The sequence below is a fragment of the Eubalaena glacialis genome, chromosome 10 (genome assembly GCF_028564815.1).
Source record: "Eubalaena glacialis isolate mEubGla1 chromosome 10, mEubGla1.1.hap2.+ XY, whole genome shotgun sequence".
Taxonomy (NCBI): Eukaryota; Metazoa; Chordata; class Mammalia; order Artiodactyla; family Balaenidae; genus Eubalaena; species Eubalaena glacialis.
The window spans coordinates 49,364,429-49,436,517 of NC_083725.1; the positions used below are offsets into that span (position 1 = coordinate 49,364,429).

The 72,089-nt window shown below is 38.5% G+C and overlaps 3 protein-coding genes and 1 long non-coding RNA gene across 4 annotated transcripts; 1 reads left to right on the forward strand and 3 right to left on the reverse strand.

Moving 5' to 3' along the window:
- Positions 1–5,543: 5,543 nt before the first annotated feature.
- On the reverse strand, positions 5,544–7,506 carry LOC133099180 (lysine-specific demethylase 4D-like). The gene is given in 2 exon segments (XM_061202683.1): positions 5,544–5,682; positions 5,684–7,506. Coding segments are annotated over 2 exon segments (1,959 nt in total). The 5' UTR covers positions 7,504–7,506.
- A 12,097-nt stretch (positions 7,507–19,603) lies between these two features.
- On the reverse strand, positions 19,604–21,166 carry LOC133099181 (lysine-specific demethylase 4D-like). Its single transcript, XM_061202684.1, has one exon. It carries the CDS (start codon positions 21,164–21,166, stop codon positions 19,604–19,606), a length of 1,563 nt encoding a protein of 520 aa, XP_061058667.1.
- A 22,612-nt stretch (positions 21,167–43,778) lies between these two features.
- LOC133099119 (uncharacterized) lies at positions 43,779–47,774 on the reverse strand. The gene is made up of 3 exons (XR_009702291.1): positions 47,734–47,774; positions 46,098–46,145; positions 43,779–43,805 (listed from the first exon to the last, which is right to left on the reverse strand). It is a non-coding gene; the product is annotated as an uncharacterized LOC133099119 (long non-coding RNA).
- Positions 47,775–48,216: 442 nt separating this feature from the next.
- Positions 48,217–59,106, forward strand: CWC15 (CWC15 spliceosome associated protein homolog). The gene is made up of 7 exons (XM_061202687.1): positions 48,217–48,337; positions 49,515–49,653; positions 50,238–50,350; positions 50,925–51,013; positions 52,209–52,322; positions 55,748–55,866; positions 58,673–59,106. The coding sequence occupies exons 2-7, from the start codon at positions 49,523–49,525 to the stop codon at positions 58,800–58,802; spliced, it is 696 nt and encodes a 231-aa protein (XP_061058670.1). The 5' UTR covers positions 48,217–48,337; positions 49,515–49,522; the 3' UTR covers positions 58,803–59,106.
- Positions 59,107–72,089: the final 12,983 nt, after the last annotated feature.

A 72,089-nucleotide genomic window follows, 5' to 3' on the forward strand; every position in this document is an offset into this window, starting at 1 on the left:
GACAAAGAAAAATTATTGAAAGCAGCAAGGGAAAAACGACAAATAACATACAAGGGAACTCCCATAAGGTTAACAGCTGATTTATCAGCAGAAACTCTACAAGCCAGAAGGGAGTGGCATGACATATTAATGCACAGAAATCTCTTGCATTCCTATACACTAATGATGAAAAATCTGAAAGAGAAATTATGGAAACACTCCCATTTACCATTGCAACAAAAAGAATAAAATACCTAGGAATAAACCTACCTAGGGAGACAAAAGACCTGTATGCAGAAAACTATAAGACACTGATGAAAGAAATTACAGATGATACCAACAGATGGAGAGATATACCATGTTCTTGGATTGGAAGAATCAACATTGTGAAAATGACTATACTACCCAAAGCAATCTACAGATTCAATGCAATCCCTATCAAATTACCAATGGCATTTTTTACGGAGCTAGAACAAATCATCTTAAAATTTGTATGGAGACACAAAAGACCCCGAATAGCCAAAGCAGTCTTGAGGGAAAAAAACGGAGCTGGAGGAATCAGACTCCCTGACTTCAGACTATACTACAAAGCTACAGTAATCAAGACAACATGGTACTGGCACAAAAACAGAAACATAGATCAATGGAACAAGATAGAAAGCCCAGAGATAAACCCACGCATCTATGGTCAACTAATCTATGACAAAGGAGGCAAAGATATACAATGGAGAAAAGACAGTCTCTTCAGTAAGTGGTGCTGGGAAAACTGGACAGCTACATGTAAAAGAATGAAATTAGAATACTCCCTAACACCATACACAAAAATAAACTCAAAATGGATTAGAGACCTAAATGTAAGACTGGGCACTATAAAACTCTTAGAGGAAAACATAGGAAGAACACTCTTTGATATAAATCACAGCAAGATCTTTTTTGATCCACCTCCTAGAGTAATGGAAATAAAAACAAAAATAAACAAATGGGACCTAATGCAACTTAAAAGCTTTAGCAAAGCAAAGGAAACTACAAACAACACGAAAAGACAACCCTCAGAGTGGGAGAAAATATTTGCAAATGAATCAATGGACAAAGGATTAATCTCCAAAATACATAATTATAATTAATTATAATTTATATTGATTGTAATTATATCAATTATAATTATATTGATTATAGTTTATAATCAATATTAAAAAAACAACCCAATCCAAAAATGGGCAGAAGACCTAAATAGACATTTCTCCAAAGAAGACATACAGATGGCTAAGAAGCACATTAAAAGCTGCTCAACATCACTAATTATTAGAGAAATGCAAATCAAAACTACAATGATGTATCACCTCACATCAGTTAGAATGGGCATCATCAGAAAATCTACAAATGACAAATGCTAGAGAGGGTGTGGAGAAAAGGGAACCCTCTTGCACTGTTTGTGGGAATGTAAGTTGATATAGCCACTATGGAGAACAGTATGGAGGTTCCTTAAAAAACTAAAAATAGAATTACCATATGACCCAGCAATCCCACTACTGGGCATATACCCAGAGAAAACCATAATTCAAAAAGACACATGCACCCCAATGTTCATTGCAGCATTATTTACAATAGCCAGGTCATGGAAGCAACCTAAATGCCCATCGACAGACGAACGGATAAAGAAGATGTGGTACATATATACAATGGAATATTAGTCAGCCATAAAAAGGAACAAAATTGGGTCATTTGTAGAGAAGTGGACGAATCTAGGGACTGTCATACAGAGTGAAACAACTAGAAGTCTGCAAACATACACCAATGAAATGACAGAATTGAGGACTACTGTGGTCACTGTGCACATGGAGCAGAATGGAAGGAAATATTACAAGAAAAGAAAATGAATATTTCAGTAGGGTTGGCAGCAACAAAGATCTGGTTGCTTCAGGCTACTTCCTAAAATGAGAGATAACAGGAAGTACAAACCCAAGCCTAAAGCAAATAGATGAAAACAGCATAGAACATTATATGTTCTTAGCATAGAATCTACATTGTAGAAGACTCTTGTAGAAAATGCACAGAAGAATATTTTACAATGTGGGTCTAAACACACTATATGATGCAGAAGATTTCTTTGTGTAACATGGCATTTTTCTTCCTCAACAAATATCTACCAGCTATCTCACATGACTTTCATAATTAGACATGTCCCTCCCCCTTCTGTCTTACTCCAAGGTACCGTGGTATATTTACACATTATAAATATCTTAAATATTTACAGATCTACTAATATGTCACAAGATAGCAGGATGAGAGGTGTTAATGAACTATTAAGGGAAATTGCCAACAGAAGTTTCTGGTTTGCCTCTCTCTGTTGATTTTCCATAAGCAAAGGATTAAACTACTCTTTAGGAAAAAAACAAAAACCAAAAATAAACTTTTGCATAGATGTTCATAAATAACTTTTGTCTATTACTCTCACTATGCAATTTGTCAGGTTTTTCTATCAATGTTGTGCTTACTTTAAAACTTTGAATTTTTTCTTCTTTTTGAATGCCTAAATAGGTTTGAAAAGATCTGCAGGTTAAAGGTTTCACACACTTCCCCCATGAAACTACCTGGTATTAGTGATTTTTGAAGAGGCATATCTTTTGACATCTTTCTATATTTCTTACATAGAAATTTATGTCTTAGATTTTATTTTTTTATAATTACTTTTTAAATTTTTATTTGTTTATTTATTTATTTTTGGCTGCTTTGGGTCTTTGTTGCTGTGAGCAGGCTTTCTCTGCTTGCGGTGAGCGGGGGCTACTCTTCGTTAAGGTGCGCGGCTTTCTCATTGCGGTGGCTTCTCTTGTTGCAGAGCACAGGCTCTAGGCATGTGGGCTTTAGTAGTTGTAGCACTCAGGCTCAGTAGTTGTGGCTCGCGAGCTCTAGAGTGAAGGCTCAGTAGTTGTGGCGCACGGGCTTAGTTGCTCCATGGCATGTGGGATCTTCCCGGACCAGGGCTCGAACCCATGTCCCCTGTGTTGGCAGGCGGATTCTTAACCACTGTGCCACCAGGAAAGTCCCTGTCTTAGATTTTCTATCTCTTCTGAAATCTGTTTTAGTTAATTAATTTTTCTAGAAAAGTATCCAGTTGAGCGTTTTGTTGACTTCTTAGTTATATTATTTTACAGTTTTTCTAACTCATTTATTTCTGCATATGTCCTTATTAATTCCTTCCTGCTACTCTCTTTGTTTGTTTTTCCCTAACTTTATGAGACAGAAGCTTAATCCATGTAATTGCATACTTTTAATTTTATGGATAAAAATACTTAAGGCTGTAAATTTTCCTCAGTATTATTTAACTGAATCTCATATATTCCTAGGTATTTCATTCATTTTTAAATCTAAAAACACTCCAGTAATGCTTATTGTGTCCCAGGCATCAGTCTTAGCACTTCGCAAATATTAACTCATAGAATCAACCTACCCATCATATGAGGTAGCTACTATTACTATCCCACTTTACAGTTGAGGAAACTGAGTTATCATGAAGTTAAATAATTTGCCAAAGTCATACAAACTGGTAAGAATAAAGGTGGGATTCAAAATCAGGCAGTCTGGCTCTAGAGTTTATACAGTTAACAAATATTTATTCTATGTCCTTGTCTCCAGGGTATTTAGCTAATGTGGTTTATATCCCTCTAACCTACAGGTCTTTTAATTGAGAATTTTTAACTTTCCAGGAAGGACCTATATATTTCCCAATTTTTAAAGTTAATTTCTAGTTTTATTGCATGATAATTAACGAGTTTGATTTTTTTTCCCTTACTTTGGAATTTATTGGTATTTTCTATTCACCCAAATGTATTGTCAGTTTTTGTGATTGATCCTTTGGTAATGACAAAACTGAGTACTCTATTACCAGGTATGTAAATTCTACCTTACTGTTAATGCTGTCGAAGTTTTCTACATCCTTAAGTTTGTCCATTTGTTCTCTCTTGCACTAAGTAAGGTAAAAGGGGGTTCCATGCCTTCTGTAGGTGCAATACTGTCCCCAAATGCCTACATGTTCACCGACCCAGAAGCTCCCCAAACTTCATCCTTCTGGGGTTTTATGGAGGCTTCATTACATATGCACAATTGATTAAATGAGTGGCCACTGGTGATTGGTTCAACTTCAAGCCCCTTCCCCTCCTTGGAAGTCTAGGGTGGGACTGAAAATTCCAACACTCTAATCACGGGGTTGGTTCCCCTGGCAATCAGCCCCCACCCTTAAGTGACCTAGGGGCATTCCAACAGCCACCTCATTAACGTAACAAAATCATAAAACATAACTCTCTTTACTTAGGAAATTCCAAGGATTTTAGGAGCTATTGACCAGAAACAGAGATGAGGACCAAATATATTTTTTATATTATAAATCACAATATCACATAAGGTGACTTAAATTCTCCTATTTTTAATGCATTTCTTTCAACTTGTTTGATTTTCTGTAATTTATACTTTATCAAAGTTGCATGGGTATTCACGACTGCTACACCTTCATGGGGAAATTTAGCCTTTAGAGCCCTTTCATGCACCTTTGAGCCTCAGTTATACTTTGTCTGATACAAGATCCATGACTTCTGCTTTCTGTTTGCATTTTGCTTGGTATAGTTTTGTCTGTTCTTTTCATTTTAACTCTTCTGGATCTCTCTGTTTTAGACTGTTAAAAGATAAACTGAAGCATATTAAACATTTTAAGAGTTTATTTATGCAAAATTCAATTCAAATTTGGCAGCATTCAGTCTAGCAGGAAGGAGCACCGAGGAGCTGTACAAAATAAAAGGTGTAGGCAGAAGGGAGTGGGAACAAGGAAGTTATACTAAGCAAAAGAGTGGGTTGGTTATTGCAAGGTTACTTTCCTTTAGGGGATAATTCTGATTTTAAAAATATATTTTAAGGATGTTACCTTTCTTTGTTTTGCAGATACACATCGGGATAACAACTTTAATAAACATCAATAAAGTTAAAAAATCTATGAGACAAAACTAGCAAACAGACCCAAATGGGCAAAGGTCTAGTTTAGGCCATGAGTAGTGGCCTGGGAAGAAGGGGGTGTCAGACTCACAGGCTGTGTGTGATGTGAGAAGCTCCTGAGGCTTGCTTGTGGTTGTAGCACTATCCACTGGAAACCACGGTCAGTGACTCAGAGGCCCAGATGAAGCTTGGGGATGGAAGGGGCTCAGCCAGATCCTCAGCATCATCCAGTGTTGCCCCAAATTATTATGGGGACTAGAGACACACCACTGCAAGGAGGTCCCCTGAGGGTGCCATCAGAAGCAAGCAGTGTCCATACCATCTAAGCCAAGGCAGAAGCCAAAGGCCCATCAATGTTCAGGAGTGGGATGAGAATACCTGAGAGGTACAACATTCTATGGCAGCTGTCCTCGTGGGAAGGTCCACTTCAGAGGCTGCTAGGAGCCCTGGTTGTCATGGTAGGAGAAAGCATCTGGCAGCTTGGGAAATGTGGCATTTCTAGGAGATAAAGCATCTCCACTGAGCACAGGCCCAGCCCAGATTGCTGCTTGGCTGGGAGCTTCTGTGCTTTCTGGGGTGGAGGGTCAGATAAAGTCACATTTAGCAAATTCTTCAGTAGTCATGGGCTCACAGATTGAAGACCATCCATTGGTGAGGAATTCCTCCCAGGACTCAAGAGATGCAGGTGCCTCTAGCTTTAGCCCCAGGGGATCACAGTCAAGGGTGCGGGAGACTGGTCTCTGCAGCTGGGACAAGACTCTTAGAGGCATAAGAGTGGTCCAACCTTACAACCTCACAGAAGTTCACGGGGGCCCTGCAGTTCCCAGCATCGTCCCTGGGGAACACTCTCAGAGTCCCAATGACGTTGGGAGGAATCAAAGGGACGCTGTCAAGGAAACTGGATGTAATACCCTCCAGAGACAGCAGGCATGGGCCAGGGTGCATCGGATTTTCGGAATCCAATGGGGGACCCAAGGGTTGAAGATCAGGGGCACAACAGCACCCGGAAGCCTTAGAAGGATGCTGGAGCCACGGGCTCAGCAATGCAGGGTTGTCCATCAAGCGTTCACCAGCAAACAGGAGCTGAGCTTCGAAGTCCAGAGATGTGTGCGTTGTGTCTAAGGAGAGGCTCCTCTTAGCCAGGGCCCGGACAGTCCGGTCCCAAGTCCCCTCTTCCCGAGGACGACGACGAGAACCGTATCGGCCAGTTAGGTGGAGATCCGCAGCACATGGACCTGGGGTCAGCGGCGGAGTCAGGCCGGGCTCCGCCGAGCTGTAGGCAGCAGCAGCCCCGAGCTGGGCGGCAGAGCAAGAACCCCGGGCCGGCGAGGGGGGCGAGGAGGCAGGACCCACAGGGGCTCGGCGGCGGGTCCCATGGCAGGCGGCCACGGGCAGACGGCGGTGTGAGGCGCTGCGGGACGGACAGTGCCTCCGGCGGAGCGTGGCTTCCCCGGGCGCGCGGACCTCCCTCCAAGCGTTCAGGCCCTGGCTGTCTGGCGCCGTGGGCTCCGTGTGGTCCACCACGGTCCGGTCCTGCCCGCGTTTCCACAGCTCGTAGCGCTCCGGTTGCAGGATGCGCACGAAGGCGTCCATGGAGAAGGCGACCCGGGCCTCCCCGCAGCTGCACTGCGAGGCCACTTTGCCATAATCGATCCAGCGCGGGGAGGCGAAATTGATGGCCTCCGCGCAGTTGAAGCCATGGTTGAAGCCAGAGTGGTAGCCATAGGGAAACGTCACGATGAACTCTCCAGCCTCCTGAGTGACCCGATCGAAGGGGATGCCGTTGTCCTTGAGGACCGTGGGCGAGATGAGAGCCACCTTGTGCCGCAGGAAGGCCTCACAGCCTCGCGCGCTGCCCGGGAAAAGCTGGCTGGCCAGGCGTTCCAGGCGCCGGCCGTGCTCCGGGGGCACCGCGTACCAAGTCTTGGGCTCCCCGAAGTGCAGGTAGTTGATGCTGTAAAGGTCCATGTCCTCCGTGTGCCAGGCGAAGGCGGTCTTCCACATGCCGAAGTACAGGTAGGGGGTGTTGACGCCTTCGATGACCACTCCGCACTCCTGCTCCAGCAGGTCCTGAATGGATCCCAGGTGTCCAAGGTTCCACTGCTTCGTGTTTTTATCGAATAAGGAGCCACTGACGTCCGCACCATATACTGGTGAATCATAGAGGCGTGTTTTCCAGTATTTTCGCTCCAGATCCTCAAAATCAGAGTAGAATGGAGTCTGGTGTTTTTCACTGTTTGTTAAGCGGCGATACTCGCTCACCGTCATGGCTTTCTTCTTTTTGTGGTATTGAGTAAACACACCTGCATTCCCAGTGGTCACCTGCTGGAGGGGAGCGGCTATTAAGATGTCATCGATATCATCGTACGTCTGTCTGGCTTTCCATCCTTTCGGTGGAATTACCTTGGCTAGGCCAGCTCGGTGTGCACCTTGCGACTCCATGTAAACAATATATTTGTTGAAATCTTCAAATTCTTCCATGGTTGGGTGGAAGATCATAATCTTCCAACTTGGGTTCTGGCTACCAAAGTACTTAGACTGCATGGCTGCAATAGTATAAGCAATGGACTCCCAGCTTCTTAGGTATGCTTTGGATACCTGAGAATGCTGGGGAGTACCTCTTCCCTATACTTTCTTTATTTTTAAAGAAGTTTTGATATATCTGAGAGGCAGGAACTCAGACTTGAACTTTTAGACAAACAAGGTGGTATCTTCTCCAGGCTTGTCAATCCACCAGAAGGACTCCACTCTTGTCAGCATTTTGGAGCCAAAGGAAATAGAGTATTTCCCAGAGGAGAGGGCTCTCTGAGCCAAGTCCTGCCTCAGCCTGCAGCTCTGTGAGTTTCCTCTGTTAGGGATATAAGTGCCTGAGGCCTCTCCAGATTCCCAGGCTTGAGTGCATGGGTGGCTTCTCACCTCACTGTAGCAGAAAGTCTCTTCATGGAAGTTTCCAAGCCAAACCTACAGAAAGTACAAAATATTGAAAATAAGTGGATGACAAAACAAACTGATTTAACATCAAGTTAAAGAAAATTGTATAGCAATCTTAATTTCAAAGTTTGAATTTAAGGGCAAAAAGTACACTCTTTTGGTAGGCATGTGAACTGGTGCAGCTATGGTGCATAACTATGGAAAACAGTATGGAGGTTCCTCAAAAATTTTAAATAGAACCACCATGTGATGCTGCAGTCTCACTTCTGGGTATATATCCAAAGGAAATAAAAACAGAATATCAAGGAGCTATCTGCCCTCCCTCATTCTTTGAGGCATTATTCACAATGGATAAGATATGGAAACAACCAACATGTCCAGCGATGGTTGGATGGTCACAGAAGATGTGGTACATATATACAATGGAATACTACTCAGCCGTAAAAAGAATGAAATGTTGTCATTTGCAACAACATGGATGGCCGTGGAGGGTATTATGCCCAGTGAAATAACACAGAGAAAGACAAATATGGCATGGTATCACTTATATGTGGAATCTTAAAAGAAAAAAAAAAAGTAAAACTTACAGAACCAGAGTAGAAAAGTGGTTGCAGGGGAGGGCAGGGAAGGGAGGGTAAAAGGGTACACAGTGAATAAAGTCTCAGGAGCTAATGTTAACCATGGTGATTATAGTTGATAACACTGTAATGTATAGTTGAAATTTTCTAGAAGAGTAGAATTTAAATGTTCTTACCAAAAAAAGTAAATATATGAAGTAACTGTGTTAATTAACTAGATGGGGGGAATCCTTTCACAATGTATATCAAATCACCACAAAGTTCACTGAATATTTTACAATTTTCTAAGTCAATTATACAGCAATAAAGCTGAAATTTAAAAATAAAGAATTAGGGCAAATCATAAGACAGAATGTCTAACTGAAGTGTAAGGACATTAAGCAAGCTTGAAACTAAAGGAGTTAAGCACTCAACTCAAGAAATTGTATGGCTTAACCCAAAAGAAAAATTAGGGAAAGGAAAACAATGATATAACCTGAAACAATTACAAAAGAAAACATAACACCCAATAGAAATGATGACTGAAAACAAAATGCAATTTGTAGACCATTAAAAGTGTAAAAACATAAGCATAAGAGAAAAGAGAGTAAAGTACAAGCAAATCATGTTATAATACAATAGGGAACACAGATAAAAATCTACCTTTATAGAAAGACTGCCTATGTAAACAAAACAGGAAAAAAGTACAGAACACAAATGTACACATCCTTAACAAGCATTACCCTTAATGTGTAAATACTTGAAACATTCTAATTAAAATCTAATCATTAATTTGCATCAATAGAAAAATCATTACAAATATAGGGTTCACTCAGAATGGGAGAAAATATTTGCAAATGAAGCAACTGACCAAGGATTAATCTCCAAAATTTACAAGCACCTCATGCATCTCAACATTAAAAAAACAAAAAACCCAATCCAAAAATGGGCAGAAGACCTAAATAGACATTTCTCCAAAGAAGATATACAGATTGCCAACAGACACATGAAAGAATGCTCAACATCATTAATCATTAGAGAAATGCAAATCAAAACTACAATGAGATATCATCTCACACTGGTCAGGATGGGCATCATCAAAAAATCTACAAACAATAAATGCTAGAGAGGGTGTGGAGAAAAGGGAACCCTCTTGCAATGTTGGTGGGAATGTAAATTGATACAGCCACTATGGACAACAGTATGGAGGTTCCTTAAAAAACTAAAAATAGAACTACCATACGACCCAGCAATCCCACTACTGGGCATATACCCTGAGGAAACCATAATTCAAAAAGAGTCATGTAGCAAAATGTTCATTGCAGCTCTATTTACAATAGCCAGGACATGGAAGCAACCGAAGCGTCCATCAACACATGAATGGATAAAGAAGATGTGGCACATATATACAGTGGAATATTACTCACCATAAAAAGGAACAAAACTGAGTTATTTGTAGTGAGGTGGATGGACCTAGAGACTGTCATACAGAGTGAAGTAAGTCAGAAAGAGAAAAACAAATACCGTACGCTAGCACATATATATGGAATCTAATAAAATAAAACGGTCGTGAAGAACCTAGGGGCAAGATGGGAATAAAGATGCAGACCTACTAGAGAATGGACTTGAGGATACGGGGAGGTGGAAGGGTAAGCTGGGACAAAGTGAGAGAGTGGCATGGACATATATATATACACTACCAAATGTAAAATAGATAGCTACTGGGAAGAAGCCGCATAGCACAGGGAGATCAGCTCGGTGCTTTGTGACCACCTAGAGGGGTGGGATAGGAAGGGTGGGAGGGAGGGAGATGCAAGAGGGAATAAATATGGGGACATATGTATGTGTATAACTGATTCACTTTGTTATAAAGCAGAAACTAACACACCATTATAAAGCAATTATACTCCAATAAAGATGTTAAAAAAAAAAGAAATATAAGGTTGAACCAAGTTTCTAGACACTGATTAGCATACAAAATCTATAGATCCCATACACCAGTTAACAATCAATTATAAAGTGAAAGAGTAAAAAGGTTTTAATCCCTTTAATAACAGAAATACATGGCCCCAATGAAGTAATCTAAAAATGATATGCATACAATGCTTGTACTTTAAATGCATAAATAAATGAGAATTTTGCCAGGAAAAAAAAGTTGCTTTCTGATATAAAATGTCATCCTTTTCATCTTTATGCTTTAAAGGAAAAAAAAAAAGGCCAAAAAAGTGCTTGCCTTCTGCTAGTCTAAAATCTTAATTCCAAATGATGACACACTAGAACCCAGAAAATGGTTTCCTTGAAGGATTCAGCCTCTGAATGAAACAGGCTGTGCTCAAAGTCTGACTATATATGTCTCACAGCAATTTCAATTCAATCACTACCACCCCAATTCTAATACCCTCATATCCAATCAAAATCTCTAATTTGATCCCACATAATTTTCAAGTCCCTTCCAATTGACACGCTCCTTACCCAGTTCTAGAAACCCTCTCATTCCCATTAGATCGCAGTTCACTCAATGAGCTGCTTTTTCCTGAAACTCTTTGTGATTTTTACCAAGAAAATATTAAGAAAAAATTAACTTAACAAGTTGGAAAATAGTTTAAAAATAAAAACTCAAGGAAAGGATATCCCAATGTAGAGTTCCCTCTCTCTCGCTCCCTCTCTCTCTCTATATATGCATAAATAGTGTCATTTTTTAAAACTTCTGGTAGGAAAATAACTCTTTTGCTCATGAGCACAAATTACAGAAATAAAGTGACCTACCTTCTACCAACAAAATCCTGATTCCAGTTGGAGATATTCAAGGACCCAGAGAGAGAGACAGTGTTCTCTGGGCAGCTGGCCTCCAAATGCAGACCCATGTCCTGATGGCTCTGGCTTTCTACCTGGGCAAAGGTATAATTTGATCAGCATCAATCAACGGTAATTGCTCTGGTTGGTCAGCCCACTTTGCCTGCGCCCTTTTGATTTTTTAAACCAATCTGACTGCGAACTAAGAGGTTGAAAATAAAAGGATTGGGAAAGTCAAACCAAGCAAATATTAAACAAAAGAAACCTGGTCTAGCAGCAATTAATATCGAATGTATTTATAAGGTAAAAGAAGGACAGCTTATAGTTATCAAAAAGAAAAACTCATGGGAAAGTTTACAATGATGCACTTTACGCACCTAGACACATAACACTGAGACATAGAACACAAAGACTGAGAATTATAAGGTAAAACTGACATATTTGCAGTCATGGTGGGAGGTTTTTTTTTCAAACACCATTCTCTCAGAAACTGATAGATGAAAAGAAAATTAATAATGTTATAAAAGTTTAAACAATAAATTTAACAACTTTGATTATATTACCTGCAGCAACCACATAGCAAAATGCTTTTCAACACATATAAAACATTTACAAAAATTTACCACTGTAAGACCACATAATAAATCTCAATAAAACTTCCATAGAATCAACATATTGAGTACCATCTTGATCAATCTTTTATTTCAATCATGAAACAAAATTGAAAGTCAATAATCAAAAAACTGAACACAACCATATTTATTTAAAAATGAATATCCACATAACATCTACAAAAATATCCATATAATTGCTAAAAATCTATTGATTTTTATGTTGTACGCAAGTAGTTAGTAAAAACTAAACCAAAATACGTCAGAATTATTTGAAAGAAAAAAAAGATAAAAATGATAGAACAATTCAAAAAACAAAAGGGAAAACAGCCATATACAAAAATACAAATGATTAATAAAATGGAAGTCTGTTACTTAAAAAATAAAATAAAGAAAGAACTGGTTGATAAGTTATGTAGTCCTCCCTGCTACAGGAAGGGAGTGCTCCCTTAGCGTGAGAAGCAGGTGCAGAGTGGCAAGTGGGGATGGGAGTCGGGGAGGGGCAGTGATTTTATAGAGGAGGACCCTGCCAAACACCATTTTAACCAGGTCAACATCAGAGTCATAAACTGGGAATTCCCTGGCGGTCCAGTGGTTAGGCCTCTGTGCTTTCACTGCCTAGGGCCCAGGTTCGATCCCTGGCCAGGGAACTAAGATCCCACAAACTGCGAGACGTAGCCAAAAAAAAAAAAAAAGTCATAAATTACTTTGATAGTATATGTCCTTGATATGATGTGATTAAAATGTGATAAAATTCCCTCCGAAATCTTCCTCCAAAAAAATACAGAAACCCAAGATAATCATAAGAAAAGCATCAAATTCCACTAGAGGGGCATCCTACAATATACCTGACCAGTATTCCCCCAAACTGTCAGGTTTCTATACAAACTTTTGGTCAAAAACAAGGAAAGTCTGAGAATCTGTTACAGCCAAGAGAAATCTACGGAGACATGAAAACTAAATGTAATTTGATATTTTAGATGAGATCTCGGAACAGAAAAAGGACGTTGGGTAAAAGGCGAGTAAATCTGAACCAATGATAGCCTTTAGTAGACAATAACATATTGACATTGGTTCATTAATTGTAATCAATATAGCATGGGAAGTAAGATGTTACTAATAGGGGGACATGTGAGTGGGGTCGGGTCAATACTCCCTGATCAACATGCTCAATGTTTTGTAAGTCTAAAACTGTCCAAAAATTACATATTACTAAATACAATATGGTAAATAACAAATAAATAGGAGAAGGCATCAATAAACAATATTAGAATGAAAAAGATTAGAAACATAATCTGAGTTTTGGAAACAGTCTACAATACAACACACTATAAACCAAATGATTCTATGAACCACTATGTGACTTAAGTTTTTAGAGCACTTTCAAAAATATTTTAAATTATGAAATATAAAGTGTTCACAGAAATCTATAAAGCATATATGTACAGTTCAGCAAATAACTATAGAGTAAACAGAAGTGGAACCTCTACCCAGGTCAAGAAATGCAACATTGCCAGGCACCTGGCTGCCTGACTTGTGCTCTTTTTCCCAGATTACAGCCCCTTCTGCCTCCTAGACTGACCTTATCCTAACTATTCACATAGTAATTTTGGTAAACATTATAAAATTAAAACTCTGTCCATTTTTGAAAACTTTATATAACCGTGAAGAAACACAATTGTATTTATGTACTTTAATGTATTTTTGGTGTATTTTTTCATCATTTACGCCGTTGCATGCAGCTGGACTTTTCTGTTTCAGGGCTGTAAAGTATTCAACCATATAAACTTTCTACTGTTGATGAGGCTTTGGGTTGTTTCCACTTTTGGCCTCTTACAAACAGCCTTGCTCTGAAAATTCTCTGACGTGTATACTGGCCATAGAATACGTAAACTTCAGCTTGCCAAGTTTTTTCAATACATTTTACCAGTTTACGCACTAGCTGCATGCAAGGGTGCTCATCACCCTTCATTTTGCAAACCTTTGGTGATTTTCTGCCTTTTTAGTTTTAGCCGATCAGGTGAGGGCATAGGGGTACCTCATAATGATTTGCATTTACTTGGTTCCTAATAGGGGTGAACCAAATTTTCTGATGATTATTGGCTGATTGGAGGTGCTCCTTCAGGAAGTGCCTCGTCAAGTATTTTGTCCATTTTTCTGCTGGGTTGTCTCTCTTGGTAGTAGTTATATGTTCTGCTTATTAGTTCTTTACTGGGTATGAGTAACACGATATCTTTTCTCACTCTTTGATTTGTCTTTTCACTCTCTTTTTCATTGTTTTTGATCCACAGAAGTTTCTCTGTACCTCTAACAGAACAAATATTATTAAAAATAGCTAATATATGGTGACTATCTAATGCCAGACACTGTTCAATGCACTCTGCATAGAATAATTTATTTATGCCTTATCTTCATAATGATCCTATAAGGGAAATCCTATGACCCCTATTTCTCATATGAGGAAACCACATCAAGGAGATATTAAGAAACTTGGTCAAGGTGACAGATCTAGTAAGTAGCGAGGTATTCAAACAAGAATCTCCAAGATGATTCCTTAAAAGAAGAAGAAAGAGGGGTGACTTCTCCTCTACTGAACTGTGATATTTGAGCTGCAATGGACAAATATATGTACGTACAGAATAGAGAGGCCAGACACAGACACATGGATATGTGGGAGTGTGCCTATGATGGAGGTAGCGTACCAAAGCAATGGGGAAGGATGGGCTCTTCAATATGTGGTAGTGGCATTGGCACTATTTTGGGAGGTGGAATTGGAGCTTGACCTCATACCACTTACATAAATAAATTTGAGGTGCATTACAGATGGATACAACACAGAATTTTAAGACAAAATATTGAAGAATGTCTTTATGAACTCAGGGTGGAACAATGGCTTAGAGAACCAAAAGCACCATGATGGAAATGTCTGATATATTTAAATGATTCCAAACTAATGACTGTGATGGTTAATGTCACATGTAGACTGGGCTAAGAGATGCCCAGATAGCTGGTAAACATCACTTCTGTGTGTTCTGCGTGGCTCTTCCAGGAAGAGATTAGCACGTGCATCAGTAGACTGAGTAAAGAGCGCCTTCACCACTGCAGGTGGGATCACCCAAACCACTGAGAGCCCAAATTCAACGAAAGAGCAGAGTAGGGGTGAATTTACTCTCTCTGCTTAAGCAGACACATCCGTCTTCTCTTGCTTTGGGACATCTGACGTGGGCACTCCTGGTTCCCAGGCTTTCGAACCCAGACTCAACCATATTCCCCGTTCTCCATCTTGCAGACGGCCCATCTGACAGATAGTGGGATTCCTCAGCCTTCATAACCAAATGAATGAGTTCCTCTAATAAGAGCTATACATGTATCTCCTATCGTTTCTATTACTCTGAAGAACCCTGATTCATACAATGACGTAAAAAATTAAAAGAAATTACAGTCTAGGAGAAGTTTGTCATCATACATGAAATAGACAATGAATTAGTATCCTGAATATCACATAACTTCTGCATAACAACAAAAAATAGTCAAACCAAAAATAATAGGCAGAGCTTTAGAATAGGTAATTCAGAAAAGAGGAAATCCAAATGGCCAATAAATACAAGAAGATGTGCAGGATCACTAGCAATCAGAGAAGCTATTCTCTGCCCATTTTGATTAGGTCTGACAATATAAAAAAGTGGGTCAAGATATGGAGAAACCAGAACTCTCCCACACTGCCAATAGAGGTGGAAATTGGAGGGCAAGCTGGTTTTTCCTAAAAAGTTAAAAGTGAACATAAATACAACCCAGTAATCCTATATACAAAGCTGTTCTGTAAAGCATAGTTTGAAATAACAAAGATTTGCAAATAACCCTATTGTCCATCAGCAGCAGAACAAATAAAATAAAATAAATTACACAGATCTAGTGGACTTTGTTGAACTGACTAGGGACTATAGATAGGAAAGTCTTTAGATCTTGTAACTGTAATATTGACTTTTTTAAAAGGTGATGGTGGGGGTATGTTGTTAAAACCGCACGACATACTACTTTCGGTTTCGTAGCCTTTTGTCTACAAATTTGATGAATATACACTGGACTCATGGTTGTTATTTCTCAGGAGTGGAGAGAGGCCTAGGGGAGATCGTGGCAGTGAGAACAAAGGTGGCTCTATCCTTGCCTTTACTTAATTGTCATTGTCAATGTCCCTTGCTTTTCCAGGATTAAGTATAGCAACAACTTACTGACCATGGAAGAACAGCTGGATCTGGGCATCTTTTCCTGAGAAGAGTGGTCCAGATTGTGAGTATCTAAATGAGTGTGCCAGTTGCCTTGAAATAAAATAGAATTTTCAATAGAATTGCTTGATGAACCCCCTTCATCACCACCCCCAGCTCCTGATCCTTTCAAGAAGACTAATTTTTTTTTTTAATGGAAGTATAGTTGATTTGCAATATTATGTTAGTCGCAGGTGTACAGAAAAGTGATTGTTATATACATATGTTTTCAGATTATTCTTCATAATAGGTTATTACAAGATATTGAATACAGTTCCCTGTGCTATATAGCAAATCCGTGTGGTTTTTTTGTTTTGTTTTTGTTTATTTTGTTTTTTTGTGCAGATCCTTGTTGCTTATCTGTTTTCTGTACAGTAGTGTGTATCTGTTAATACCATACGCTAATTTATCCCTCCCCTGCTCCCTTTCCCCTTAGCTAACCACAAGTTTGTTTTCTATGTCTGTGAGTCTGTTTCTATTTTGTATATAGATTCACTTGTATTGTTTTTTATATTACACATGTAAGTGATCTATTTGTCTTTTTCTGTCTTACTTACTTCACTTAGTATGATATTCTCTAGGTCCATCTATGCTGCTGCAAGTGGCAATATTTCATCCTTTTGTGGGTGAGTAATATTCCATGGTATGTATATACCACTTCTTCTTAAACCAATCATCTGTTGATGGGCACTTGGTTTGTTTCCATGTCTTGGCTATTGTAAAAAGGGCTGCTATGAACACTGGGGTGCATGTATCTTTTCGAATTAGAGTTTTCGTCTTTTCTGGCTATATGCCTAGGAATGGGATTGTTGGATCATATGGTAGCTCTATGTTTAGTTTTTTTAAGCAACCTCCATACAGTTTTCCATAGTGGCTGAACCAATTTGCATTCCTACCGAAAGTGTAAGACGGTTCCCTTTCATCCACACCCTCTCCAGCATTTATTATTTGTAGACTTTTTGTTGATGGCCATTCTGACAGGTATGAGGTGATACCCCTCTGTGGTTTTGATTTGCATTTCTCTAATAATTAGCGATGTTGAGCATCTTTTCATGGGCCTGTTGGCCATTTCTATATCTTCTTTTGAGAAATGCCTACTTAGGTCAAGAAGACTAATTTAGGAACCAGTATACTGGTAAAACTAAACTGTATTTTTAACATTGTTTCTCTTTATTGGGCAAAGGAAATTTTGTTTCAAGTATAAAAGTGAGGGAAAACATAAGGAGTAGAGTGGAAGAAATATTTTCTGAAATTTATTTTTGTTTCTTGGTCTTCAAAGCCCCCAATTTTGTTATCCTAGGTTATTTGGAGCGTGTATCTGCCAGGAGGAGAGTGTGATATCCCTGAAATATAACAAGGAAAATTTCAGTTTCTAAAATTTAAAATAGCAATATGAGCCAGGCTACTGTCTTCACAGAGACTTTTCAGAGTTCCCTTATTTCTCTGCACTGCCATATCCACAACTGACCTAAATGAAAGGACCAAAAGCCCTCAAGATCTCAGTTACTTACCACATGAAAGTTTACTCCTTGCTCATATGAGATATACTATGGTCCAGTTGCTCTCCAGGGCTGCTGCCTTCCCAGTAATTCCAGTCTGCTTCCATCATGTGGTTCCACCATCTCAATACAGGGCTTAATCATCTTTTCAGCCAAGCATCTCACTGCCATCCTCCACTGAGGATCCTGAATTCAGTCTCTCAGCTTCAGTTTTCCACAGAATATACTACCACAGAGTTGCCTAGCTGCATGGTGATAGGGATGAGACGTGGGCTTTTGCTACTCCTTAATCAGAACTTCAAACAAGCTTTACTTTTTCATTACTGCTGCCTTTACTTTTACATGGTGCTTCAAATTCCAGAATCTTACTGAACTTCTGTAGGGGAGAGCTGGATGGAAGAGAGATGTGGTTTGATTCTCTGAAATGTTTCCGTCTGCATCCAAACTATCATTTTCAATTTCCAAAATTGATTCTGAGTTTGGCCACTTCTGTGCATCTTCAACACTATGGCCTAAGTCAGTAACCATCAATTCTCACCTGCATTACTTAGATGTTCTAACTACTTCTCCTGCCCCGAAGGGGTCCACAGAACAATTAAGGTGATTAGTTAAATATGTAAAGTATATCATGTCAAGTGCTGTTTTAAACTTCCAATGCCTTCTCATTTCAAGTTGAAAACAACTCAAATATTTAACATGAGCTACAAGGTCTTGCATACCCTGGATCCTGCCTCTCCCTTCTCAGTGCCCCAGACACAAATGAGCTTCCTCTCTATCCACAAAAAAACACCAAGCTCTGTGTTAGGGCTGTTACACTTGCTGATTCATCCAAGTGGAAATCAGCTCTGGACCTTCCTTCTTGTCATTTGGGACTCAGAAAGGTCTCCTGCTCTATGAAGTATTCCCTGACCACCAGAACCACACTACCCATTCTGCACTATCATCCCATCCCCTTTAATCTCTTCACAGAACATATGCCCACTTGAAATTGTCTTGTTCCTTTATTTGTGGATTCGTTTCTTGGGATGTATCAATCACTTAAGCATGTGAAATGTACATATAGCATTGAGAAGGCAGTGGAGACTTGGAGAGAAGATTTTCACATGCTGGCACTTTTTGTCCTCTGTTTGCTCATCTCTCCTAGCAACTTGGATCAGCCAAGTGCCAGGTGATTTCCACCAAGTCATCCTTCAGATAGGGCTGCAAACCAAATCCCCCAACCCAGCCAGCCAGCTGGAACCCAACAATCAACCCCAAACTCACTCACCAACATCACACAAGGCAACCAGCTCATAAAAATAAGTTTTGCTTGAAATGGTTTGATATAATTATTAAGAAAAGTGCAGAAACAACGACCACCTCTCAGTTGACTGACTGAACAGCACAAAAAATAAAGTCAGATTTTAACATTCTGGTTACCTTTAATACATTTAATAAACTCAGATTTTAACATTCTGGTGACCATACTGGCAGAGAACACATTTTCAATACATCAAAGACTCAGAAAGATTATCAATTATTATCTTAGTCTCTACTGACCTAATTGGTCAAAAGGGCCTAGTTTGGCAAGAAAAGCGGGAAGGGAAGGGGGAAGAGGAAAAGGAGAGAGACTGGAGGGTAATCAAAGCCCAGGGGTCTTCAGAAGTTCAGCAGCATCCAGAGCTGGCCCACAGGATGGGGGTGTGAGGTAGATTGGGCTCTGGCGACCTCAGCAGGAGCTAGTTCCCAGAGTCACTAGAGTGTCCAGTGCATGAAACCTCAGTTTGTGACACAGGAGTTAGCAGTGTCCAAAGATTCCAGGGTCTGGAAGGAAGAACAAACTTTGGAGAATTTGATAAACACCAGGGACCCAGCACGTCCAGCGGCAGCACAGGAGGCACTCTCATGCAAGACTAGTGACCTGCAAATACCCAAAGCTCTGAAATGTAAATGCGACCAGTCTCACAGGATCCCCACGCAAGAGCAGTGGGGTAGAAAGGCATCCCCTGGGCTTAGGGGACAGGGCCACAACCACCGCCAGAAGCCGTGGCGGGATGCTGGAGCCCAGGGCTGAGCGGGTCGGCGTTGTCCGGCGAGGGTGCATCCACAGGCAGGGGCTGAGCCTCTGGGTCCTGAGCTGTGTCTAACGAAAGCCTCCTCTTAGCCCTGGGGGGAGCAGCTGGCTCCTGAGTGCCCTGTTCCCAAGGACGACGAAGGCCACATCTTCCAGCTGGGTGGCGATCCGGGGCGGATGGACCTGGGGTCGGCGGCTGGGTCGGGCCGGGCTCCCCGGAGGTGCTGGTGGCCGCAGCCCCGAACTGGGCGGCAGAGCAAGAACCCCGGGCCGGCGAGGGGCGCCGGGACACAGCACGCACAGGGACTCGGTGGCGGGTCCCACCGCCCGCGGCTACAGGCCCACGGGGACGCAGAGCGCGGCGGGGCAGGTGGTGCCTCGTGGCGAGAGCGGCTCCCCGGGACGCGCGGACCTCCCTCCAGGCGTTCAGGACCTGGCTGTCCGGCGCCGTGGGCTGCGTGTGGTCCACCACGGTCCGGTCCTGCCCGCGTTTCCACAGCTCGTAGCGCTCCGGTTGCAGGATGCGCACGAAGGCGTCCATGGAGAAGGCGACCCGGGCCTCCCCGCAGCTGCACTGCGAGGCCACTTTGCCATAATCGATCCAGCGCGGGGAGGCGAAATTGATGGCCTCCGCGCAGTTGAAGCCATGGTTGAAGCCAGAGTGGTAGCCATAGGGAAACGTCACGATGAACTCTCCAGCCTCCTGAGTGACCCGATCGAAGGGGATGCCGTTGTCCTTGAGGACCGTGGGCGAGATGAGAGCCACCTTGTGCCGCAGGAAGGCCTCACAGCCTCGCGCGCTGCCCGGGAAAAGCTGGCTGGCCAGGCGTTCCAGGCGCCGGCCGTGCTCCGGGGGCACCGCGTACCAAGTCTTGGGCTCCCCGAAGTGCAGGTAGTTGATGCTGTAAAGGTCCATGTCCTCCGTGTGCCAGGCAAAGGCGGTCTTCCACATGCCGAAGTACAGGTAGGGGGTGTTGACGCCTTCGATGACCACTCCGCACTCCTGCTCCAGCAGGTCCTGAATGGTTCCCAGGTGTCCAAGGTTCCACTGCTTCGTGTTTTCATCGAATAAGGAGCCACTGACGTCCGCACCGTATACTGGGGAATCATAGAGGCGTGTTTTCCAGTATTTTCGCTCCAGGTCCTTAAAATCAAAGTGTGGTGGAGTCCGGTATTTTTCACTCTTTGCTAAGTGGTGGTACTCACCCACGGTCATGGCTTTCTTCTTTTTGTGGTATTGAGTAAACACACCTGCCTGCCCAGAAGTCAGCTGCTGGAGGGGAGCAGCTATTAAGATGTCATTGACATCATCGTAGGTCTGTCTGGCTTTCCAGTCCTTGGGTGGAATGATCTTCGCCAGGCCTGCTCGGTGTGCACCTTGGGACTCCATATAAGCAACGTATTTATCGAAATCATTAAACTCTTCTTTGGTTGGATGAAATACCATTATTCTACAACTTGGGTTCTGGGCCCAGTTGGACTTAGACTTCATAGCTTTCATTAATAAGCAAGAAACTCCCAAGTTTTGATTTATGTTCTGGGCAGGTGAGGATGCTAGAAAACACTACTTTTTCAAAAATGGGTTGGAGTATATCAGCAGGAATCCCCAGTAGACTTTAATGCAATGAGTTGATAATATTTCTTAGGCTTGTTGATTCTCCAGGGGACTCCACGCTGGGCAGAAGCCTTGCTCAGGACTGAAGCTGGCTGAGCCTGCAAGTCTGTGATGTCCTTGTTTGACACTTGGCTCTGTCCTCTTGAGGTCTAGTGAATCACCCAGCCCTGGGTGGGTATCCCAAATGTAGTGTCTTCAGGGCAGTATTGAAAACAAAACCTAAAAAAAAAAAGAATAGAGACAGGTTGAAAACTAATGTTTGGAAATAGTTACTAGGGAACTACAAGTAAAACACCACCATGGACTATAACTGCATATTCAAATAAAGGCTAAAATTTCATAAGATTGACAATACAAGAAATGGTGTTGTTATGAACAATGGAAATTCTTGTACTCTAGTAAGGAGAATGGAAATCATTACATTCACTTTGAAAAACTATTTGGACAGTATCCACTAAAATTGAACTTACCCATGTGCTATGATTCATGCCTAGGATATATGTATGTCTGTGCAATGAAAGTCAAGTCCAAGAATGTTCAGAACAACATGATTTCAGTAGCCAAACACTGGAAACAACTCAAATGCCAGTCAACATTAGAATGGATAAGTACATTGTAGTATATTCACACAATGGAATACAATACAGCAATGAAGATAAACAAGAACTACATGAAAATATAGAAATAATTCTATAAACATAATATTGAGCAAAATTATCCAGACTCAAAAGAATACCTATTCTCTGCTTCCATTTTTATAAAGATAAAAAGGAGGCAACGTAATCTATGTTAGAAATCAGAGTAGTGGTTACCTTTGTGAAAGAGAGAGGTTGTGAGTGCGGGTGTGAGGAAGTCTCTAGAATAATGTGAATATTCTGTTCTGAACCCAGGTACTGGTTACACAGCCATCAGAATGGCTCATTGACATAATTCGTCAAGTTATGATGATTTTCACAAATTTCTGTGAAATAAATTTTTTAAAATTTATTTAAATTATTTAAATAAATTTTAAAATATAGTTTAGGGTGAAAAGCATTAAAGGAGACAGATATCTTTCATCGTACCAAAAGGAAAAGGAAGGGTGATTGAAAATATATTAACTAAACATTCAATTGAAGAAGCTATAAAATAGAAGAAGAGAAAGAAGGGGTAGGAGTAAAAAAATAACAAAGAATAAAGACAAAATTAATGAAAGAAAACATGTACAAGACAGAACACTGATGACCAAAAATATTCTTGGAAGAATTTAATGATAGCAACAAACCATGGGCATAACTGAGCATAAGAAAGAAGGGGAAAATAAACCACTAGGAATGAAATAGTGCACAAAAGAATTTTTAAAATCTCAAAAGAGAATCTTAGGGGAAACTTGACAGCAAAATTTTCAAAAGATAAGAGAAAAGAATAATTTTCTGGAGAGGAAACATATCCAAAATGGATCCAAGAAACACCAGAAAGCTTGAATAATACCCCAGTATAAGAAGCTGGTTCAAAGTATGACCCCTGAAAGTCCAGGAGACACATCATTTTATATGTGAATCTAGAAAAGTTTCAAGAAACAGTTAACTCTTATTGTGCAAATTGTTTCAGAGTATAGAAAAAGTTGGAAAGCTACTCAGATGAGGCTATTCTGATCTCTGATAGCCAAACGAAAAAAGGACAATAAAAAATAAAGCTACAGGCCATCTTTGTTTATAAGCATAGATGAAAGCATAAAATGGAATGTAATCCAACGAAATACGGCAATATAATAAAAGAATAATACATCATGACCAAATAGAATGCAAGGATGATTCAACATTGGAAAATTTAATGATATAATTCAGAATATTAACAAAGTAAATGAAAAATATCATCTTATAGGCACCAAAAAAGCATTTGATGAAATGCAAACTCCATTCATGATTTTAAAATTCTTACTTGCAAAGCATCAAGAGAAACTTGTTTGGTAAGATAAAGAATATCAAGGTACAAACTAGCAAGGATCATTCTTAACAGTGAAACAAAAGTAACATTCTCATTAACGTTAGGGAAAAGAGATGCATCAACATGAAAAGCTGCTCAACATCACTAATTATTAGAGAAATGCAAATCAAAACTACAATGAGGTATCACCTCACACCAGTTAGAATGGGCATCATCAAAACATCTACAAACAACAGTTGCTGGAGAGGGTGTGGAGAAAAGGGAACCCTCTTGCACTGTTGGTGGGAATGTAAATGGATACAGCCACTGTGGAGAACAGTATGGAGGTTCCTTAAAAAACAAAAAATAAAATTACCATATGATCCAGCAATCCCACTACTGGGCATATACCCAGAGAAAACCATAATTCAAAAAGATACATGCACACCAATGTTCATTGCAGCACTATTTACAATAGCCAGGTCATGGAAACAACCTAAATGCCCATCGACAGACAAATGGATAAAGAAGAAGTGGTACATATATAAAATGGAATACTTGTCAGCCGTAAAAAAGAACAAAATTGAGTCATTTGTTGAGATGTGGATGGATCTAGAGACTGTCATACAGAGTGAAGTAAGTCAGAAAGAGAAAAACAAATATCGTATATTAACGCATGTATGTGGAACCTAGAAAAATGGTACAGATGAACCGGTTTGCAGGGCAGAAGTTGAGACACAGATGTAGAGAACAAACGTATGGACACCAAGGGGGGAAAACCGCGGTGGGGTGGGGATGGTGGTGTGCTGAATTGGGCAATTGGGATTGAGATGTGTACACTGATATGTATAAAATTGATGACTAATAACCTGCAGTATAAAAAACAAACAAACAAACAAACAGAAAACAACTAACATTAAACTTTCTTTGGATTATTTGTATAGAAATACGTTAATATAAATGTTTCAGACATTACATGAAATTTCTAAAAATCTTATATCTTCTGGTATAATGTTATAAGTCATAATTCTAGTTATTATTTTAGAATGTATATCTCAGAAATAACTAAATTTCCTTGTCAATTGCATTATTATGAACTTTCATCAAATCTTTAACCATGGTCATTTTTAAGTCTTTTGTCATTTACAGATAGTTCTGGGTGTACTCTGATCCTTTCGCAAAAATGTTCCTATAAAAGGATTTCATCTTCAAGGAATTCATGGAAAAGACTCTGACAAGTACACATTTCTCGTAACTGACTATACTGCTTAACTGAATGAATGAGCATTTTCAGAACTCTAATGGAAAACTGATGAATTCATAAAAGTGCTAACAAAAGATCAAGATGAAAAAAAATTAATTACATGGGACTGAGTGAACTGATGTGGATGCTTATAATTTTTGTGACTTTCTGTTTGAATTAAAAAAAAAAAAATTCCACAAGGACTCAGAGGCAAAAAATATACACGTCAATTTTCACTGCAAAGTAAAGGAGCTGTTACAGTGGAGGATTACTGGTCTGAATGTCAATATTATGACATAGTATGAATGTGTTTCGTGTTTGATAATTGCAATCATTGTTGCTTTTGTTGTGTTCATCCATTTACAATGCTTGGTGTCAGTTTATTTATCTCTTGTAAAAATAAAATACAGTGTGTGTGTGTGAAAAGAAAAAAAACATATTAAAAACAATGTAAAAAATAAATGTCACCATGTACACTCCACGTTCAACTTGAACTGTAGGGAGCATATGTAATAGTTATAATTTAGGACAGAAAATATATGTGTACAAATAAAAAAACAAAAAAATAACCAAAGCAAACTATCTCATTAACCCAATTTCAAGTGCTCCTTTAATACTGTTTCCTAATCCTCTTAAGCTCCCCTAATTTCCACCGTTCAAATATTCTCTTTCACTTTCCCCTGTCCTCAAACTTCAGGCACACCTATTCCACCCCACTTAGAATCCTCCGAATGTCCAAAAAGTCCCTAAGTGATCTGGCCCACCATCACCTCTTGACCTCACCCCTTTCTACCCTGCTCCTTGCTCTTTCATTCCAAACACATTCCTGGCTGTGTCTCAAAAGAGGCCAGTGTACTCTTGTCTGATGGTCATTACACCCAGGCAACTCTCAAGCCTCGGCCCAAATATCACCTTTTCAGTGAAGTCTCCTCTGATCCTCTTGCTTTGGATAAAAGTAGAGAAAATTTTCCTTCCAAGAAAACATGTACTCTCTCAAGAAAACATTTCCAAATGAAACTTGAACTGATGGTCAATACCCATGTATCTCTTCCAGATTCTACTCACATCAGCTCCACCCTAACTCCATCAATCCTGATTCCATCACAATGGTATCCAAGCAGCTCTTCCAGCTGTCTAGTAAAAGGCCTTATTTTTAATGTTATGAGCCCACAAAACACAGGTATTTTGCCTGAAATTTTTCCTTTAAGATTTCTTACAAGAAAATATATGGGATCTAAAGGTTATACAAATCTCAGGGTCCTTTTAGGTCCAGAGGGATTTCCCTGGGAAAGCTGCCAGAATGGGAGGAGCTAGCACAGTTGTCAGGGCATTAAACACCACTAGTATCGGGTCAGCACAAGAACCAGGGAGAGGAGAAGGAAACCATGCTAAAGAAATCGGTGAGGAAGAGCTCAAATGCCTTTAGAGGACAAAGGCATTTAATCTTCCTCACCCTGTAGTCTCCCCAATAAGACTACGAAAGATAAGCTTGCCTGCCATTGTTCCAAGTAATAGAAACTCCCCACATCTCCTATGGTCTGCAAGAGGTGCCCGAGGTCCCTATATCTTATCTGGTCCATTCAAGACAAGAGGAAGCTGTGGCTGGGGCCCAATCCTCTACCACCCCTCTCCCCAAAGAGGTCACCACAATTTGGCTTCAACATAAAACATTTCTCCTTTGGATCTGGGATCAGGGACAAACAAATAGCCAAGGAAGGGCTTGCTCTCTGTGACCCCTGCTGGTAGCTTTTGTAAGAGTGCATCAAAGGAATGTTTGCTGCAGACCAGAATACTGATGACAGGGGCCCTTTGAGTGAGTGGTAGTAGCTCTTTGTACCTCTGCCCTGGAGCCTCATGCACCATGGAATGTGCAGAAGGTAGGTAGTGGAGGATCAATACACTCTTCTCCTTTTCCAACTTTAATGTCAAAGGATCAAAGAAACAATCTCGAGGTCTCTATAGAATTTCTTGGTAATAAATGGTGGGGAGGGGAAGTGGTTGACAATCTAGCTCATCCTTGAGGGAATGTGACAAATGCAGTTAACTTAGCCTCTAAAGATTGGGTGGAAGTCAAATAATCTCTCTCTTCCTATTCCAGAAACACCTGATGAGCACTCAAGGGTCTTGGGGATAGATTGTTATGAAGGAGAAGCATTGTTCAAAAATGACCCTAGATGTTTATCCTAAGATGCCTGAACAATAGGCTAGCCTAGACTCCTTCCATGACTGGAGGGCTATAGCATCCAAAAGGGCCCAAGGTCCCCAGGTGCCTCCTAACATACAGGGCTGCTGGCTTTCCCAGGCAGCTCCTGTAAATGGCTGGCATGATATCTAGGCAGCTTAATTCCCCAAGCAGTCTGAAGGTCCCTTTCCTAATAAGGTTGCTGTCTTCAAAGCCCTATATGAAGGAAGAGCAATGGGGAAGGGGCCTCCACTAGAACAAAACCCTCCTCAACATGGGATGCCTCTCCATGTAGACGCTGAAGAAATGCAGAGCCTATGTGTGCCTTGGTCTTGATGTGTTTCCTGAACTCATATTATATGACTCTGTGGAATTTTCCTCCATCGACAAGGGGACCCAAAAGATGGGAAGAAAGCAAATAGTAAGGTTTCATCAGGGTTAGGGTTTTCCAGCCATGTGTATCTCAAGGAGAGAGGAACAAGTGTCTTGATGGATTGGATGGAGGGATAAGAGAGTGATTAAAATGATGGACCAGTAAATTTATCCTGGGTAAAAAAGGAAATGAGAACATGAGGGCAATGATGGAGAATGAAACAGTGCTTGATTCATGGGCTGAATGTCTCCATTCGGTGAAATACTTCTATTAGAACACTAGGAAATGTAAGCTAGCAAGAGAATGGGATGCTTGAAACATAGCTGTTACTCTCAGTATTCCCATTTTATGGAGGAAGAAACTGAGGTGTAGAAAAATTTATATTTAACTTAATAGCTTGTGTTCTCAATCTCTAGAGTTATTTTTGTGCTTGTCTTATCTTCCATGTAAAACTACTTTGAGAGCATTGTTTAGGTCTTGTTCATCATCATATTTTCCAAGGGATCTTGGTACTTTATACAGTGCACACTCCAAAAATGTTTATTAAAAAAATAAGTAAATAAAATCATTTGGCACACACTGCAGTCTCTCTCCTCTTGGTTACACCCCATCTTTCTCCCTACTCTCCTATCTCAGGGGAAGAGAAGATTCTCCCCTTCTCCAGAGCTAATCTTTCCATATAAACTCCTTAAATTGACACCTCCCATGCATTCCAAAACTACGGTCAATTAAATGATCACTATCACCTCTGTAAAGACTTAAATCATCAGTCATCAGTCTGTTTCCTGATTTAAGCTACATCCTTTCTCTTACCTTCCTTTCAATACCAAACATGTCAAAACATAAACAAAAATAATCTACATTTACAAAAACATTTCCTCATCTCTCTCGTCTTCTGATTCTGACCCCACTTCTCCACTGAAATTGATCTCTGTAAATCATCAAATTGTCTCCCAGGTGCTACTCCATGGGTTGCACTTTATCTCTCTACATCATTGATTCATGGAACACCTCCTTTCTCCTAAAATGTCTCTGACCTCTAGGGTAGTGATAGTCTTCTCCGGTTCTTTTCTTTACCCTTGGTTCCACTTCTTTTCCTACTATACAAATGCAGTCTTATTCCAAAGCTCAATTCTCATCTGTCTTTTAACTCTTTTTATTTTTCCCCGTAAATTTCCTTTTATGTTCATGGCTTTCTTTAGTATCACACCCTCTCTCTTTAAAGATATTATTTATTGCCATAGCTTTCTCCAATAGCACTGACTTTCTCCTGCGTTTCTGATATGCTTTTTCTTCTTGACTGGCCACTGAGCCCCTGAAAATCAACTTGTTTAGTACAAATTGATCATCTCTCTCCTGAAATTAACTTCCTCCTTTAGAAATCATTTTTTCTAAGGATGGGAATACAGTATCCTAGTTACCGTTGGCTATTACATCTCCCTCTCCCTAGACATATAGTCGGTGATGTCAGGGGATCCCACAACAGTCTACAGTGAGGCCCCAGGGACATCTGTATACCCCTGGGAGGCTTCCTGTGCTCTCCTTCCTTATGTAAGGACCCAAGGATCCAGCTTGCCTTCCTCTCCTACTTATAGCTGTCACCACTCAAGCTAGACCCTGAGGATCTACAAGTACCCGTCACCTGTATCATGTGATAATCTCCCATCTCATCCTAATTTTTAATAGTAAAAATTCTTCTACAATGATTTTATTTAAAACTATATAAATATATAATCAAATTTTTCATTCTATATGAAAACTTCCTCTAAAGAAATGAAAAGAGAAGAGTGCAACAATTTAGAAGGAAAATTAATGTCAAAAATTTAAATACCATGCTAAGGGTCTTTCCCCTAATAAACCATAAAATGCTGATTACGAATATCACACAGGCCCTCATTTCTTATTGAATTTTTAGTAGACAACTAAAACAAGCCTTGAGTTGAGTATTTGTTTTTGTTTTTGTTTTTGTTGGCTTTGCCACGTGGCATGTGGGATCTTCGTTCCCTGACCAGGCATCAAACCCGTCCCCCTGCAGTGGAAGCACAGAGTCCTAACCACTGGACTGCCAGGGAAGTCCCCTGTATTTCTTTTATAAACTAAATTATTTCCTTTTTACATTTATAAGGATCCTAGGAGGAATGCGGCCGGGCTACCATCTATATAAAATAAATAATCTAGATACACATTAGTCTTCAGATATTGTGCACCCAAAGGAAACACTCTGATTTTGTAAGTGTAACTCTGTGCTCAAATCAAAACTTGTCAGAATTTGCCGGGTACAATTACGGTGATCCTTCAGTGCTCCAACAAATGTCTTCTCTATGGGTATCAGATGGTTGCTTTTACTGTGAAACCACCTCCATGTTTTGTTCAATTGGAGCCACATGTATTAGTTGAGAATAAGTACCCTTTCATTTCAGTTACTCTTCCATTTTACCCTTATTCACGGTATCCCCAGTAACACAGAAATTCTTCCTCTAAGGAAACTTGACAATTCTGACAATTGAAGAAAAGTATTTTTATCAGAATGATTAGACTTTATGGATTTCTGGAAATTAGGAGTCTTTCAAAAATAATTCCTCCAAGCTTTCCTGGTGTGTGTGTGTGTGTGTGTGTGTGTGTGTGTGTGTGTGTTTTAAACCGGGGAAGGTAAGAAGTGAAGTAAGTTTAATAAATCCTCTCACTGTGGCCGTTGTCCAGATTGCTTATTGTACAGATTGCTCAACAATTTCAGGACAGCAGGAAAGCCTTCTTGTCTTTCATGGTCTGTGCATATTTCAAAGCTATTCTTTCAAATGAGGATTGTCGACAGAATGCCTCAGATGTTACCCATTGTTTCTGCTGACAGCCAATATCTAAATGCTGTGTTTAATAAATTTCTTCTCAAGTAAGAAAGTCTACTTACCGTTTATTGAAAATAATTATAACCATCATATTTGATGGCTAAATAAATTATATTTGATGGAGATAAGTAACTCAACTTTCCCCCTATTATTGGACAGCTATTTTGATTTTTACTTTTCCACAAGTATTACTAATCCCTTATAAATATCCTATATTTCAGTACCTAGATCAGTATATTTGGTAAAAGATTAGTTAAATAATGAAATTCCTTGGATTAGATAAGTAGAAATGGAATTACTGCATTACAAGATTTAAACATTTAAAATCCTTAACATGTATTGCCAAAACTTTCCAGAAACATATCACTTTACATCCTCACCATTAACTTTACTCTGAAAAAAAATCTTTAAAAATTTGGTAAGAAAATTATTGTGAAAAATTTTGGTGAAAAAGTGTAGCTCAAGTTTTAATTTATGCTTCTTAAATTACAACTAAGATTGACTTTTTTTTCTTCAATGAATGCTAGCCATTCGTATTGGTTCATATCCTTTGTCCATTTTTCTCCAATATGGTTCTAGTGTTTTTTCTCATCTACTTACATGAACATTTTATATATTATGAGACTATTCTGCATATTTTACACAGTATATGAACATTTTACTTGCTCATGTGAATATTTTCCATATTAAGCCCTTTGTTTAATCTGTTCATAGATTTTTCCCAGTTTGCCATTTCTTTAAGTTATATTTAATTTTAATTTTAAATGTTTTTCGCATATATTTCAGTTTAATATATTAAAATGTTGAGTCGGTCTTTTCCTTTGTAATGCCTTTCATGGCCTTTATGTTTAGAAAGTTAGAAAGTTATTTGCCCATCCAGAGGCAGATAAATATTATCTTATGGGGTTTTTCCTTTTTATATGTTAATTGTACTTTCAATTTTGAATTTAATTATACCTTTAATTCTAACTGGGGTTTGTGGGTTTGTTTTATTAACTTGTTTTATTGTTTTGTGAGTATGGTACGAGGAATAAGGGAGATGTAAATATGATTCCTAGTCCTAGTGTGCTGTGTTCCTCTCTAATAGTTTATAGGAGCTTTTCTTTGTCCCAGTGTTTTTAAATTTTTTCCATCTCAAAATTCTGGTTCTTTCATTTTATGAAAACTTTTTAGTTACTTCTTTGACAGCTTCCTCTAGTTTTTCCCTCTGTACATTAACTCCTGTATTTGGATATCAGACCTCATGGACTGGACCCCCAATTTTTGTGTCTTTTCTTCTTCCAATTTTCTATCCCTTTATCACTATGCTTTATCTTCTGAAATTTTTTCTCATCTTTATCTTGTAAACCTACTTCTATTGTCTTTTTCATTTCTCCTATCAAACTTTTAATTTTTAACAGCTCATTTCTGTCCCCTTAGCTTTTTCAAGTATATATAGCTTCCTTCCCTCCCCCCCACCATTGTCTTCTTTTTGTTTCACAGGTGCACTTATTTCATCTCTCAGAAAATACTAAAATGTCAATGGCTTTTGGAGGTATTTTTCCCTCCTGCATAGTCTGTTTCTTTGAAACTTCTTTTTATTTTTTTTTCTTTTGTTTTGTTTTGGTTTGGTTTGGTTTCTATCTTTCAGGTTTAAGTCTTTCCTCAAATGTCTGGTGATCCTTAGTAGTTGGCACAAATATAAGAGTACAGCATAAAGAACTGATTAGAAGCTCAGGGTGTGTGGATGAGTTTGGAGATTATGCTTCCCTGAATGGTGATCTGTCTGGGTTGTTTCCTGTCTGAACCTCTGATGCTGGTATCTCTACGATTGGTGATATTCAACAGTGAAGAATCTTCCAATCTTCCTCCTGAGGGGACAGGCCTGGCTTCCCCACCACATGGAAACTGGGTCCTGAAGTTTCCAATATCCAGCTTGGGAAGTTCACTAAATCAATTGGTTTTCCCTATGACAACCACATTCACAACAATTCCTGGAAATTCCCAGTCCAGAGACCATCCTTTTCACCTACTCTAGAAAATGAAGCTTAGTCTTCTGTTCAGGGTGAGAGAGCAGTTTACCCTGCTGCCCAGAGGAAGGGAATCTGAGCTTCTAACTGCTTTTAAGACAGCCTTTCAACAAGTCCTCCTTAGCCTCATTTTAACTGCCACATCCAGAGGTGCCTGGTGTCATGAAATCCTAAGCCTTCTGGGTTCTTAGAGACAGTTGTGTTGCTTCTTGGCTTTCCTCACTGCCAATTTAGCATTCAAATTTCCTGGGTTTGACAAATCAGTTTCTACTTGTCCATCTGTTTTCAAGTTTTGCTACTATATGATCTCCTTTACCATTTTCTTTGTATATTACTTCTTAAAACAAAAATCCTGTTATCGTCACTCCAGTGTAGTTTTGGAGGGAACAAAATAAATGATTGTGTTTAAACCACCATCTTTATCTCTTCTTGTTTCCCCAAATGTCTCTCACAATAGTTCCTTAAACAAACTCCCAGCTTCAATCAAATCCGTCTAGCCATTGTCCCTGACTCCATGTACTTCCTCCCTCACTTTTGTTCTCTTACCCTTATCGAAATTACAATCCCTGCCTTCCAGACGAATCTCCCACTTGAGGGATTCTTCTCTACAAACCCTAGGTCTCGGTAAAGACTGTCCTCTACACTCCATGAACACTATTTGTCTGGACCATTTATTTGGTGCTTAAAACAAACTGTTGACGTGGGAACTCTCCAGACTGTTTTACTTGACAGCTTGTTTTCACCTCTAATGGGCACTTGTCTAAAGTAATAAATCCTTCAATGAGATGTGCTTGCTTCTTTCTCTAAGATACCTGCATGTTTTTGCTCCACAAGCTTCAACATTCCTTTCTTGAGAAGCTTCGTCGAAAAGAGAAGATTGAAAGGTGCCTTTTCCTGGACCTTTTTATCTCAAATGCCACTATTTGATGTGGACTCCCTAGTTAGGACTATCCAGGAGTGTGGATATAGAGGAGAAGTGTCAGGCCTGAACAGCATGGATTAAATCCTGATACAGTTGAACAGCATAAATTAAATCCTGACAAAAATGAGGACTTGGTTTTTAAATCACCACCTTAAATGTCACATAATAACTTCATTGTGACATATAATAAACTGAGCCTGGGAATATTAACCTCAGAGACTTCTCTATTTTTTTTTCCTCTTACATGGATACTGTGGCAGCCACAGTGGTATCTGGCAGAAGGGCAGAAGTCTTCTTGAACCCGTATGTCCAAGACACAGCCACTCCAATTTTAAGGCAACTTCTCACATATGCTTCTTTGGACTGTAAATAAATTTTAAATATATTTCTTGAGTACTAGATAATCCTGGTTCTTGAAATGCTCCCAGAGATTCCATAAACTACTTAATACTTAAAAACAAACTAAAAACAAAACAGAACAAACCTCTTTTGCCTTGGAGTAAATTCTGTAGAATGCAAATAAAGAACCCTGACAAATATAATTCCTCTCCCTCATTCCCACTCCTCAAAGGCAACCACGCTTACATATTTTAGCTATTTTCTATGTTTTGTTTTTCCGGTATTTCTAGACTTTTCAGTTCTGGATATTGTGGACACAGACTATAAAAGACGTGGATCTATTTGTGACCACCTAGAGGGGTGGGATAGGGAGGGTGGGAGGGAGGGAGATGCAAGAGGGAAGAGATACGGGAACATATGTATATATATAACTGATTCCCTTTTTATAAAGCAGAAACTAACACACAATTGTAAAGCAATTATACTCCAATAAAGATGTTAAAAAAAAAAAAAAAAAAAGACGTGGATCTAGTTCTCTTATGCTCCATTCCAGCACACATAGACTTCTTCTACCCCATCCTCTCATATCAAATTTTTTGGTTAAATCAAGTCTGAATTTTTACCATGTAATATTAGATACAGCTGAGTCATGTAGTGTACCATGATTGCACTGCCTTTCATAAACAAAATTTTATTTATCCTATAGTTAATAATTGTCTTATTTCATTTGCTCAGTTTTATACATATTAATTCATTCCCAAATTCATTTCCAGCAATGCAAATCTCTTCTAAATACATAAAACACAACAGTACTAAATCCGATTTCTCTTTTCAGAAATATTCTTCCTGGAGCCCTCCATATGTTTAACTGAATCTGGACTGGTTAGTCTTTAGGCTGTTGCACAGCCTGCATCCTGGGGTTTCTATCCACTGTAATCCTGGGGATTCTTTTTCCCTATTATGTTAGGTCCCCTAATCCACCCCCCGCCCATCTCAGTCTTTTTTCTTGGTTTACTTCCTTGTGCTGGTGGAGCATATCCACCAGGAGCATCCTTGGAAGCTTCATTAGAGATTGTGAAGTAGCTCACAGAATCTCCAGGAGGACCAGAGAATAGGGTTTGGTGACTGTGCATCCAGGAACAACACCCAAATTATCCGACCATCTATATTAAAGTATTCTTATACCTCCTCTGGTCAAAGGCACCAAAGACCCTGAGCAAGGGACATTACCGACTAGAACCTATGCCACTGCTGCCTCTGAAAGTTCAATGTCTCACCACCCTCCTCTAGGGACAGATCCTGTGCAAAATTGACTTCCACACGTTTCTTCAGATTGAGCTCTTCCAAGGAAATGTCTGGAAGAGCCGATGTCATATGCCTATGTCTTTGCTGCAATAGATGCTGGATAACTGAGTTATGACTTCAACCTTGGCAAGGCAGGGGTCATGTGGGAATTTCCTCAAATATAAAAAGGACATTCTAAAGTTACTGGCCACAAATATATCAACAGTCTACCAGAGTCCACATGTCTGAAAATGTCTGTGTTCTACCTTTATGCTTTTCTTTCAGGATTCTGAAGATATCGTTGCATTAAATTCTAGTTTCTAGACATCTAAAATCTCTTTCCTGATTTTTTTTTGTGCAAACTATTTTCACTTCTTGAACACTTTTATGATTATTTGTTTGTTCCTTATTTTCTGAGATTTCATTAAAATATGATTGGTAAGTCTTTTTTGTCAACTATTGTGGTAGATCTGATGTAGATTCATGTTCTTCGTTGCTGAGAAATTTTCTTATTCCATTTTAAAAATATATTTCTTCCCACTATATTTTCAGTTTTCTCTCTCTGGAAATACAACTGGTTGGATATTAAACCTCTTGGACTGATCCTCTAATTTTCCTATGTTATTTTTCTCTTATTTTCCATCTTTGTTCTTTTATTTTCCAAACATTCTAGTAATTATTTTTGACTTTCAGAAATTCTTTTTGTTCTCTGAATATTCCTTTTATTATAGATTTCTCATATTTTTCATGGCTGTAGATTTTCTCTTCTCTCTCTTGAAATATTAATGGGGATTTGTAAAAGTTTTATTTGCTCTCTACATTATGTCTGTTTTCTCTGAATTCACTCTTCTAGGATGTTTTGGTTTCTGTTTTTCATGTTAAATTTTTTCCTTATACATCTAGTTATTCTTGGCTTATGTTTAACAGGCACTAAAGAGTTGGGTTTGCTATGTATGACTGGTAAGCTTTACTAAGAATGGTCTAAGTCATTTCCTTTGGGAATGGGGGCAACTGACAGTGTCTGAAGGTAAGAGTATAAACAGAAGACTGCAAATTTATGCATCCATCTCATTTGAAACTGGGGCCCAGGAATTTATGGTGTCTTAATATTTTTGTTTTTGAGAAACATTAAAAATAAAGAAAATAGAATGTATAACAAAACCCTGAATTCCAACCAGCCAGAATGGACATCTTAATATTTTGTCATATTTGCTTCAAGTGGTTTTTTAAACAGCTTTATTGAGATGTAATTTACATAACAAAAATTTCACCCATTTTAAGTGTACAATTGAATGATTTTTGGTATATTTACACAGCTGTGCAACCATCACCACAATCTAGTTTTAGAACATTTCCACCACTCCAAAAAGAAAGCTCATGCCCACTTTCTTGCAGTCACAGCCCATATCCACCCTCAGCTCCAGGCAACCACTAATCTACTTTCTGTCTTTATAGATTTACCTATTCTGGACATTTCATATAAATAGAATCATAATATGTGGTCTTTTGTGTCTGGCTTGTTTCACTCAGCATGTTTTTGAGGTTCATGCTGTAGCATGTATCAGTATTTTGTTACTTTTTATGGTTGAATAATATGCCATCGTCATGAATATACCACATTTTTATTTATCCATTAATCAGCTGATAACATTTGGGTTGTTTTAGTCTTTTGGCTCTTATGAATAATGCTGTTATGAACATTCATGTACAGTCTATGAGTGGACATATGTTTTTATTTTTCTTTTATAGATACCTAGAAGTGGAATGCTGGGTCATAATATGGTGACTCTATATTTAACATTTTGGGAAACTGCTGTACTGTTTTTCCAAAGTGGCTGCAACATTTTAAATTTCCATCAGCCATATGTGAGGGTTTCAATTCCTCAACATCCTCACCAACACTTGTTATTGTTTGTCTATTTTTTTATATATAGCACTTCTAGTCAGTGTGAAGTCCTATCTCATTGCTTTGATTTGCATTTCCTTAACGACAAATGATGCTGAACATTTATTATGATACTTATTAACCATTCATATATCTTTTCTGAAGAAATTTCTATTCAAATCCTTTGCTCATTTTTGTATTTGTCTTATAATTGAGTTGCAAGAGGTCTTTGTATGTCCTAATTATAAGTCCTTTTTTGAATATATGATTTGCAAATATTTTCTCCCAGTCTGTGGGTTATCTTTTCACTTTCTTAATTATGTCTTTTGAAGTGTGTAAGTTTTGAATTTTGATGAATCTAATTTATCAGTTTTCTTTATTGCTTGTGCTTTTGGTATTTTAACTAAGAAATTATTGCCTAGCTCAAGATCATGGAGATATATTCCTATGTTTTCTTTTAAGAGTTTTATAGTTTTAGCTTACATTTAGGTCTATGATCAATTTTGACTTAGCTTTTGTGTATGGTGTGAGGTAAGGATTCGGTTTCAGACTTCCATTTGTGGATATCCATTATCCTAGCAACATTTGTTGAAAAGACTATTCTTTCACTGTTGAAATGGCTTCAAATTTTGTTGATTCTATTTCATTTAAGTATACAGCTATTCATTAAACTATATAGCTATCCTTATACCAATGTCTTGATTATTGTAGCTTTGCAGTTAAGTTTTGAAATGGGGAAGTGTGACTCCTCCAAATTTTTTATTCTTTTTCAAGACTGTTTTGGCTATTTTGGGTCCTTAGTATTTACATATCAATTTCAGGATCAACTTTTAATTTCTGGGGGAAAAAAAGCCAGCAGGAATTAAAATAAGGACCACACTGAATCCATAGATCAATTGGGGGAGTATTTCTATCTTAACAATTTTGTCTTCTGTTGCATGAATATGGAATGTCTTTCCATTTATTTAGCTCTTCTTTAACAATGTTTTGTAGTTTCCAGTGTAGAAGTCTTGCACTTCTTTTGTTAAATTTATTCTTAAGCGTTTTATTCATTTTGACAATATTGTTAATGGAATATCTTCTTAGTTTAATTTTCAGATTCTTCATTGCTGGTGTATAGAAATCAACTGATTTCTGTATACTGATCTTGTATATCCTGCAATTTGTTGAACTTATTTGTTCTAGTAGTTGTTCCTTAAGATTTTCTCTATATAAAATCATGCCATCTATCAATAAAGGTAGCTTTATTTTTTCCTTTCCAATTTGGATACCTTTTATTTCTTTTTCTTGCCTAACTGCCCTGACTAGAATCTCCAGTGTAATGTTGAACAGACATTCTGAAGGGCCTTCTTCCTGCTTCAAGTACTTTTAAATAGAAGAAATAAATATTTCAGATGAAGTGGAAGTCCCTTTCAGATCTAAACCCCAAATCCTAATCTCCTTCTCCTCCCCAACGCCAGAAACAACAACTATCATGAATTTGGTGTATTCTCTACCTGTGGATGTTTGTGTGTGTGTGTGTGTGTGTGTATTGTGTATCCACATATATAGTGTTGTTTTGTGTATCTGCTATTTTTATTTTCTATAAATTATTTTATACCAAATATATAATATTTTTGTAATTTTTAAATTAAACATTAATAGCTTCAAGATATATTCATATATATACATACATAGTCTGTCATAAGAATATATTTTTAATGTATTTCTCTATTGTTGGTATTTAGATTACTCCCAGTGTTTTTTATTGTAAACAGTGCTGCATTAAAAACCTTTTACCTGTGTCTTAGTAATTATATGTGAGAATTTATTTAGGTTAGATATTTTGGTGTTATTTTTTAATGATAAACTACACTTTGTATTTTATTAGGCAATGTCATGTTGCTTATCTATTGACTTTCCTAATTAACACAGTCACTAGCAGAGTAGGAGAGTTTCTTTCTCCAGATCCCCAGATGCACTTGACAGTGTCAAATTTTTAGTTCTTGGCGATTTGATTGGCAAAACAATTGATCTCCTTTACATTGTTATTAATATTAATGTTGTGTGACCTGTTTCCTGGTGGCATGCTTTTTCATTGATTTATTGGCCTTTTGTGGGTTTTGATAATTATGTTATATCCTTTACCCATTTTTTCAGTTAGAGTGTTTTTCTTTCTCTACTGATTTGTAAAAGTTCTTTAAATGTTTGGGATACTAATTCTATGTCTATTGTATTATTTCAAATATCTTATCCTAGCCACCACCTCCATTTAAATCTGTTTATGGTATCTTTTTCAGATTATTTTGAAAAATTAAATGTAACTAAATTTATTAATATTTTCCATTATGTTTTGTTCCCTTATGTCTTGTTTAAGTAACCCACTTATCTTTGAAGTCACAAAGATTTTATTCTCTTTTAATTTCTTTGTTTTTCACATTTATTTGTTTCACTCATTTAGAACATTGTTGCTAGGAGGTAGGGATCTATATTGTTGTTGGGGTATTTTTGTAGAAGTCCAGTTGTCTTCCACCATTTTCCCACTGAGTTGGAATCCTCCACACTCATATGTCAAGTTCCAAAACAAGTATTGTTCTCTTTCTAACCTTTCCATTCAAGTCCTTTGATTTCTTTGTCCATTTCTGTGCCAAAACTATATTGTCTAAATTACTATAGCTTTATACTTAGTATTGATAGTTGGTAAGGCTAGTCTCAATGTCCTTATTCATCTTTTTCAGAATTAATTTGACTAGATTAGTAAAGTTAAACCTCAGTATTCATTTTAGAATAAATTTGTCAAGTTCTATAAAAACTCTGTTGATTTGAGTTGAAATTGCATGAAGTTAAATAAAAATTTGGTGTAGACATAGCATTCCCACCCATTAATTGGTATATTCCTCCATTTATTCAGGTCTTGTGTGTATTTCAATAAAGTTTCAGAACTTTATCTATAAAGATATATATCTGTTTCCTCAGATATAGTCTAAGGAACTTCGTAGTTTTTTAGTGTAATTTTTTAGTAATTTATGGACAGTTTTTTTCTATTAATTTTTTAATTGATCTTATATCTCTTTTCAAACCTTATTCCTCTTATTTCCTACTAGTTCTATTAGCTTGACCATTGATTCTAGAGTTTTTCATGTACATAATATTTTCTGAAAATATATACAAAAATTATATCTCTTCTTTTCCAGTAGTCATAGCGTTTTTACTGTTTTTTTTCTTTTTTTTTTTTTTTGAGCTGCTTAGGAATGGAAGTCATATAATTAGATATGATCTCCAATAAAATGTTGACTATTGACTGAGTTAGTAGAAATTCTACACTCACTTCAGATTTTCATGAGTGGTTCTCAATTTTAACATTATGTTACATCCTTTCATTTATCACCTAATCTGAGATACTTTTGAGAATGACAGAGACCCAGAGAAGAAAGGCATAAAATAGGACCCCACTAATTGATCAAGTAGTTGAAAAGCCATATAGAATATTTGAGTGAGGCAATTTAAAAATTGACCTAAAGTTCATATATTGAACTTTGTACTCCCAAACTGCAGAATATATTTTTTTTCAAGTACTATGGACATTTTGCAAAATTGACCATAAAACTGTGGCCATAAAACAGGTTTTAATAAATGTCAAAGGGTTGAAAGCAGGCAGAACATGTTCTCTGACCACAAAATAATAAAGTTAGAAATTAATATTAAAAAGATAACTAGAAAGTTCCCAATTCTGTAAAATTTAAAATATATTTCTAAATAAACCTTGTAATCATAAAGAAATAAAAATAAAATTAGAAAATACTTTAAACCAAATGAGAGTGAATATGCTACATTTCAAGCCTAATGGGATGCTGGTAAACAGTATTAAAAGGGAGATTTATAGGTTTAAATAAATATCTAAGAAAAGAAAGAAGACTGGAAAATTAAATGAGCTAAGCATCCATCACAGAAAGTTGAAGTACAGAAAAGAAAGCAGAACAAAGAAAACAATAAAAATAAGACCAGAAATTGATGAAATAGAAAACCAATATAAAATAAAGAGAATAAACAAAACCAATAGTTGGGTTGTTCTGAGAAGTCTAATAAAATCAACAAACCCCTGGTGAAAATGGTAAAGACCAGAAATAGAAGGCAGAAATAACCAGTATTAGGAAAGACAAAGAGGTCATCACTATAGATGTTGCAGACATAAAAAAGAAAATAAAGATACTAAAAAGCGCTTTAAGCCAACATATTTTAAAATTCAGATGAAATAAATAAATTCTTAGAAAAATGTAAATAGCAAAATTGACACAAGAAGAAATAGAATGCTGAGTATATCTATAACCATCAAGGAAACTGAAGCAGAAATCAAAACTTTTTTCACAAAGAAAACTCTACACCCCAAATGGATACACCAGCCAATTTTACCAAATATTCGAGGAAGAAGTAATTCCAATCTTAGACAAATTTTCCTGGAGAACAGAAAAAGAAAGAATATTTCCCAGCATATTTTATGATACAAATTGTATGTACAAGGACACCATGAGAAAGGAAAATAATAGGTGTCTCACTTATGAACATAGATGCAGAAGTCCTAAATAGAATCTGAGTAAACTGATTCCTGCAATATATTCATCATAATCAAGATGGGTTTATTCCAGGAATGAAAGGTTAGTTTATAGTTAAATAAATTAATACAATAACACACAGTAACAGATCAAAAGACAATCTCATTAGACACAGAAAAGTGTTTGATAAAATCTGCCATCCATTTAGCAAACCAAAAATTCTAGGGAAATTTCTAATTGAATAAAGTACATCTACCCCAAACCTTCAGTAAACATCATACTTAGTAATTAAAAGTTTTCCCTTTCAGAGCAGGAAAAAGACAAGGATGCCTGTGATCACCTCTTTTATTTAACATTGTCCTGGATGTCTTATCCAATTTAAGAAGGCAAGGAAAAAAAAGGGAGGAGGGGAGAAAAGATCAGAAAAGAAGAAACAAAACTGTTGTCATTCTTAGAAGTGATTGTATATGTAAAAAATCCAAAAGTTCTATGAATAAACTATTTTACTTAATAAGAGGGTTTAGAACAGTCTCTGAATTTAAAATAGCAATATATAAAAAACAATTATCTTTATACATACCAACAATGAGCAATTAGAGAACTAAAATTTAAGAAAGATGCCATTTATAATAGCATTAAAAATTAAGCAGTATCTAAGGCTAAAGCTAACAAAAATTTGCAAGACTTCTATGAAGACAATAAAAATCTACTTAGGGAAAATTAAAGAAAATCTAAATAAATGGAAAAGACATAACCTGTTAATAGATTTGAAGACTCAATATTGTATAAATGTCAATTTTTAAATTGATCTACAGATTCAACATTATCACAATCAAAATCCCAAAAGTATTTTCATAGAACATGACACTTTAAATTTTATATTGAAGTGCAAAGGGCAGAGAATAGCAAAGTACTCATAAAAGAGGGACAAGGTGAGAAGGCCTGCTTTACCAGATTTCAAGACCCCTCTATTACACCATGCACAAAAATGAATTCCTGGTAGAACTGTGAAAGGCCTAACTATAAAACCTTCAGAAGATAGTATCTGAGAATATCAATGTAACATTAAAGTAGGGAAGAATTACTTAATAAAGAAATACCATGTACTAAGCAAAAAGGAAAAGATTAATAAACTGAACTACCCTCATATTAATTTTTGTATATCAAAATATACCAAAAAGAGAAGCCAAGAAGTGAAAAATTTATGCACAGCACAAATAAGTAACAGAGAACTGATGCCCAAAGTAATAAGAACTCATAGAAATCAATAAGAAAAAAAATTTCAATAGAAAGACTGAACAGATACTTCACAAAAGAAATCCAAATGGACAATAAAAATATGAAAGGAGATTAGTACTCAAGGAGATACAAATTAAGACCTCAATAAGATATCATTATACACCCACCAGATGAGCTGAAATTGAAAAGTTGGACAATATCAAGTGTGGTGAGATTATGGGACAAGAAGAATTCTTATCATGATGATGGGATATATATATATGAAATGTGTACACATGCACCTCTGCACATTTCCAAGAATGTTCATGGTGGCATTATGTGTAATAAACACATACTGGAAGCATAATTATTAGAATAAATAAGTTATACTATGTATTTTTATGCAATGAAATTCTATATATTATACCACAGCTACACATAATACACATTAAGTGAAAAAGCAAAGCACAAAAGAACACATATGATTCATTTATATAAAGTTCAAAAATTGACAAGATGAAATATTATCATTTAAAAATGAATACATAGGCATTTATTGTAATTTATTTGGGGGCTTTACACTTGATTAAATTTTGTACATGTTCATTGTTTATTGAAAAGAACGTGTATTCTCTTGTTTTGGTTGAAGGATTTTATATACATATATAAATGCAATATATAAATATAAATATATATACATAAATAAATGCAATAAGCATACATATCTATACACAATCTTGTTTCTGTGTATCAATATTGTGAATTTGTCTGCTTGATCTATCAAACTGAGAGAAGTTTATGTTAAAAAAAATTCCCACCATGATTGTGGATTTGCAGTTTTTCCTTTTAATTTTTTATTTTTGCTTCATATTTTTTCCAGACTATGTAGTTAGTTGCATAAATGTTCATGATTGTAACAATTTCCTAGTGGATTTCTGTGATGCAATAAGATGCCCATATTAATGTCCTTGTTAATGCTATACTATTTAAAGAATATTTTTGATAATTAATATTGCTACATAAAGTTCTTTGTTGTTGTTGTTTAGAATTTGCCTGGCCTGTCTTTTTCTATCCCTTTATTTTCTATATTTTTAGTTGTTTAGTTTTAACTGTTTTTTAATACGTTTGCTTTTAATTGTCTTAGTAATAACTGACTGGCCAGCTAGTGAGGTAGCCATGTGCTCAGATTAAGTAAGAAGTGCTTAAATTATAATACTGTCCAGTAATCTAGCCTGGACCATCAGCAAATTTCATCTTGAGGTTATCACCAGGAAAGCATCTCTCTGGGCTCCAGAGCATCTTCATTTAAAAACAGGATTTTGTTGGTAGAAAGCAAGCTACTTTATTTTTCTATTCTTTTCACTTTTCAAAACAGATTAAAGCATCAACTTTTTATATTAGAAAATTGGTCATTTTCAGGTTAAAAATTTTAAACAGATGTCATTTTATATTACTTTATTTTATAAATGTGATTTCTGACTTGTGACCATTGGGTTTTTTTCCTTCATTTTCAAGCAAAAGTTTCACACTTTGTGGGCTGGTAACTTTGCAAATGAGAGGGTTTACTAAAACTGGTAAGTGATTCAATGGGAAGAGGAGGGAGGTTTGATTGAATTAGAGCTGTGCTTGGATTAGGGGTGGGCTGATTGAATTAGAATTTTGATAACACATATTGAGCCTGATAATCACATGATTTTTCATTTTCCTGAAAAGAAATCATCTTTCTGGGTCTTGGCGTATCTTCATTTCCAACCTGGATTTCAGACTAGCAGAATGAAAATTACTTTTTTCTCCTTTAAAATATAAAAGAGATTAAGGCAATAACTTTTTACATCCAAATGTGATTTTTTTTTCCTGTTAAAACTCATTCACTCACTCACTCACTCATTCATTCATTCATTCATTTATTCACTCATTTGGAACACATTTATGGGCACGTATTGGTACCAAGCACTGTTTTAGATGCTTGGCCTACTTCACCAGGCAAAACAGATTCCTGCTCTTGTAGAATTTATATTCTGCATGGGATAGATAAAGAAATAATAAACATAACTAAATTATATAGGATCATGGATGATGATAAGTGCTACGTAAAAAAGTTGAGCAGGATAAGGGATATAAGGCATGCAAGATTTGGAAGGACAAAGTGGGAACATGGTTGCAACTTTAATTAGGGCTGTCATGGTTAGCTGACCTCACTTGACCAAAGACTTGAAGACAGGTAAGAGTGTTCTCGACCAAGGAGATAGCTAGTGTAAGGGCCCTAAGGCAGGTTTTATGCTCAAACACCAGGAAGGCTTGTAGCCCAGACAGGTATGAGCAAGACAGGAGGTCAACTAAGTAGGGGAGAGCCTTATGATGGGTCATGTGAGCACCTTTAATTTTTATTGTGAGGGAAATGGGAGCCAATGCCTCCTCACTGTCTGATTGGATCCCCTTTTTCCCTATCCCATCCAGGTGTATTATTAATTTTCAAAAATTGCTGCCAATCTGATGCTGTAATGTGATGATCTATTGTTAGTTTACTTTCATTTTCCTAATAGAGAGGTTGTGTGTCATTTATGTTGGTTATCTACTTGGAATTGCTTCTTCTGAATGGCCTGTTTATACTCTTTGGACAAAAGAGTTTTTTATTGGGTTGTTGTATTTTTTATATTATGCATATTAGTAGTAGTAGTACTAGCAGTAGTAATATTTTATATGCTATAGGCATTACAGGATTTACCTGTTAATCTAGCATTTATTTTTTGACTTCATTTTGGGCATCTTCTGCCATAAAGTTAAATTTTTATATAGATGAATTTTTTAAATTATTTCTTTTACAGCTCTTACGTGTTCTGCCTTGATCAAAAGGCCTTTACAGACCCCAAGTAGTAAAAATAGTCTCTTAAATTTTCTTTCTAGGTTTTTATGATTTCTTTCTTCCCTTTCGGGTGTTTAATTCAACTGGCTGCAGTGTTTGTTTAAACTTTGAAGCTGGAATTCCTATGTTATATCCTGCCATAAGAATCGTCAGTTTTGTAATCACAGTTATGATATGAAAAGTCCTTTTCACATTGAATTAATATGACCGTTGTCATATTAAAATGAAGAAGCATTTTTTAAGGTTAAAATATACTACAACATATCCAAAAGCTGACAAGAATCATCTGCAAGGTATGGATTCATAGATTATGAGAGACAGAAAATATAGCAGGATGCCAATTACTAAGAAGGCTGGAGGGATTTGGACCCAGAACACAGGGAGAAGGTTAGGGTCACCTCATCTCTACTAACACATGAAAGCTGAATGTAAGGACACAGTCAAAGGCAGCTCGGTAGATCTGCTTGCGGGGAGATGAGGAATCCTCTGAGAAAAAGAGCTTCTATTTTCTCAGCGAAGTCAGATCACCCATTCCTGAGAAAGGAAATGAGGGAAAGGATGGTGAAAAAGGTGTGTAGATTTGAAGAAAGAGGGGAATGTGGCAAATCATAATATTGCAGAGTGGGAAAATAAACAATTAGGAGAGTATGAGAAGATTTGCAGGCAGCATTAAAGGCCCAACTAGATTTTTGTGGTAATGGGTTTATGAGGATTCTTGGGAGGTTATATATGCTTTTTGTCAGCTGAGAGGGTGAATTAAGTTTTTTACTTACTTTTATTTTCTTTTTCTAATACTTTCAAGTCATTTAAGTAAAAAACTTTAGAGTTTTGTTTTTTTACTAGTACTTTAAAATCATTTAAGTAAACTTTTAAATTTCTTTTTCTTATTAATACTTTCAGACCATTTAAGCCAAAGCTTTTTGGACTGATTATACTATATGTTGGTGTTAATGAAATTACAGGGATGATTATTTAATCATGGTTGGTGACCAAAAGATTAGGTAGTTAAATGGGAGATAAATGAATCCAGGTGATTGACTCAGGGCTGATAAGGGCAGTTGGAACATAAAAACCAGGGGTATTTTCTATATTTGTGTCACCTCCTTGCCATTGTTATGTCATTCCTCTACTTCACAGTGCATCAATCACTCATTCATTCATTCAGCAAATACTTACTCAGCACCTATTATGTGCCAGGCACTGTTCTACATGCAGAGGATACACCAGTGAACAAGAGAGACAAGGTTCCTGCTTTCCTGGAACTTATGTTCTAATACAGGAAGATAGACAATAATAATAAAAATAATATTAATAATAATAATAACTAACATTTGTTTAGCAAATACTGTTTGCTGAGACAGTTTTAAGCACAAGTATTAATTCCCTTAATCCTTATAATAACACTATGTGGTAGAGTCTAGAAATTATCCCCATTTAATACATGAGGAAACTGAGGGCACAGAAAGGGAAAATAACTTGCCTGAGGTTACAGTTAGGAAAGGGCAGATCTGGAATTTAGAACCAAAACAGTCAGGCTATAGATCCCTTTCTCTTAATGACTTTGTTATGCTGCCTCGCAGACAAGAAACAAGGCAATAAACAATGAACAGAATAAATTCAGTAGTGTTTAGTACTATGAAAAAATAAAACAGGGTGATGTGATGGTATTTGTGTGTTGGAGGGACGGGGGTGCAAATGTAGATGTCAGGGAAAAACTGAGGAGGTGATTATTTGAGCTGAGACTTGAAGAATGATAATACAGCTATGTTGGGGCACAGACAGCAGAGATAAGCTAGTGCAAAGGAATCTTGCTTGTGAAACAGAAATGCAGGGTTGGCTGTGGCTAGAGCTTAGTGTGTAGGAGAGTGATTGATTAGAAGTGAAGCCAGAGAGATAGGTAGGGACCAGACCCTGAGAAACCTCAGGTCACATTAAGAAATTTGACTTTTATTCTAAGTGCAGTGGATTTTTATGCAGGAGTGTAACACTACCTGATTCACAATTTTAAAAGATCACTCTCATTGTTACAGGCAAAATTGACTGTGGGAGAAAAGTGGAAGCAGGAAGATCATTAGGGGGCAATTACAATCCAGGTGGAAAATGATGGTGGCCTGGACTTGGGCAGTGGAATGAAATTTAGGGTGTATGTTGAAAGTAGAATTGGCAAGACTTGCAAATAAACTGGATGAGAAAAATGAAGGAAAATGAACTTAAGTAGGAGCCCTGGGATTTTGGTTTGAGTAACCAGTATGATGGTAGTGTCCTTTACTGAGATGTGTAAGACTAGGGGAGTAATAGCTTCGCTAAGAAAAATCAAGATTTGCATCTTGAACTTTATGGGGGAAGGGACATTTTCTATTGTTTTGTTTCATGTAAAGTTCAAAGAAAGAGTTGTAGGGGAAAAAAGCTTTTCTATGTTCAATTTTATGATCTCTTTACATTTGAAACCGGGTTGGGGGAGTTGAATTTTCATTTGTTCAACAAATATTGAGCATCTACCGTGGCCAAGGACTATGTGGTCAGATACCAAGATGAACTAAGCAAACAAGATCCCTGCTCCCAGAGTGGTTGTTTACGGGGAAAGCGTAAGGACGATTGGTGATTTTTTATTTTCCTGTTCGCTGCCTTATTAAAACTTCACCTAACGCCTGAGTAGCCATCTTACATTAATAACTGCATCTAGTGCTCCTGGCAGTTGGGCCCACCGTTCTAAAAGTTCAATGTCGGTTAATACATAAGGAAGCTCTAATAGTGACACCTCCCCTCCCACTAGAACTCAGGCTTTTTAAAAAATAAAAATTTTAACAATACGAATACAACCTTTGCTTTGAAGACTAATATTTTTGCAGGAATGGTACCTTTATAAAGATCGTGGTTGCCCCCGTACATATTTGTTCTTTCTTCATATCCAATTAAATGAAAATACTAGTCTTTCCGTAGCCCAGCTCTCTAGGGTTGTTGGGTCTAGCTCAGGAGAAAGGAAGCAGGAGCCGTTGGATTTAAACAGTTTGGTGTAATCCTTTTCTACGCTCTCTCTCGCTAGCCGGGGACGTGGTGTCTGCTACCCGGGGCTTTCCGTCCACGCAGTACCGGAATGAAGGAGTCTGGGAGGGGGTCGGGAAAGGAAAAGACGGAAGAGACATTAAGTAATTGGTTCTTGAAGGTATAAAATGATGCTTAGGGTCTACTCTTAAGCACTGATTTCAAATGCCCGCCCCCTGGGCCGTTTCAGCCCCACCCTTTGCTGTCGTCACGCCGACTTCTACCTTGGCCTCCGCTGATTGGTCCCCGCCTCCGCCTCTGAAGGGAGGCTAAAGAGCTTGGGGTTTGCTTCCGGGTCTTGGGCTTTAGCCCTGGGCGCAGAGGTTTCTGGGAGCCAAGAGTTATAATGGCGTCTGTATGATCTCCTGAGGCAACTGCATCAGAGCGCGGCCAAAGTGAGCAGCAGCAGGAAAGCAGACTGTGAGTGGGGCGGGAAAGGGCGGTTGGGGACGGAGGCGGAGAAGCGAGCGCGGGCAGAGGAGGCCCTGGAGCGGCGGGCGGGTGGTGGAGCTCAGCGCTTGTCAGGAGAGTCCCCAGTCCCGGGCTGGCAGCGGAGAGCGCAGCGTGAAGATGACTCTGCAGACAGCGTTAAGCAGGGTCCGGGCGCCCCCACCCCTCGCCGAGTGGGGCAGGGGTGAAGAGTCAGCGGGTTCCCGGTGACAGCCCGAAGGTGAACCCCCCAGAGGCGCTGGTAATGATAACCCGGGGAAATGTGGAGGGCGGCGGCGCCCCCAGAGGCCGGCAACCCTGTTTCTCCCTCTCTGGGTACATCCCTCTCCCTTTTTTTGAAAATCGAGAGAAGTGTACCATTTCCCCCAGTTTCCCCCGACACTTGCTTTTCCGACGCTTGAGGATGTTTTAGTAGCCACATCTGCCATGCAGTATCCTTTAGTTGCTCAAAACCAAAAGTAGCATAACCTTTGGGGGTGGGTTCCTGTGTTTTGAGCATTTCTTAAATTGTAATTTGCAAAAGATCTGATTTGTATTACGTTGGCTGCTGTAGAAGAAAATTGGATCGACGAAAGGTTGTTGGAGAACTTTGCCTGTGTAACTGTCATCAAAGTCTAGCTTTTTTTCCAGGACACTCAGTAGCTTTGTCAGTGATTTTTTTATATATCTTCTTTGTTTTTGTAGTTACTATCCTATTTTCTGCTGTGTGAGATTTAGATAAAATGGGAACCTTAAGGAGTCTGGTGGAGTAAGGTTAAGCTGAGATTTTTTAAAACTCGGACATGGCAGTACTGTATTTTACGAGTGTGTTGACATGTCAAGTCTCATCATTTCTTAATAATCCTATTAGGAATATCCCCATTCCACAGATGACAGAAACTTAAGCTTGGTGGTTTGCCGGAGGTCACAGAGCCAGAAGGAGAACAGGAACACAAACTCATATCTTCATGACAGACTAAATATCTGCCATGTTCCCTGTACACCCTGAGTCTCATTATTTGTTTTGTTCAGAGCTTTTGAGATTCTTTTAAATAAGTTTTGGGGAATAAGTTAGGGAAATTGTTTCACAATGAGGGATATTGATTAATACTTTATAAAATGAGAGTTCGTCATATTGGAAATAACTTGACACTGTTTTTCTTCAAAGCATAAAAGATGACAACAGCAGCTAGGCCAACTTTTGAACCTGCAAGAGGGGGGAGAGGAAAAGGAGAAGGTGATTTGAGCCAACTCTCAAAGCAATATTCAAGCAGAGACCTACCCTCTCATACAAAGATAAAATATAGGTAATGAAGCCTTTTATGTTTTTCTTGTTCCACAAAGCAAGACCAAATCTGTTGAACGACATGGTCATGAGATAGTACCATGTGTGGGTTATTATCACTTATCTATTTTCATAGGAGTAGAATGCAATAATGTTTCTGACACTAAAATTATGCTCTATGATTGTGAAATGCTACTAGATATTCCTTAAGCAGAAATTCCAATTAACCTGGAATTTCCATACGTAAATGGAACAATAACTAATACATTACTTCAGAGGCACCAGGCTCTGTCAGTACTAATCAATATGAGATTAAAAGTGTTACTCTAACGAGCTCTGAATTAACATACTAACAAAAAGACATTTTGATCAGCCTACAGCCTTATTATAAGAAAGTCTGTGATTTAGTTTGAGTTTCTTGAAATATTGGCTACATCACAGAATGCCTATTAGTAACCTTCAGATTAGGGTGATCTTGTCCATTTCCCGCAATGGGACTTTATGCTTCAGGGACTCAGGACAAAGTTGCTTTTCGTGAATTGTCTTCCATTACTACAGCCATGTGTTTTTTAGAAGTATTTCTGCCCTGTTTTGTTTCTGCTTTAGACAGACCACTCAGGATGCCCCTGAAGAAGTTCGGAACCGTGACTTCAGGAGAGAGTTGGAAGAGAGAGAGAGAGCTGCTGCAAGAGAAAAAAACAGAGACCGGCCAACCCGAGGTGCCAACACTACCCCAGATGTTTCTCTCATAACATTATGTTGACAGTAGTTTTTCTTTCATGTGGTAATTGGAATGGATTACTATTTTTGTTTGTTTGCTTTTAAATATGGGTGTGAGCTATAACAGTTTCTTGAAAGATTTGATTGGATTAGAGATGGTAATGAAGTTGATTCCAGTTCCATCTTTTTATGTTTCTTTGTTAGAACTAGGTGATCTGGGGATATTTAGCAACCGTTGTTTCAGTTCAGATCAAGGAGTTTTTTAACTGTTTACACAGCCAGACTTTTTGAGGCCCCATGGTTTCTGTCTATGAAATTCTTCCATTTTTATTTCTAGCATATGTAAACTATTTCCTAAATTTCCTGAGAGAGGCTACAGTTCCCATATTAAAGTCAATACTTTTATTAATTCATTCAATAAGTATCTGCCAAGGGCTTATTTGCCAGGCACTGAGGTTATAATCCCTACTGTCATGCTTAAGACCTAAGCTCTTCTTGCCCACAGGTCCCTAAAATGTTATAAGAAATGCAGGATTTGATTCAGTAAGCTAAATAATGTTTGTTTTCCCCCAGAACATACAACCTCCTCTTCAGTGTCAAAGAAGCCTCGGTTGGACCAGATTCCCGCTGCCAACCTCGATGCAGACGACCCTCTAACAGATGTATGTTTTACTTCCTCCTCTCATCTCCATGTAGTAATTTACTTACCATTTTTCTGAAATACCTTTTTATCTATTCTTTTGGCTTTAAGAAGCGACTTGTATTTATTTTTACTTACTGTTATTCAATTATAGCTCTGACTTCAATGCTAAACTCTATAGTTTATTTTAAACTCTATAGTTTATTATAAAAGAAAAAGCATTATCTTGTGGTTAATCAAATTTCAAGTTTGATCTCTGGAGAGCCAAAGAAGGAAGAGATCTATTAAAAGATATGCTTCCCTAAAAAATAATTCCCTGTATTAAACCATGGAAATTGGACTAGTTATTCCCCTTCAGAGGGCACTCTTCAGACTCGGCGGCTCTTTATTGATAGCATCCCCTAGCAGTGATAGCAGTGAATGTAAGGGCCTTTCCATACTTGCTACCAATGATGCCCCTTCCAGATGTTCAATGCACTTAATGGCTCCCTCTGTGCTTAGGGAGGAATGTGATCTAAGTGGAAGGTTTTTAAGGATTGGCACTTTAATTAACATTAAAATTTAGTGGGACTGCACAGTCTGTAATTAATTTGCAGTTTTCTACATACAGAGGAAAAATCTGAGTGGCTTTTCAAGGGTAGCATCTAATTAAGCATATATATTAGTAATTCTAGAGTTGACAGACTAAATTAAAAATTAACTCAGTAATTCAATATAAGGAACTCAATTTTAAGTGAGATATAATGATTATTCATTTGAAACTATTTTTTTCTGAGAATTTAGCACCCTTTTCTGTACCTTTGACTATCTTTAATTCCTAGTTGTTTTGAGCTATATAAAATTATTTTGACTCCCAGGGTCAAAGTATGTAGTGTGTATCAGTATAAAGTGTTCCTTTTCTGGTTTTAGAAATATTTTCATATGTAAATTCCCATTTGACTATGTAAATTTGAAAGGTCCTTCGTTATACTCTTTGCTGTTATAATGTCTAAAATACATCAGAGGTTGACATTTTAGTAAGTAATTGTAAGCTTTTTTGGGGGGTTTTATTTTATTTTTTGGTTGTTGCTAATTTTAATCGTATTTAGGTACATTTATCTTTCCCTCTAGGAAAATTAATTCTGCTCCAAAGATTTGATAAGTGCCACTTCTATGGAAAAAAATGAATAATCTCTATTTTGTCTCCCATCTCCTGGGCCATCACCATTCTTTTTTAGGAGGAAGATGAAGATGAAGATTTTGAAGAGGAGAGTGATGATGATGATACTGCAGCTCTTCTTGCAGAGCTGGAAAAAATTAAAAAAGAAAGAGCTGAAGAGCAGGCCAGGAAGGTAAAACCAGCATGTTAAATATTTGCATCTTCTCACGTAAACTAAAGTAAGAGTGTTTTTTAAATCAAGTAATATCACCTTATATTAGAAATCATCCTTACCATGTCTCGATATTATAGGACCTGTAGGTCTATAAATCTGGTGATTCCTATGACATCCTAAGTCTGCTGGTTATGTTAGAAATTCTTTCCAAATAGTTCCGACATACTCGTCAAAATGCTCTTCATTCAGTTATTTGTTCAATAGACATATAGTCAGTGTCTGTTAAGTGTCAGAAGAATCAAAGATGATTAAGATGTAGTCATAGCCTACAAAGAACCCACAGGTATAATGAGGCCGTCTTTATCTCTCTCCTTGTCTTCTGACCCAGCCTTCTTTCCAGGCACTTGCTGAGGCTATCTGTCAATAAATTTTATATAACCTAGCTTCTCTGAGTCCCCGCAGTCTCTACATTTACACAATGGAAGGAAAGAATGTCTAACTCAAAGACAGTTAGACGAATTAAATAGGATCCATAGTACGTACCTTTAAACTTTGAGCGAATTACCCATAGTAGTAACAGTAAGAGACAAAACTTGGGAGGCAGGAGCAAGTCAGAGCACTAGAGATTTGCAGACCAGTGCTAAAGGAGTTTGAACTCTCTTCCAAAGGATGTGTGGAACTAGTCCGTTTCAGCTGGAGATGGTAAGGTTGGGTATGCATTTTAGAAAGATTACTCTGGCTGAGGTGTGGAGGGTAGAGGAAAGAACTGAGTAGGGGGCTGTTCCAATAATCCTTACATGCAGTTATGAGAATCTTGCATGATAGGAGTTGGATTTGAGAGAAGTAAACAGATGCTGATAGAGCTATCAAGGAGATAAAATTGACCAGAGAAAGTGACTGATTAGCTGTGGCAGTTTCTGGGTCGATGTTGGTGCTATACACTAATCAGGGAATGCAGAGGATGGGCATGTTTCATTGGAGAGAAAAATGATGAGGTCTGTTTGGCACATACTGAACTTGATATATTGTGAGACACTCAAGTAGATATATCGGCCTCCACTTTCTTTTTTTTTTCTCCCCTGGCCACACTGCACAGCATGCGGGATCTTAGTTCCCCAACCAGGGGTCGAACCCATGTCCCCTGTAGTGGCAGTGCAGATTCGTAACCACTGGACCGCCAGGGAAGTCCCTGCCTCCACTTTCAACCAGAAAAGAGCAGCTTTTGTAATGGGCTTCTGTGTAAGATTTCATTTGAACCAAGAATTGCTCTATTTAAAAAAAGGAAAGAGACTTGGGGAAAAGACTGATGTAGGTTAATGCTTAGAACCTAGGGAGGTGGAGTTCATATGGATCAGAAGGGGCAGGGAAGAATTCAGAAAAGAGGAAGATTTGGGGATAGGCTTTGAAGACTGCTAGAATTCAGATTTGAAGAAGAAAAATATTTAAAAATACAATTCTTGTCAGAATTTGGCATAGGATAGCATAACTCCTGTAGAATGGTAAGACCATTCCTACACTGGCACACCACAAGAGGGCAGTTGTTCTGTTCCAGATTCTTTTGGCCTCCCTAACAGCTGTGGATACGCAAAGAGACATTTAAATGCATTTGGTTGACCTTCAAGGAGCATAAACATTTTAGACAGAAGATCTTGGCAATTTTGCAAGGTTCATCTGATTTCTTTGTACAAAATGTGTTGGTGTTTTTTTGGAGTTGAATGACAGTTTTATTCCATTTGTCCCCCATTTCCCTGTCTGGCTTTCTAGTGGCTGGTTTTTGAGGTGTTCCAAAATGTTTTCAAACCAGTCAGCCTGTGTCAAGGGCTGGGAAACTTTCTGTAAAGAGCCAGATAGTTAATATTTTAGGCTTGCAGGCCATACAGCCTCCGTCACAACTATTCAACTCAGCTAATTGTAATACAAGCAGCCATAGGCAGTGCATAAATAAATGGATGTGACTGTGTTCCAGTAAAATTTTATTTACAAAACAAGATGGTTCAGATTTGACCAAACCACAGGCTGTCCATCCTTTATACCTATAGTCATGAAACAGTGTACCTGGTACTTGAGTATGAAAAGAGTTGGCACCTTTTTTCCCCAGTGCTATGTATGGCAATCAACCAGTAACTCTAAAGGAAATAATATTCCGAACATAAAATGATCAGGACCTTATTACATCACATATGTTCTTATATTATAAATTTGGATACATTGTATGCTTGAGCTCCTGATTGTCTAGCATCTCAGAGATATGTCTTTTTACTTTTAGCATCAATATAATTTGTTAAAAATAAGTATATAATTTTTAGAAAGCTATCTGTTCTTAATCTATGGTGGATGCTCCTGACTTTTGCTTGCTTAAAGTCTGAAAATGACCTAAAGGAATTTTCCTGTTAATTTCCCTGAAAATTGCATCTTCTCACCTCCCAATTATTTGGCCTCATAAAAATGAAATCAGTTGTTCACACTTGATTATTAAAATGAAGTATCTTTAACCTATATAGAAAATCAGGTAATTTTTCCAAGTGGTCTAACACAGGTTCATTATAAATAGACTTCTAGAAAGTCCTTTTTCCCTTGGTATATTAAGTCATCAATTTTGTCATCCCCAAAACACAGCAAAGTGGGATCTATCTTTGGTTTAAGATAGCATGGAATCAGGTAGATCTAGAAGTTATGGCTAAGGATTTTAGACATTTTATATTTCTAATTCTAAGAAGGAGACTGAGGGTGATTTGAGTTTAAAGAGGTTAATGCTAAAATAAAAGTGAAGAAAGACAAGCATGTAACTGATGACAGATGAGAGAGATAAAAATAGAAAGTCATTCACAATAAATCATAAGAATAAAATGGGTAAACCTCAGGTAAATTAGTAGAAATGCATGTTTACTGAATATAATTTTTTACATGATGGTTTATCTTATTTTAGGACATAATTCTTGGTTAATAATAACTTGTCACCAGTCCTAGAGATGCAAGTTTACGTTGTTAGTAATTCAAAATAAAATTATTTTTAATCACAGTTATATATAACCCTTCCTTAAAAATTGAGATAATTGCTTTGCTAAATGTGTCTTTTTGATGTTTAATATGTTCTTAAATTATTAGAATGTTTATAGATGTACTCTCTTAAACAGTTATGTAATTTTGTATGTACTTTAAGAAAGAAAATAGATTTAAATATGCAACTCAAGAATGTCAAAGTGAGAAAGAGACTAATGAATATATGATGGCAAGCATGAAATATTTATAATGAAAATGCCCAATTATTTTATTTTGATAAGTGAGACTTTTCTGGTATGTCTTAAAAACAAAGAAAAAGCAATAGTACCTTGATGCTGATCCCATCTCCCTCTTAATATCCTAACAGTCTTTTAAAATATGAGTTACAAGATTGACGCCAGAAGTAATGTAAGTAAATATGAATCTTCCCCTCTGGTTGGCAGGAACAAGAACAAAAGGCTGAAGAAGAAAGGATTCGTATGGAAAACATTCTGAGTGGAAACCCTCTCCTTAATCTCACTGGCCCATCCCAGCCTCAGGCCAACTTCAAAGTTAAAAGAAGGTACTGTACAATAATGGGTTGGAGAGATATATATATGTATGTATATACACACACACACACACACACACACACACAGATTATGAGTTTTATAGCAAACTATATTATGTAAAGCTTCTAATACCCACTTTCCACTGATATTTTTCTCCATCACATTTTGGAATAATGGAAGGAGAATGAAAGAAAATAAACTTATTTTCAGTATATATTTACAGTAACCAGCTGTGTACCAGAGATTGTTCTAAGTACTAGAGACAGAGCAGTGCACTGAGCCCTTGACCCTACAAAGCTTACATTGTAGTTATATGTGTCAAGGGTCCCCCAAACCATCCTTCACATTCAGAGACTAGAAGGTCTTAGGGGGCTCAGCATGTAGCTGTTCTCATGACTAACTTAGTTAAGATACACAGCCAGATCATAAAGGGAAAAGGCACTGAAGGAAGTGTGTGTGCTTCCTTATGCTCTGTCCCTCCTATGAGGGGTCACACACAGCACATTCTTTTCCCGAGTAATGAAAATGCAGCAACATTTGTGCAGTGTTGCTGCCCAGGAAAACCCATTAGAGACTCCCAGGGTTTTTATTGGCTGCTCATATAGGCAACCTCTGCCTAGTCAATACCAAAATTGAGACTTCCGGAAAGAAAGCAGGTGTTCATAAACCACATTATTTGTACAGACAGTCTAGACACAGTGACAGTGAGAAGATTCCTGCAATCCAAGTTTCCAAATGCCAGCCAGGGACCAACCTTGCAAGCAGCCTTCCTAAGGACAGCAGTCTGTGTGTGTGTGTGTGTGTGTGTGTGTGTGTGTGTGTGATCAAGAAACCCTGCTGTGGGCTTAACATTTAAACCATATCTATTATTTCTCACCACCTCCACTGCTGCCATCTCCATCCGGAGTGATGCAGTCCCCCTAACTGGTCTGCTTGCATGCTCACCACCCTCTCCATCCCTACCCCCAGGTTTTTTCCTTAACATAGCAGCATCATGATCCTTTTAAAATAAAAGATCTCAATCTCCTGTTCTAAACCATCCAGGGGCTTCCTGACTCATTCATAGTAAAAAACAGGAACAAGTCTTTACAATGGCAATTGCATAGGCAAGGGAGGATTTGCAAGAAAGGTGACATTTTATTAGAGACTAGACTCCAAGGTATTTGACCCGAGCTATTGAAAGGATAGAGATGGGGAAGAATGTGAACTGAGGTGGGGAGGGAGAGGGACAGATTTAAGACATGGTAACTTTGGGATGATATATATGTCTGTGTGGAAATGTTGAGTAGGTAGCTTGATACACAGTTCTGGAGTTAGCCCAGGCTAGAGATCATGAATTTGGGAGCTGTCAACTTACAGAAGTTTCCTGAAGCCATGAAGACTAGATGAGGTTACTTAGTGAATGAGTATAGCCAGAGAGGAGGTCAGAGGACTGAGCTTGGGGTAATATTTCGAGGTTGGGTAGATGATTAGCTGTCCATACCTGGAATAGTACCTGGTATGTACTAGGTGCTCAGTAAATATTGATTATTTGAATTATGAATGAAAAAAACTAGGCTGAGAAGGAGCAGCCAGTGGGGAAGAAATGAACCGAAAGAGGCTGGTTGGTGTCTTGGAGCCACACAGTTTCAAGAGGAGGGGAGTGATTATCTAGGTCAGATATTGCTGACAGGCCAAGTGAAGTGGGTACTGCAAAGTGGCGGTTGGAGTTAGGGCCCTGGGAGAGCAGTGCTGGTGTTGAGAGGGAGGGGTCAAAGCCTGTGGGGAGTGAGTTGAGGAGAGAGTGGGTAGAGAAAAAACTACATTGATTTATATTTGTATTAAGCTATATAGTTCTACCTTGTTTGGATGCAGATAAAATCGTTTGGAGACTGAAACATGTTGTCTTAATGTGCAGATCACATTTGACCTAGCTCTGCTCAGCTTTTCGCATTTCTCTGCACTGCACCAGTGATGACTTAAAACACTGTTTTCAAAGATGCCCACGTTCTTTGCTTATTTTCGACGTGCAGTTTCTTCTGGCATGCATACGTCCACAGGCAAACACACACATTATATAGGCTTTCATTTTATATATGTTTGTGAGAGTTTATGTATTACATGTATGGGTTTGTGTTTTATATGCTAGATGATATTTTGAAATCATAACCTTTATTTTCTATAAAACATGTATTTTGTAGCCCATCCATGGGTGTTTTTTTTTTTTTTTAAGCTTACACATTATGAAATCCAACCAGGAGAAACGAACTAGAGATTCCTGCCCTAAGCTCTTCAGCTGCTCTTTCTTTGTGGTTAATGTAGATGTGAGCCAATATATGAGCCTTAATTGTTTTACCCCAATAGTTTCTTCTTTTGTCCTAAATTGTAAATACTACAGTGAATGATTACTAAATGTTAACTGATAAAAGAGTATGTATAAAATCCTTAAAACCACATAATCTAACTATAGTAAATCGTCCAGCTATCATCTAGAGCTGTCCGTACTAATCAGGGTAGAACCAGGTACTGCCTCTTTGTTTTAGACCTGAAAACATTAAATATTTATATAATTTCTGCTTTTTAACTCAAAGTTTCTTATACTGGAGAAATAATAAGAATGTTGTGTATGTTCTAAATAAGGATTACCCTTCCTATTACAAAAAAGCAAGCTAACAGCCTGTTAAGAATTACTTTATTCTTTTGGGTGTAATTGCTACATTGAATGATGTACAGGTTGAGCATCTTTTTGTGTGATGAATAAGCTTTACAGTTCACGCGGTGTTCTTGTCTGTTGATACAAGCATTGTAAGATTGTTCTATTTTCTTTTTTTCTTTCAGGTGGGATGATGATGTTGTTTTCAAGAACTGTGCAAAAGGTGTAGATGATCAGAAGAAAGACAAAAGATTTGTAAATGATACGCTGCGATCTGAATTTCACAAAAAGTTCATGGAGAAATATATTAAATAGTACAGTTTTATGTGCTTACTTAAAGGCTATAAAATGTAAACGATATGACTTTATTTTGGTTTTTTTGTTTTTCTCTTCCCCCCTCCCCCAGTCTAAATTGTGTATAGGCTTCCCTAATTTTAAGTTCCAAAATATCTTTTCCTTTATTGATTCCTAACTTGATAAGGACTGGGAATTGGTTTAACCAATTGCCATCTCAATATTTCCAGTCATATGTTTTTCTTTTGAATATGGGAAAAGGAATCTGCTTGTAATAAATATTTTTAATAATCTGTGTCAAATCTGTGTCCCCACCTTTTTTGTTGAAATGTGTGCAGCTTATAAAACATTGCATATTTTCTTTCGTGTGTTGTATTTCTTTGTGTTAACTTTTTCTCCTCATATCTCTAACATTGACTTAAAGTCAGTTAATTCATATCTCCTCTGTATCTTTTAAAAGTGTGATGAAAAATTAAAGAGATTCCATTTTGGACCACCATGTTGGTATGGAAGAGTGTCATCAAGCAGGAAGCGCCCTGAGTGTGTGTCTGAGGGAGCATGGGGTACCTCTCACTTCTGCAGGCGCCCCTTTCTCTTCTCTCAGCCCAAAACAAGAGCTTCTTAAGCATGCCTAGGAAGCATGTGACGTTCACCTGTGTTTTAGTTACTCAACTGCCATGTTTCTCTTGAATGAGATAGGTAGAGTTTGCACACTGACACTCATTAGATACAAAACCTTGGAGAGTTTAACATCAATACATGAAATAAAACCTTTGGAAATAGAATTGTTTGTTATCTTGGAGGATATGGATACGGGAAGTGGGAGGGTCTCTACACAGCTGGAAAATGAAGTTTCCCTAAACCTGGGCTGGGATTTTAAGGATGTCACATTGATAGAAAATGTGAGACCAGAAATTGAGCCTTCTACAGATAGAGACCCATTTATAGGATTCCTCAGCTATGAATGATGTTGAGTTTGGTAAGGTTAAAGATAAAACTTTTAAAGCAAAAATAATGTGTTAGTTATCACTGGCTATTTATTTAAACCCCTTTCTCTAGGATCCCCAGTGGAAGCTTGGACACAGGTTGTATGTAACCTCAGTCAGGAGTAGAGCTGGAATCGAAGCCCAGGTCTTGACCACGTTCATACCCTGCTTTCTTTCTTTTTTTTTTTTTTCCAACTGAGCAATTTACATGTAAATTTGAATACCTTGACTAGTATTTTTTTAAAGCCTTTAATAGTACTGAAGCATTTTTATCTCCAACTTTACAATTTATAAAGTGCCTTTACATTCGTTTTTAATTTTCTTCATAGCAACACACATGGGAAGGAAACACTGGGTTATTCAAAGCTAAGGAAATAAAATTCAGGCCGAGTGATTGGATCAATGTTAACACTTGATGGGAAACGTATGAGTGCCTTAAAACTACATGAAGATGTGCTTATAGAAATGAGAAGCATTGTTTAGATTTCCAAAACTAGTTCTTGGGATTATGGGTAAAGTCTTGAGGAAAAGAAGTAGCAGCCTATGAACGTTTTAGCATCTGAAAGGCTTATAATTCATAGCTGGGGGTACAATTTAGGTGCACCCTTACCCCGAGATCCACTTCAGATAACCTATTTGAGCCTGACAGGTTCAGGAAGGATCAAAGTAAAGCTAATTTCAATGATTTCTTTATCCGTTTTCCTACTATTTTCCAATGTGAAACATTACATAACTGGTCATAGATCAAGGACACATAAATGCTACAGTTTCAGCTCTCAGATCTACAAAGCCTGTAACAACCTTCCTAGCGAAAATGCCTAACATCCTCCTTGCAAAACATCTTGCCTAGGTGTGACTGAGGAAACTGTCCAATCCCTTCAGGAGCCCATACTGAGTGCCAAGAGCCAGGGCTTTGAAGCCAGATGCACCTGGATGTGAAGCCCAGCTCAGTCACCTCGGGTTTCACTAAAGCTAACTAGCTAACTAACATTGCACCAAATGTGCTTGCACTGCATCCGTTTAATCAACACCGCTCCCTGTAAGGCAGGCATTATTATTTTCCCTGTTTTATAAACAAGGAAATTGAAGTTTGTAAGAGAAATTTTAAAACAAGCAAAGTCATAAATCTTTAAGAGGATAGGGCCGAGGTTCAAACCTTGAAGTTTCTATTTGCAGCCCATCCTCATAACTGCTGTGCTTGACTTCCTCTTCATGTGAAAGAGCCCTTCTGACATTTCTCACCTATGAAACAATAGTAACAAGAGTGATGAGTAAGGGGGTTTGATGGGAATTAATTTAAGGTGTGAGTACTTGGCAGGCATATAGGAGGGATTTCATCCACGTTCTCTTTCTACCTGCCTCTACTAGCATATAGCAGGGGCTGCTGAAAAGTTCGAAAGCTTGTTGTTTTGTTCTGTCATAAAGGTCTGGTTCTGAATTAAGAGTTTCCCTAGCCCCTCAGAGCTTGAGTTGGGCGATAGGTATGACCTCGAAAGGGATTGCTTTTGCTTGGTTGCTAGGATTAGAAACCCACTAATAGAAACTCAAGTGAAATAGAGGTTTTGGTTTTTTTTTTTATAATTGAAATATATTTGATTTACAATGTTGTGTTAGTTTCAGGTTACAGCAAAGTGAGTCAGATATATATATTCTGTTTTAGATTCTTTTTCATTATAAGTTTTTACAAGATATTGAGTATAGTTCCCTGGGCTATACAATAGGTCCTCGTTGGTTATCTATTTTACACACACACACACACACACACACACACACACATATATATGTTAATCCCAAACTCCTAATTTATCCCTCCTCCCACTTTCCCCTTTGGTAACCATAAGTTTGTTTTCTATGTCTGTGAGTCTATTTCTGTTTCGTAAATAAATTCATTTGTATCATATTTTAGATTCCGCATATAAGTGATATCATACGATACTTGTCTTTCTCTGTATGACTTACTTCACTTAGTATGATAATCTCTAGGTCCATCCACGTTCCTGCAAATGGCGTTATTTCATCCTTTTTATGGCTGAGTAATATTCTATTGTGTATATATTAGTATATATACATCTTTATCCATTCATCTGTCAATGGAGGGGTTTATCTTAACAATAGTTAAAAGGCACTTCCTCTGTCCATCTCTTACTCTGCTTCTCTCTTCATCTGACCCACTTCCTCCACAAGACTAGATTTCTGCACCCAAAAAGCCTAGAGGTCACTCATTTATGATCCTGGCTTCCCTGCAAAGGAATCTTCATGATCTTGTAGGTCCCCTGGTCGACAGACCCTCTGTGTCGTGAGACAAAGCTTGTCCAGTGAGCAGTGGCCAGGAACCAGGTTACCTAGTACAAATGTGGGCCAGAGCAGGGAGACATTCACAGAACAATCTTTGGTATTGACGTGGCTTGAGATATTCAGCTACTCACATGGTAGACAAAATCTAGACACCAAGATTTCACAGCTGTAACTCGAGTCTCAGGGGTAGTGCCTGCATCTCCCGCCAGGATCTAGCACCATGATGGGCACATAAAAAGGGCTGCCCTCTGCCCCCAGTGCAGGCCTGGCCATAGGCAGCCACCCAGGCCCAGGTGGAAAAGTGGGGACCTAGTGACCAGAGGCCGGGGTGTCCTGGCAGGAGCAGGCCCTGCTGGGTCAGTTTCCTGCTGGTTTCTGGAAACTGTCATGTCCACCAGGGAGCAGGGTGGGACATGTCCTGTCTTTGAGACACCTTCTTAGAAGTAGGACTAATGAGATTGAACCACTTGTCGGGGGAGAGGGTGGATCAAGCGAAAGGGAGAGGAGTTTAGTGGGAGCTGCTGAGGGCTGGGATATTGGCCCCAGGGCCCTCTTCTCTGGGCCACGGTCCAGGGAACACGGAAGAAACAGGATCAGCCTGGGACTCATCTTTCAGTAAATGCGAGGGACCATTTTGTTTCTGCTGGTGCTGTTGGGATGCAACCCTCACACCTTTCTCTGAATCACACTCCCACAGACATCCTAGCTCTTGGAATCTTTTTATACGGAAGCTCTTTTAGGTGTTTTTCATTTTCAGTTTTTAAAATGTCCTGTTCTCACCTGGCCTAGTTCTCAGACACTTCAGGACAGGAAAGAGGAAGAAGAAAGCAGTCGTGTTCACACTCCTGAGAGAGGCATCTGCCAGGTTCCCTCTCCAGGGTGATCTTTTCATCTAATCATATTTTCAAACAGCCTCCCTCTGGAGAAAGAAGCAGAGAGATGTCTCCTAATGGCCCCAGACTAATTGGAAGCCGCTTCCTGGGAGCTGCCGTCTCTGTCGTGCTAGAGTCTGAGGAAGGAGGAAAAAGGAGTGGGGACTTCAATAACCTTCTGACTATGTCAGAGGGGAGGGTTCTAATGTCGTCCTGAAATTTCCTCAATACTCACACCTCCTTGAAAGTCTAACTCTTGGACTCAGAGGCCTATTTCCAGAGCGTGGGTTAACTAAGCACTGGGCATTGAGTCACTCTTTGGAAGCACTGACTTCAAAGAAGCCACAGGGAAGAAAACGCTGAGGATGAGGAGAAAACTGGGATAACAGAAGTGGCAAAGCTCACAGAGCATCAGAGCACGTCCCCTGGGGCAGCAAGCCCTACACACCAGGCTCCCCCACCTCCTGCCAGGCCACGCCCTCCCTCCATCCACCAAAGAGCTGCTCCCTGGACACTTCCCTGTTTAAAGCCTTCAACAATTAGGCAATATGATGGAAAACAATCCCATTCAAGATAGCTACAGAAAATGTAAAACACATAGTCATAAACTGAACAGGAAATGTGCAGGATCTCTTTGAAGAAAACGCTAATATTCCAATGTGGGGCATTAACAAAAGACAGTAAATGTAGAGAAATACATATTGCTGGATGGAACAACTCGATAATGTAAAGATACAAGCTCCCCACCCCCAAAAAATTATTATGAAATTTCAGGAGGTTGGGATTTTTTTAATTGATGTTTTGACCAAATCACTTTAAATCTTTCTGTTAAAATAAATTTGTAAGAATATCCAGGAAAAAAATCTGGTAAGGAAGAATAATGAGAGGGCTTTTCCCCACCAATAAACAATGTATTGGAAATATACAAAAATTAGTGTGGTACTGGCAACAGAATAGAGAGATGGAAAAAAATTAAACATAGTGAAAAGTCCAGATGCAAGTGCAGGTACATAAAATAATTTTGCAGATAAGAAAAATTTTAAAAAGAAGCAAAAAAATCAATAGGGCCATTTGCAACAATATGAATGGACCTAGAGATTATCATACTAAGTGAAGTAAGTCAGACAGAGAAAGACAAATATCATATGATATCACTCATATGTGGGATCTAAAAAATGATACAAATGAACTTATTTACAAAAACAGAAATAGGCTCACAGGCATAGAAAAACTTATGGTTACCAAAGGGGAAAGGGTAGGGGAAGGATAGATTAGGAGTTTGGGATTTACATATACACACTACTATATATAAAACAGATAAACAAAAGACCTACAGTATAGCACAGGGAACTATATTAAATATCTTGTAATGACCCATAATGGAAAAGAATCTGAAAAATAATATACATATACATGTATAACTGAATCACTTTGTATACCTGAAACTAACACAACATTGTAAATCGACTATACTTCAAAAAAAAAATTAATGAGAAAAGAATGAACTATTCATTAGATGGTGTCAGGAAAGTTTACTAACCATTAGGTAGAAAATAAATTGCTAGTATCAAGCACAAGACCACAGGAAGGCTAATAGATTCAGTCAATAAAGAAAGAAGCTCTTTTTAGATTCCGATAGTTTAGTACTTTCACAGTTAGCAGAAGGAAGTAACCAAGGGTGCCAGCTCCCTGGGGCCCTTGTGCAGGGCAACCCCGAAACAAAACGCACCAGGTGACAGCAACACTAAGACAGGACACCCTAGTGAGAAGAAGCCAGTATCAGGCAGCTATGTTTCATAGCTTCCAGCTGTGCCCAAAGGGAGGTGAGGCTGAAAGCCTCAAACCTCATCAGAACCTGGCCCTGGGAAGCTGCCCTTAGAGACAGAGAATGGAGTGAGAAATAACCCTGTAGCTGCTCAGGTTCCCAAGACGTTCTGCCAGGATACAGATCGGCTGCATTCAAGACCTACCCAGGTGACCTATGGAGACACATGTGCTGTCCTGGGTGCCAGCACAGAGCTGTTCCCCTACAGCTACTTCACAAGTCCTCCAGGATAAATTTCATGTGGCTTAAAGATTTAAAGGAAAAAATAAATAAATGCACTGGAGAAAAATATAGGTAAAATATGTGTTTAATGTTGAGCTGAGATGGCCTTACTAAGCATGATATTGAAAGCAGAAAACATTTTTAAAGAGCTAAATTAGGACTTCCCTGGTGGTGCAATGGTTAAGAATCCACCTGCCAATGCAGGGGACACGGGTTCGAGCCCTGGTCCGGGAAGATCCCACATGCCGCGGAGCAACTAAGCCCGTGCGCCACAACTACTGAGCCTGCGCTCTAGAGCCCGCGAGCCACAACTACTGAGCCCATGTGCCACAACTACTGAAGCCCGCATGCCTAGAGCCCGTGCTCCGCAACAAGAGAAGCCACTGCAATGAGAAGCCCACGCACCACAACGAAGAGTAGCCCCCGCTCGCCACAACTAGAGAAAGCCCGCATGCAGTAACAAAGACCCAACATAGCCAAAAATAAATAAATTAAATAAATAAAATTTTAAAAAACCTAAATTATTTACATAAAAAGATTTTGTAGATCAAAGAATTTAAAATGCCGGTATTATGATTAAATTTTCTTACTTAGCTTTTTTACTCAGAGTTTCATAGTGCCTTTATTTTCTTCTCTAGTGTCTTCATTTATTTATCTTCATTTTAAAAATTATTTCATTATATGAGATAAGCAGTCGAGTTCTCTCTTTTCTAGAACCTTCCAGATGGAGTAGTAGTCCCAGCATGAGTGTAATTATTGGACAGCTTTTAATACTCTCCCACATAGAATCCCCTATTTTCAGTGTCCCATGTCTTCTTCCTTCTTAGTTTATGCCCTTTTATTCATGGAGTACATCCTGAAATAAATATCTAGGAAAGGGTGAATGAGGGGTAACATACCTGAGTCCCTTATGTCTACATCTAGCTTTATTCTACCAACCCCACCTTCTCCCCCTGCCACACACACACACACACACACACACTTGACAGTTTTCCTGAGTATGGTTTAAAATAAACTTCTCCTAGAATTTAAATGCTTTGCTCCATTTTCCTCTAAACTTCATTGTTGCTCTTGAAAACTCTGATGCCAATCATTTTTATGTTCCTTTGTATATGTCCTAGCTTTGTTTTTAATATCTCTAATATTTTGGAATGTTGTCTTTTTCTTTGCTGTTCCAAAGTTTCACAGTGATATAGCCAGCTGTGAGTCTATTACCATTAATTATGTTTGATTCTCAGTGAGTCCTTTGGTGATTCATGGCCTTCAGTTCTAGTAAAATTTCTCATCCCTCTGAAAATATCTCTTCTCCATTTCCTCTGTTCTCTCTTTTGGAACTCCAACTGCTTGGTAGACTAACCCTTTATCCTTTATTTTTTCTCATATTTTGGTCTCTGTCTTTTTGTTCTACTTTCTGGGGCATTTTCTACTACTTCTATTTCAATTATTTCACTGATTTTTTTTATGCTTGATTTTGGAAATCATATTTAAAATTTTCAAGATCTCTTTTTATTCTCTGAATTTCCCTCCTATATCTTCATGGTTCTCAACCTTGGCTGCACATTAGAACTACCTGGGACTTTTGAACAACCCTGATGAGGCCATGCCCTATCCAATTAAATCAAAATCTTAGGGGATAAGACCGAGACATCCATATTTTTCAAAGCCCTCCAGTTGATACCAATTTTTTCTTAGTTTGAGAACTACTGCATTATCTTGTTTCTGTCTTGACCTATAATATCTTTTTCATCAATATCATATTAATATTAAATATTACTAGTCAATTATCTATTTATCTATCTATCTATCTTATCTGCTTAAATATAATCCCTGCCCTATAGGTATAATTCTCAGGTATATACCTCAGCAGGCATAATTCTCAGGCCACAGTCCAAGGCATGCAAATATATATATAGCCATAATTCAATTTAATTTCTATTTCCAGGCCTCTATTGTGCAGGTTGAAGAAACTCAACCTGAGTGGACTCAATTTATTTCAGTTCTGGCTTTAGACATGCAGTATCTTTTGAATCTCCCTTGGGTTACTTGTAAGGGAGAGGAAAGAAATGTGCTTGGTCACTATTTTTAAACCAAGGCACCTCTTGAATAAATTGGATGTCAAAATGAAGTGGGGTCATCAACTTTTGTTTTTCCTCTCAGCTTTCTTTATGCTAAGAAATAGATGTCATTGGTTCAGCTACCACACATATATTAACACATATATCTTGTCTTTTAAAAAAGTTCATTTGTGCCTTTGTCTTATCCCTTCAGTAGACTGTATCTTTCCCTCTAGAAAGGAGGAACTTCGTGTTATGCATTTAAAGTTCCCAGTACTGTATGTTACATGTAACAGTCATTTTTTTCTACATTGAATACTGTGTCTTTGCGAGACAGACTGGGACCTGAGACCTTTTGCTGCAGTGCTGCAATGCTTACACCTGGACAAAGGTCTCCTTGAGCAACAAAACACAAAGAAACTGTGAGGGAATAAAAATAACTACACGCATGCACAGCTGGGGCAAATTCTGGACAACAAGACACAAAGAGACCAAAAAGCCCAGCTGCCACTTCTGAAGGGCCAAGAGCAAAAACAGGGGGTCAGGAGAAAAAGCAGGGTACTGCGCATGCCCCCAGCACACAACACCACAAAAGGGGTGGGCAAGACACCTACGCCACCCCTCTGGCCCGACCCCTGGACACACCCCTACCCTCGCCCCATATACGGAACCAGCTCGACCCCCCTCAGGGAGTGAGATAACAAGGGAAACTGTTATTTGTTCTCGCTCCCGGTCCTGCAGCAGGGGCCCCACTAAAGACTTGCCAGAGTTTCTTGTCTGGCCTCTGATCAATTTCTATTGATTAAGGAGGCAAAGAACCCTGGTCAGTATCATTTGTTGTAGGTATCAGTGCAGGTGTTCATAGGCTAGTCTGTGTTCAAAGTAGTTATGATAAAATGCTTTTAAAGTCAAGCACACCCACCCACATGCACAAACAGACACACTTTCTCTCTCAAACACACGTACCAAGCACAATCTTTTTTTCTCAACCTATTCCAAATTGCCTCAGTTCATGAAGCTTTTACCATCCCAACGGCTTCTCCATGGTCCGGGAGGCGGCATGCTGTTATAGCTGTGCTAACCGCTCCCTGAGAAAGGGCAGTGAGAAGGACTCCCCAGATCCCAGGGCGGATGATGGGGTTATCTTTGGCAAGGCTAGAAACCAAACTCAGATCTCTGCCTTTTCCTCCTGTGATTCAGGCAGCTCTGGTATTTATACCATATTTTCAGAACAGTGAGGATAATGTGCACTATCATGTTAGGAAACCACTATACTGATACATTAGGTTCTGAATATATTTTTAACCCACACCTAGGCATTCTTCAAGCTGATTTATGAGTTAAACCCCAGTGTAGCTTGGCCAGAGATAGATAGACTAACTACATCTTGTGTGGGAATTCCACGTTCACAGAGAAGCCCAAAAGTCTTGTAGATCAAATTTTATTGCTGTTGCATTATCTCACTCAGACTATAATGAAGGGATCTAAGTGATTTGTTCCCAAAAGTTGAGCTCTTGAATTTAATGATCCTGTGACTATGTGGATTGATTTCTCATATCCACAAATCTATTTTTAAATAATGTTATAGTTCATTTGAAAGAGTTGTAAACTTATTTCCTGGAAAGTTTGGCTAGCCTGGGTGGTTGGATTCCTCCTCTGTCCCAAGATTAACTCTCTGGCCACCCTTGGGGGAGGGAAAGTCAGGGTTTGTCTTACTGTCACTCTAGGAGAGTAGCCATCTGTGTGTGGGTCCCCCTCCTGCTTGGTGGTTCACTGTGAACACAAGGTCAACATCCATCAGGTGACAGGCTTGCTCCCTCCATAATTCCCTGCTTACCTTCCCCTCATTTCCCAAACAGAATACACATGTGTCCCTAATGAGAATTTTTTTAATTTAATGTATTTTTATTGATGCATTATTTACTTCTTTCTCTTTAATAATTATTGTGTAAAAGTCTCACCATATGTCAGTTGATACATACTGTTCACCACTCATCGTATTTATATTACTTTTGCTTCACTTTGCCTTTGTTTTTTTTTTCTTTTATACTTTTAAAACAAAATTATTTATTTTATTTATTTATTTTTGGCTGCGTTGGGTCTTTGCTGTTGCACACAGGCTTTCTCTAGTTGTGGTGAGCGGGAGCTACTCTTCGTTGTGGCGCGTGGGCTTCTCATTGCGGTGGCTTCTCTTGTTGCAGAGCACGGGCTCTAGGCGTGTGGGCTTCAGCAGTTGTGGCTTGTGGGCTCTAGAACACAGGCTCAGTAGTTGTGGCACAGGGGCTCTAGAGCACAGGCTTCAGTAGCTGTGGCACGCAGGCTCAGTAGTTGTGGCTCACGGGCTCTAGAGCGCAGGCTCAGTAGTTGTGGCGCACGGGCTTAGTTGCTCCGTGGCATGTGGGATCTTCCCGGACCAGGGCTCGAACCCGTGTCCCCTGCATTGGCAGGAGGATTCTTAACCACTGCTCCACCAGGGAAGCCCCTGCCTTTGTTTTTTCTTAAAAATTTTGATACATACATGTAATTTCATGTAAAATAAACATAATTATATTTCATATATTATGGGTGATTTTTTTAAAAAATAAGATGAAAAGACCCAGTATTTTTCTTCTACTTTGTTTCTTGCTTTCCTTCTCCACCTCCTCCTACTCCTCCCACATCAGCACCGACCAGGTAACCCACAGTAACAACCTAATGTGTATCATCCATGTTTTTCTCCATGCTTATGTAACCACACACACACACACACACACACACACCCCACCCACACACATATTTGTTTTACATATATGGGATTGTATGACATAATTCCCTGCCTTTGTTATTCTTACTCAACAAAATTTGATAGAAATATTTCCAAGATAAGTAGAATTCTAATTATAATTCTAATATAATTCTATAATTATAATTCCATAACTCTATAGAATTCTAATTATATAATTCCAAGATAAGTATAATTCTAATTCATCCTTCTTAATGGCTATGTGCAAGACTCTGTGGTGTTCTAGAGTCATCTCGTATTGAATACTCACCTCTCACAAGAGCTAGTTATTAAATATTCAAGAATTTTGTAAGCTAGGTATAAATGCTGAGTAGTTTGACATACTCTGTGGTGGGAGAATTTACACCATGGAAATTGGCAAACGCTGCAAACCCGGGGCTTTGTTTTTTCAGAGAGCTAGCACGCCACTGGTGAAAGTTTACAATAATTTTACACAGGCAATCACCTTTTGAATGGCTGTTCATTTTATTTCTCTTTTCTATTTCTTTTCTGTTTTTCCCCCCACTATGAACAATGCTGCAATAAACTCAGAGGAGTTGAGCAGGGCTTTACTGAAGAGGTTTGGGCAGTTGCCCCAAAGTCATTCTGAGTCCAGACAGGACAGGATAACGGAGGAGTATAGGCATCAAACCCTGACCTCAGCTGCCTTATCGTCCCCTGGCTGCCTCCATTTTTAAGAATGCCCTACTCGGACACTTCCTATGGGGTGTCCTGTGGGGTTGACCTCTCATCCTTCCTTCCATTTCATAGTCACCTCTATTTAAGCCCCTCCTGCCTGTTGCCCTTAGCTGCCTCCTCCACCCTTAACATTCTGAGGAAGACCCACACAGAATAACAAAGGCACAGTCCCCTGGGTTTTGAAAGTTCTGCAGCTTGTGGATCGTGGTGGTGTGGAGCTGGGTAGAGATGGGACGGAGTTGCTACACTGGATTATGCTTTTTTCAGGAAGCCACAGTACAGCTTTATGTGGCTGATCCCCACAGCTCCATCTCTGGCCCACGTCTATTTCCCAAGCTCCTGTTCTTTGTTTCCAAACATCTGCTGAGCGGATCCACTCATAGCCCACCAGCATCTCACACTCAGCAAACATCTCCAGCCTAGAACCCCTCCTCTCTCCCTCTCTGCCTTTTTACCAACACCACGGCTTTGAGCAGTGCTGCCATTTCTTCATTTGTGTGTATGGAGAATGTTCATTTCTGTGGCGTTTAAATGATATGCATGTAGGGACTTCCCAGGCAGTCCAGTGGTTAAGACACTGAGCTTCCACTGCAGGGGGTACAGGTTCAATCTCTGGTTGCGGAACTAAGATCCCGCGTGCTGTGCAGCGCAGCCAAAAAAAATAATAAATAAATTTTTTAAAATGATATTCATGTAAAAAGCCTAGATGTTCAGCAAATGTTAGTGTCTTCTGCCTCCTTCCCTTCCTTCCTTTCCTCTCTCTTTTCTGGAGGAAGAGAAGTCTCAATTTAGGGGTGAAAAGTTCATAAAGTTGCCAAAGAGAATGTGCTTGCACTTAAAGGCAGACAGAGAAGCCAAGCTTGATTGTCTCAAGAGGAAAGTGACACTCAGAGTTGATACATTTTACTGCTCTTTTATTGACCAAGACTCAAGGAGGAGGGGAGATGATTATGCACCTTAGGACATTGGCCAGGCTGGGGCAGACAGAGTTGTTTGAAGCCATCTAAATCAGAAAAAAAAAACCAAAAAACGTTTCTCTTGAGTTTCAGTTTTTCTCCACTTGAAAACCACCGAAGGCTCAGGCCCATCTGTCAGCCCCTGATGAACCACATCCGTCCTCCCATTATCTCCTGAGCGGGGTCGTTGGAAAAAAGCTCATAAAACATGTGAGGACAGAACATAATTATTTAATAGGCTGTCAGAAGCCTGAGAGCACCAGGGCCCAACAGCATACCAGGAAAAGTGGAAGATCCCTCATGGGAGAAGTTTGTGGTTTTGAAGCAGAAAAGAAAAAGACGATAAAAAAATATGGTGGAAATACAGCTAGAATATGTTTTGCCTATAATAGTGAGTCAGTGCTTTTAGAAGTGTGTCTAAAAAAGTGCTCTAAAATTGAGCACCTACTGTGTGCAAGATGCTGTTCTAAATATGGAGATTCAAAGGTGTTTAAGACACAGTGCTGGTCTACTGACTCAGCTGTCCTCCTGTCTGGGGTCAGACAGAGGTGCGCTTGAATCACAGCTCCACCACTGACTTGACTTTGGTTGAGACATTTTCATCTCCCCGAGCTTCAGCTTGCTGATCAGCAAAATGG

Excerpts from the sequence above, each read along its gene's own strand:
- LOC133099181 (XM_061202684.1), bottom strand. The coding sequence starts at position 21,166 with ATGAAAGCTATGAAGTCTAAGTCCAACTGGGCCCAGAACCCAAGTTGT.
- CWC15 (XM_061202687.1), top strand. The coding sequence starts at position 49,523 with ATGACAACAGCAGCTAGGCCAACTTTTGAACCTGCAAGAGGGGGGAGA. Across the intron at positions 49,654-50,237 it reads CATACAAAGATAAAATATAG|ACAGACCACTCAGGATGCCC; the intron begins GTAATGAAGCCT and ends TTTCTGCTTTAG. Across the intron at positions 50,351-50,924 it reads CAGAGACCGGCCAACCCGAG|AACATACAACCTCCTCTTCA; the intron begins GTGCCAACACTA and ends GTTTTCCCCCAG.